Source organism: Erythrolamprus reginae, chromosome 1 (genome assembly GCF_031021105.1).
Source record: "Erythrolamprus reginae isolate rEryReg1 chromosome 1, rEryReg1.hap1, whole genome shotgun sequence".
Classification (NCBI taxonomy): domain Eukaryota; kingdom Metazoa; phylum Chordata; class Lepidosauria; order Squamata; family Dipsadidae; genus Erythrolamprus; species Erythrolamprus reginae.
In genome coordinates, this window is record NC_091950.1 from 7,839,458 (window position 1) to 7,911,546 (window position 72,089).

A 72,089-nucleotide genomic window follows, 5' to 3' on the forward strand; every position below is an offset into this window, starting at 1 on the left:
ATTTTATTTTATTTTATTTTATTTTATTTTATTTTATTTTATTTTATTTTATTTATTGGATTTATATGCCGCCCCTCTCCGAAGACTTTGGGCGGCTAGCAGCAATCATAAAACAGCGTACAATAATAATCCAATACTAAAAAAGATTAAAAACCCCTAATATAAAAAAACCAAACATACATACAAACATACCATGCATAAAATTGTAAAGGCCTAGGGGGAAAGGGAATCTTAATTCCCCCATGCCTGGCAGCAGAGGTGGGTTTTAAGTAGCTTACGAAAGGCAAGGAGGGTGGGGGCAATTCTAATCTTTGGGGGGAGTTGGTTCCAGAGGGCCGGGGCCGCTACAGAGAAGGCTCTTCCCCTGGGTCTCGCCAAGCGGCATTGTTTAGTTGACGGGACCCGGAGAAGACCCACTCTGTGGGACCTAACTGGTCGCTGGGATTCGTGCAGCAGAAGGTGGTCCCTGAGATAATCTGGTCCGGTGCCCTGAAGGGCTTTATAGGTCATAACCAACACTTTGAATTGTGACCGGAAACTGGTCGGCAACCAATGCAGACGGTGGAGTGTTGGCGTAACATGGGCATATTTGGGAAAGCCAATGATTGCTCTCGCAGCTGCATTCTGCACGATCTGAAGTTTCTTAACACTTTTCAAAGGTTGCCCCATATAGAGAGTGTCACAGTAGTCGAGCCTCGAGGTGATGAGGGCATGAGTGACTGTGAGCAGTGACTCCCGGTCCAAATAGGGTCACAAGATATGTTGCCCCAAAGAAGAGGCAGTCAAGCTATTCTTCAAAACACTTGATGGTAAGACAAGAAGCAACGGATGGAAAGTAATCAAGGAGAGAAGCAACCAAAAACTAAGAAGAAATTTCCTGATAATTAGAACAATTAATCAGTGGAACCACCTGCTTCCAAAAGTTGTGAAAGTTCCAACACTGGAGGTTTTTTAGAAGAGTTTGGATAACCATTTGTGTGAAATACTATAGCAGTGATGACAAACCTTTTTTTCCTGGGTGCCAAAAGAGTGTGGGCATGCACTATCGTGCATCTATGAGTGCCAACACCCATAATTCAATGCCTGGGGACAGTAAAAATAGTTTCCCCTGCCCTCCCAGAGCCCCTCTGAAGGCTGGAAATGGCCTATTTCCCAACTCCTGATGAGCCCAGTAGGCTAGTGTCTTGCACTCCCCAGGCTCCAAATGTTTTCCTGGAGCTGGAGGAGGATAAAAATGCCCTCCCCCATCCCTCCGGAAGCTTTCTGGAAGCCAAAAATGCCCTCCCAGAGCCTCTGTGTGAGACAAAAATCAGCTGGCCAGCACACACATGGACATTGGAGCTGAGCTAGGGCAACGGCTTACGTGCCAGCAGATATGACTCCGCGTGCCATCTGTGGCACCTGTGCCATAGGTTCGCCATCACTGTGCTGTAGGGTTTCCTGCCTTTCACCACTGTTATTCTACAATCAAGATGCAACAGAGTTCCCTCTAGACCATTCCCATTTAGTTGGATCCTCATGACTCTTTGCTTCAGAAATGCTGTAGCTCAATGTCACAATATTTCTTCTATTCTATTCTTCTATTCACTTCTATTCTTCTAGTTTTTCTCATCATTCCTATCACCCATTTCCTCCCATATTGACTGTATGACTGTAACTTGTTGCTTATATCCTAAGATTTTTATTAATATTGCTTCTTCATTGCTTATTTGACCCCTATGACAATCATTAAGTGTTGTACCACATGATTCTTGACAAATGTATAATTTATTTTATGTACGCTGAGAGCATATGCACCAAGACAATTTCCTTGTGTGTCCAATCACACTTGGCCAATAAAATTCTATTCTATTTCTTTTGTAGGTCCCACTTCCAATCTCCAGAATCCATTGGTGGGATAAGCCACTGGCCTTAACCACCACGAGCTGTTACTGGTTTCTGGCATACAGCTTTGTCCCTATTTGAATAGGGAGTTACTTCTCAGTCACTTATGCCCATATACACCTCGAGGTTTGATTACTGCAATGCTCTCTACATGGGGTTACCTTTGAAGAGTGTTCGGAGACTGCAAATTGTGTAAAATGCAACCATGCAAGCTATTGTGGGGCTCCCAAGATTTACCCACATTTTAACAACACTCTGTGAGCTGACCAATTGGTCTCTGGGCACAATTCAAAAAGCTGGTTATGACCTATACATGGCTTAGGACCAGACTATTTAAGGGACCATATTCTGCCTCATGCACCCCACCAGCTGCTTAGATCCCACAGAGTTGGCCTTCTCCAAGTCCCATCAGCCAGATAATGTCATCTGGCGGGGCCTAAGGAAGAGTCTTCTCTGTGGCAGCCCCGGCCTTCTGGAATGAACTCCCTCCAAGGATATGTACCACCCCCTCCCTCCTGATCTTTTGTTAAGTTCTGAAGACCTACCTCTGCCAGCGGGCTTGGGGATCGTGAGAGACGAGATTGTCTCTGGCCGATGTTGCGAATGATTGAATTGGCTAATGTGGATGACTATATATGGGTTTTTTAGAATCCTTATTAATTTTGTATATGTCCTTTTAAAAAATAATTAGATTTCTTCAAATATATTGTCTACATTTACAATGTTGTATGCCGCCCTGATTCGCTTCAAGAAGGGCGGCATAGAAGTCAAATAAGTAAGTAAGTAGGTAAGAAGGTAAGTAAGTACGTAAATAAAACCATTTCATGTGAAGAACATAGACATAGGAATATGGAATGGAATTGGAATTTGGAAACCAATAAAGGAGAATATTTGTAGCTCAGGGTTGACATGAAGGGTCGTTGGTACTTTCTAGGGTTGCTTGTTTTCTTGCTAACGTTCCATTTATGGGGAAGGTTGATGAGAAGGTGGTGGCGCTTCAACTCCAGCGGTCCTTGGAAGAAGTCGATTATCTAGGCCCTCAGCAGTCTGGATTCAGACCCGGCTACAGCACGGAAACCGCTTTGGTTGTGCTGATGGATGATCTCTGGCAGGCCCGGGACAGGGGCTTGTCCTCTGTCCTGGTGCTTCTTGACCTCTCAGCGGCTTTCGATACCATCGACCATGGTATCCTTCTGCGCCGGTTGGAGGGGTTGGGAGTGGGAGGCACGGTTCTTCAGTGGTTCTCCTCCTTCCTCTCTGGTCAGTCGCAGTCGGTGTTAGTGGGGGGTCAGAGGTCGACCTCTAGGTCTCTCCCTTGTGGGGTGCCTCAGAGGTCGGTCCTCTCCCCCATGCTATTTAATATCTACATGAAACTGCTGGGTGAGATCATCCAAGGGCATGGGGTGAGGTATCATCAATATGCCGATGATACCCAGTTATACATCTCCACCCCATGCCCAGTCAACAAAGCAGTGGAAGTGATGTGCCAGTGCCTGGAGGCTGTTGGGGCCTGGATGGGTGTCAACAAACTCAAGCTCAACCCAGACAAGACGGAGTGGCTGCGGGTCTTGCCTCCCAAGGACAATTCCATCTGTCCGTCCATTACCCTGGGGGGAGAATCATTGACCCCCTCAGAGAGGGTTCGCAACTTGGGCATCCTCCTCGATCCACAGCTCACATTAGAGAAACATCTTTCAGCTGTGGCGAGGGGGGCGTTCGCCCAGGTTCGCCTGGTGCACCAGTTGCGAACCTATTTGGATCGGGTGTCACTGCTCACAGTCACTCATGCCCTCATCATCTCGAGGCTTGACTACTGTAACACTCTCTACATGGGGCTACCTTTGAAAAGTGTTCGGAAACTTCAGATCATGCAGAATGCAGCTGCGAGAGCAATCATGGGCTTTCCCAAATATGCCCATGTTACACCAACACTCCGCAGTCTGCATTGGTTGCCGATCAGTTTCCGGTCACAATTCAAAGTGTTGGTTATCACCTTTAAAGCCCTTCATGGCACTGCACCAGATTATCTCAGGGACCGCCTTCTGCTGCACGAATCCCAGCGACCAGTTAAGTCCCACAGAGTGGGTCTTCTCTGGGTCCCATCAACTAAACAATGCTGCTTGGCGGGACCCAGGAGAAGAGCCTTCTCTGTAGTGGCCCCGGCTCTCTGGAACCAACTCCCCCCAAAGATTAGAATTGCCACCACTCTCCTTGCCTTTCGTAAGCTACTTAAAACCCACCTCTGCCACCAGGCATGGGGGAATTGGGATACTCTTTCCCCCTAGGCCTTTACAATTTTATGCATGGTATGTCTGTATGTATGTTTGGTTTTATATATTAGTGGGTTTTTAATTGTTTTTAGTATTGGTTTATTATTGTATGCTGTCTTATTATTGATGTTAGCCGCCCCGAGTCTCCGGAGAGGGGTGGCATACAAATCCAATAAATAATAGTGATGCAAACTCAGTGATATCTAGCACTGTTAATATTACATAATTTGGATAATTTGGAGCACCAAGGACTCCTCAATTTGGAAACAAATTAATGAAGCATGTTCATTGCTTATTTCTCTTTCCACTTTCAGAGCATCCCCTTTGCCAGGTGTGGCATGAAAAGGTGCCATGCAGGGGAGAAGAAAAGAGTTCCAGAGGGCAAGCCGGTTTGCTGCTACCAGTGTGACACTTGTCCAGAAGGGACCATTTCTAATCAGACAGGTACACAAGACTTCCAATGTTAATCTTCCAGGATGAAAGAAGAAATTAATTAAGTCATTTTTTGTTACTGTTGTCATTTTTATAGATTGACATATACTGACATATCTCAGCGACCGCCTTCTGCTGCACGAATCCCAGCGACCAGTTAGGTCCCACAGAGTGGATCTTCTCCAGGTCTCGTCAACTAAATAATTTCACTTGGCGGGACCCAGGGGAAGAGCCTTCTCTGTGGTGGCCCCAGCTCTCTGGAACCAACTCACCCCAGAGATTAGAATTGCCCCCACCCTCCTTGCCTTTCGTAAGCTGCTTAAAACCCACCTCTGCCGCCAGGCATGGGGGAATTGAGATGCTCTTTCCCCCTAGGCCTTTACAATTTTATGCATGGTATGTCTGTATGTATGTATAATAAGGGTTTTTAACTGTTTTAGTATTGGATTATTATTATATGCTGTTTTATTGATGTTGTTAGCCGCCCTGAGACTGCGGAGAGGGGCGGCATACAAATCCAATAAATAGATAGATAGATAGATAGATAGATAGATAGATAGATAGATAGATAGATAGACAGACAGACAGACAGACAGACAGACAGACAGACAGACAGACAGACAGACAGACAAATAAATTCATACTTTTCAGCAGAACCCTTCAGTTTATGGAACTGTCCTGGCCCTACAGGCATTTTCCTCCAATCCTAAGGAATTTCATTCAGGATAGCTTCAGGGTAGAATTTATCCAACTTCCATTTTCACTCCTATTGTAACATCCAGTTGGAAAAACCAACTTCCAAACTTTTCCTGAAGGAGTGATTTGATTTGATTTGATTAATTTGATTTACTGGATTTGTATGCCGCCCCTCTCTGGAGACTCGGGGCGGCAAACAACAATAATAGAACAGTATACACAATAATCCAATAGTAAAAACAATTAAAAACCCATTAAAGTAAAAACCAAACATACATTCAGACATACCATGCATAAAATTGTAAAGGCCTAGGGGGAAAGAGTATCTCAATTCCCCCATGCCTCGCAGCAGAGGTGGGTTTTAAGTAGCTTATGAAAGGCAAGGAGGGTGGGGGCAATTCTAATCTTTGGGGGGAGTTGGTTCCAGAGGGCCGGGGCCGCCACAGAGAAGGCTCTTCCCCTGGGTCCCGCCAAGCGGCATTGTTTAGTTGACGGGACCCGGAGAAGACCCACTCTGTGGGACCTAACTGGTCACTGGGATTCGTGCATCAGAAGGCGGTCCCTGAGATAATCTGGTCCGGTGCCATGAAGGGCTTTATAGGTCATAATCAACACTTTGAATTGTGACCGGAAACTGATCGGTGTGTGAGGTGTGTGGTTCAGGTTTTCAGTTTTATTATTTAGGGTGTGCCTCTCTTGTCAGCACTATCAGTCTTCAAGGAAATAGTCCTATCACTGAATCTATATCTATCAATACATGAGAATATTCGTAGCGCATGGTTGAAATGAGGGATCTCTTGTGCTCCCTTAGTTTGGTTATTTTCTTGCAGATATCTCATTATCCAAATTAAGTAATAACATTGTCTACTTTGGGTAAGGAAATATCTGCAAGAAAACCACCAAGCTCAGAGAGCACCAAGGACTACACAGTTCTCCTCCTCCTCTTCCTCCTCCTCCTCCTCCTCCTCCTCCTCCACCACCACCACCATCACAACCACCATCACCTCCTCCACCTCTCCACAAACTCCATTTCCTTCTGTCCCTGTTAATGTTACCTACTTTGGGTACTGAAACATCTTTAAGGAAACAACCAAGCTCAGAAATGACCCTTCAATATATGTCTGTGTCTTCCTTGATCTGTGAATCTATCCCTGCAAGAAACCGAAGGGAAACTGCCCTTCTCCAGTGGGCCGACCTCTAGGAAGGCACAGGATGCCATAATTGCCACATCAAAATGAAGCAACGGAGAAAGTTTTCTCAATAAGACGAGCTTGATTGTATTGAGATCTCTCCTTTTATTGTATTTTACTTTTCCTGACATGTGGTACAGAATAACCAATCCGCGAACGCCACATACATTATGCCATCCCCCAACTACCATTCACTCATGCGCTGTATAAGGCAACCTCCTCGTGACTTCCCTATAGATAATTAATGGAAGCTCCATTCATTGCCTTTTCCTGGATTGTGTTTATTGGTGATTAGCAAAGGAATGAGAGTAAGGCATATACAGTGATACCTCGTCTTACAAACGCATTGTCATACAAACTTTTCGAGATACAAACCCAGGGTTTAAGATTTTTTGCCTCTTCTTACAAACTATTTTCACCTTACAAACCCACCTCCACTGCTGGGATGCCCCATCTCCAGATTTCCGTTGCCAGCAAAGCACCTGTTTTTGAGCTGCTGGGATTCCCCTGAAGCTCCCCTCCATGGGAAACCCCACCTCCGGACTTCCGTGTTTTTGCGATGCTGTGTGATGCTGCAGGGGAATCCCAGCAGGGGAATCCCAGCAGTGCAAAAACAGGCGCTTTGATGGCGACGGAAATCCGGAGGTGGGGTTTCCCAGTGAGGGGAGCCTCAGTGAAATCACAGCATTGCAAAAACACAGAGGTCCGGAGGTAGGGTTTCGAGGACTTCGATGTTTTTGCGATGCTGCGATTTCACTGATGCTCCCTTCACTGGGAAACCCCACCTCCGGACTTCCGTTGCCAGCGAAGTGCTCATTTTTGCGATGCTGCAGGGGAATCCAGAGGTGGGATTTCCCATGGAGGGGAGCCTCAGGTGAATCCCAGCAGCGCAAAACGGATGCTTTGGCTGGCAAAAGGGGTGAATTTTGGGCTTGCACGAATTAATCGCTTTTCCATTGATTCCTATGGGAAACATTGTTTCATCTTACAAACTTTTTGTAAGACAAGGTATCACTGTATTTCCTTATATGGAAGTTAGCTGTACGTTATCTTCATGCTGTATATCAAGTTAATTATTTTCCACGTGGTCATGGATTCTGCAGCTTGCTTACTCAGCCTGGACTTTGCTGCCTTTCCATAGAGGAAGAATAAGGTTTATACAGCACCCACTAGGCTAAAACATCACCCTTCAGCAATATTCTATCCCAAAGTTCAGTGCCTAAAAACCTGTGATTACAACAAGAAACCACTGAGGAGATTTGAAGTGCAAAGCAGAAAGTTCAAGGCTGGGATAATCAACAGATAATGTACAGCAGCATTCCTCAGTAACAGAGCTATCAATGTTATGGGGGTTCCAAAATAGTGTGTGTGTGTGTGTGTGTGTGTGTGTGTGTGTGTGTGTAACAATTGGTAGTCTCAGATTAAAAGTCTTGGTAATTATGGAAATTCCCAATAACTGGAGAGAGACTTTCCTCCAGCAAAATGACCGAGAAGCTGAGGCTGAACAAATCCACATCTCTACTCCTACCTACCCCAAGGATTATCATGAACAAAGGGTGATTATTCCTCTTTTTATGCCACATAAATTGTACAGTGGGTGTTTTCATCACTCCTTTTGTGGGTTGGCCACAACAGAAAGAGAACAGTCATATTGTCTCTGCGGGAAGGATAATGTGCATGGTAATTGCTCAAGAAATCTTAAACAAAGACTTTTGATTTCAGATGCAGCTAACTGTGAACCCTGCCCAGAAGACCAATACCCCAACAAAGACAAACACCAATGCATTGTCAAGAAGATGCATTTCCTTGCTTATCAAGACACCCTGGGATATGTTTTGGTTTCCCTTGCTTTTTTCCTTTCTGGGATCACTTCTGCAGTCCTGCTGATTTTCTATAAACACCATGACACACCAATTGTGAAGGCCAACAACCGAGATCTCACCTACATCCTCCTAGCCTCCCTCTTGTTCTGCTTCCTCTGCTCCTTCATCTTCATTGGTCAACCAGGGAAGCTCACCTGTCTCTTCCAACAGTCTGCCTTTGCCATTCTCTTTTCGCTTGCAGTTTCCTCTGTCTTGGCAAAAACGGTCATGGTGGTTCTGGCTTTTATGGCCACCAAACCAGGGAACAGAACAAGGAAACTCTTAGGAAAACCACTGACTATCTCTATTGTCTTAGGCTGTCCCTTGATCCAAGCACTTCTTTGTGTCATCTGGCTGGCAACCTCCCCTCCATTTCCCAACTTTGACTTCCACTCCTTGGTAGGAGAGGCCATCTTGGAATGTAATGAAGGCTCAGCTTTGATGTTTTATGTTGTCCTCACCTATCTGGGTTTTCTGGCGCTTGTCTCTTTCATGGTGGCCTTTCTAGCTAGGAAATTGCCTGACAGCTTTAATGAAGCCAAATTCATTACTTTTAGCATGCTGATCTTTTGCAGTGTTTGGATCACTTTCCTCCCCACCTACCTGAGCACCAAAGGAAAGTCTATGGTGGCAGTAGAGATCTTTTCTATCTTAGCCTCTGGGACTGGTCTCTTGGCTTGTATTTTTTTTTCCCAAATGCTACATTATCCTATTGAGGCCCAATCTCAATTGTAGAGAAAACATAATAAGAACCAAGAATCTTTAACCAATGTAAGGACTGGACTCATTTAGATTTGTCTTTGAGGTAGGTCAGGAGACACCTGAAAATCAACCAGTTTTGTGACATATAGTGGTTTAAAGGTGATAAGCAGCACATTGAACTGTACCTGGAAGGAACCTGGGAGCTGGTATAGCTCATGCATAAGAAGTATAACCTGGGTGAACTTAGTAATTCACACTATTGTAAGCATCACTTCATTCTGGGTCAGTGGTAGTTTGCAAGGGGTCTTCAAGGGTAGCCCCAAGGGGAGAACATTGCAGTAGTCCAATGAGTAATTGCCAAGGTATCAGAGGTGGGTTCCTCCTGGTTTGGACCAGTTCTCCCAATCTGGTGGCAAACTGCTGAGGACGTCACAATAAATACTAATAATAATAATAATAATAATAATAATAATAATAATAATAATAATTTATTGGATTTGTATGCCACCCCTCTCCATAGACTCGGGGCAGCTAACAACAATGATAAAACAACATGAACAATCCAATAATAAAAAACAACTAAAAACCCTTATTATAAAACCAAACATACACACAAACATACCATGCATAACTTATAATGGCCTAGGGGGAAGGAATATATCAATCCCGGTGTTGCTGGGGAGAGGCAGATATGGCTCTCCACAGACTTGGGGCGGCTGACAACAGCAATAAAACAGCATATAATAATAATCCAATACTAAAACAGTTTAAAACCCTTATTATAAAACCAAACATACATACAGATATACCATGCATAAAATTGTAAAGGCCTAGGGGGAAAGAGAATCTCAATTCCCCCATGCCTGGCGGCAGAGGTGGGTTTTAAGCAGCTTATGAAAGGCAAGGATGGTGGGGGCAATTCTAATCTCTGGGGGGAGTTGGTTCCAGAGGGCCGGGGCCACCAGAGAGAAGGCTCTTCCCCTGGGCCATGCCAAGCGACATTGTTTGGTCAACGGGACCTGGAGAAGACCCACTCTGTCGGATCTAACTGGTTGCTGGGATTCGTGCAACAGAAGGCGGTCCCTGAGATAATCTGGTCCGGTGCCATGAAGGGCTTTATAGGTCATAACCAACACTTTGAATTGTGACCGGAAACTGATTGGCAACCAATGCAGACTACGGAGTGTTGGTGTAACATGGGCATTTTTGGGAAAGCCCATGATTGCTCTCACAGCTGCATTCTGTACGATCTGAAGTTTCCGAACACTTTTCAAAGGTAGCCCCATGTAGAGACCGTTACAGTAGTCGTGCCTCGAGGTGATGAGGGCATGAGCGACTGTGAGCATGCCCACCCTACAACCAGGCAGAGAATCCATTGCTGAAATTTTTAAAGCCCACCACTTAGGCAATGTAGGAATTTTCTCCTGATGTTCCTCAGGATGGGAAAGTCATCCTGTGAGGTCGGTGTTAAGGATAAAGAAATACAGATGATCCTCGATTTATGATCACAATTGAGCCCATGTTGTTAAGCGAGACATTTATTAAGTGAGTTTTGCCCCATTTTGCTACCATTATGAAATGAATCACTGCATGTGTTAAATTAGTAACAACGTGGTTAAGGGAATCAGGATTCCTCGTGTACTTTGCTTATCCAGGAGGGATATTGCAACCGTCCTCAATATGAACCAGTCACCAAGAATCTGAATTTTGATCACCTGACCACAGGAAGTGCTTCAACGGTGATCAGTATGAAAAAAGGGTCTTAAGTCACTTTGTTCCAGTGCCATGGTAACTTCGAACAAACACTAAATGGATTGTTGTAAATCGAACAACCAGAGAGAAGGCTCTTCCCCTGGATCCCGCCAGACAACATTGTTTAGTCAACGGGACCCGGAGAAGGCCAACTCTGTGAGACCTAACCAGCGGCTGGGATTCATGTGGCAGAAGGCGGTCTCGCAGATATCCTGGTCCGGTGCCATGAAGGGCTTTATAGGTCATAACCAACACTTTGAATTGTGACCAGAAACTGATTGGCAACCAATGCAGACTGCGGAGTGTTGGAGTAACATGGGCATACCTAGGGAAGCCCATGATTGCTCTCGCAGCTGCATGCTGCATGATCTGAAGTTTCCGAACACTCTTCAAAGGTAGCCCCATGTAGAGAGCATTACAGTAGTCAAACCTCGAGGTGATGAGAGCATGAGTGACTGTGAGCAGTGACTCCCGGCCCAGATAGGGTGGTGCACCAGGCAAACCTTGGAAAATGCCCCCCTTGCCACAGCTGAAAGGTGTTTCTCTAATGTGAGCTGTGGATTGAGGAGGACGCCCAAGTTGTGGACCCTCTCTGAGGGGGTCAATATTTTCCCCCCTCCAGGGTGATGGACGGACAGATGGAATTGTCCTTGGGAGGCAAAACCTACAGCCACTCCGTTTTATCAGGGTTGAGTTTGAGTCCAGACCCCAACAGCCTCCAGACACCGGCACATCACTTCCACTGCTTCACCCCATGCCCTTGGATGATCTCACCCAGCGGTTTCATGTAGACATTAAATAGCAGGGGGGAGAGGACTGACCCCTGAGGCACCCCACAAGGGAGAGACGTAGAGGTCGACCTCTGACCCCTCACTAACACCGACTGCAACCGACCGGAAAGGTAGGAGGAGAACCATTGAAGAACAGTGCCTCCCACTCAAAACCCCTCCAGCCGGCGCAGAAGGATACCATGGTTGTTGGTATCGAAAGCCGCTGAGAGGTCAAAATGCCCCTGTCTTGGGCCCGCCAGAGATCATCCATCAGCAGCGTTTTCCGTGCTGTAGCTGGGCCTGAATCCTGACTGTTGAGGGCCTAGATATTCGGCTTCTTCCAAGGACCACTGGAGTTGGAGTGCCACCACCCTCTCAACAACCTTCCCCATAAAGGGAAGGTTGGAGACTGGATGGTAGTTATTAAGCACAGCTGGGTCCAGGGAAGGCTTCTTGAGGAGGGGGCGCACAAGTGACTCCTTATAAGGAGCCGGGAAGGACCCCCTCCCGAAGGAAGCATTGACAATCGCCTGGACCCAGCTCCATGTCATCTCTTCTGATCACTGTCTATTATTTCAGGAAGACCATATCTAGGTATTATGTTCTCAAGTAGTATCCGGGCTGTTGTACTAGCATTTGCATTTACACATGAAAAGTCTCCATCCAACCAGTTAGATGATCTATCAGAATCAACAGAGATTTCATCCTCCTTGTTCTTGGTAACTCAAAATAATCAATTTGTTTTGTTTGGAACAGATATAAAGCTAATTTCTCCCCCACCCCATCGGCTGTTCTCTCTGTGCTTTTTTGTTTACCTTTATTAAACAAGTCAATGAAAATTAATGCTTAATTGTTCATTTTGCTCAGGAACCCCCCCTCCCAGCTGTGTGCAATTTTTTAAATTTATAGATTAGCCTGGTTGGGGGGGAGGAGGCCCTTTTCTGAGAAAAATAAACAAATTTTGTTTCCAGACTAAAAGGACCTGAAGAGAACAGCAAAGATGAAGGAGCCATGTGTTACAGCTGCCAAAAATATCCAACAGAACTCTAGGCTGTACTGACAGAGGGACAGAATGAAGATCACATGAAGTGTTGATTTTGGAATGCCCTAAGAGGACCTCAGAAGACCTCATTTCATATGTGCAAAGCCTCTTTATCAGATCAAAAATCACACAATGTAACACAGGCTTTGAACAGAACATCAGCTTCTCCCTGTATTTTATGCTGAATATAAACTGGGAAGCTGGATTAGAGAAAGGTGAGGCTGATTTTAAGACCAAACTTCAATTACCTGCATCATGCTGATATCACCACACCCATAGTCAAATAGGCATAGGATCTGCAAGTCTAACTAAAAGTTAAACAACGCAGTGAAAACCAGGATTGAATTTAAAGATAATGAAGAACAAACCAAGGAGTGGAATTCCCACGGGAGAAGTATCTCTCCGAAGTATCTCTCCAATACTCCTCAATCCTTCCTCCTTCTTTTCGCTTACTGCACGATCTCAGAAACGGCGCGCGTCCGAATGCCGTTTCAAAAGAATCCTTTAGTTGCAGCACCCGCGCGTTTTGCGAAGCTCATAGGCGCTCTGCCCACGTTCAGAGGTTGGCCGGCACAACCCCTCCCCTACTGAGCTCCACCACCCCCACCCCACACCTCCCGATAATACAAGTGAATTTCCCCGAACGGAGCCGACAAAATAGCAGCCCGAGAATCAAGCGCCGGTCCCAGTACGGCGAGAACAACGGCGACAGGTCTGGCGTTGGGATTGAGAAAGGCGGCAGGTATATCTGGGGACCCTGGAGGACATCCGTCGGGGCACTCGGGCCCGAATTCTTCTCTCTGCTTTTATCTTCTCTCTGCTTTTATCTTCTTTTTCTTTCTTTTATTTTCTTCCTTCTTTTGCTCTCCTCTCTTCTTCCCCCTGCTCCTCTCTTCTCCCTGCTTCTCTGTTTTTCCTGCACCTATCTTCTTATGTTTTAGTTTCCAGTTCCCTTATCAACCTGTTTATTTATTTATTACTTATTTATTACTTATTTATTAACTTTATTTATTTTTATTTATTTATTTTTGTTGAACAAGTATATATATGTTGTTGTATAAGCATAACATAAGTAGAAAGCAACTCTAGAGAAAATGCAGAAGAGAGCAACTATTTTCTTAAGAAAATAGTTGCTCTCTTCTGCACTTTCTCTAGAATAGAATAGAATAGAATAGAATAGAATTTTATTGGCCAAGTGTGATTGGACACACAAGGAATTTGCCTTGGTGCATATGCTCTCAGCGTCCATAAAATAAGATATACATTTGTCAAGAATCATGTGGTACAACAATGATTGTCATAGGGGTCAAATAAGCAATGAAGAAGCAATATTAATAAAAAATCTTAGGATATAAGCAACAAGTTGCAGTCATACAGTCAACATGGGAGGAAATGGGTGAAAGGGATGATGAGAAAAACTAGTAGAATAGAAGTGCAGATTTAGTAGAAAGTCTGACAGTGTTGAGGGAATTATTTGTTTAGTAGAGTGATTATTTCAGGAATAATATCTAGGTACAGTATTATGTTCTCAAGTAGTATCCAGGCTGTTGTAGTAGCATTTGCATTTACACATGAAAAGCCTCCACCCAATCAGTTAGATGATCTATCAGAACCAACAGATATTTCATTCTCCCTGTTCTTGGTAACTCAAAATAATCAATCTGTTTACTTTGGAACAGACGCAAAGCTCATTTCTCCCCCACCCCATTGGCTGTTCTCTCTGTGCTTTTTTATTTACCTTTATTAAACAAGTCATACATTTGCTAACCATTTCTAAGACAAAACTCTGCATTCCTTTGCATACATTCTTTTTTTGGAATAATAATAATAATAATAATAATAATAATAATAATAATAATAGTTGTTGTTATTGTTATTGTTATTATTTATTAGATTTGTATGCTGCCCCTCTCCAAAGACTAAGGCTTGTGCCCCCAATGTGTCCTTTCATGCCACCTTTAATTAAGATTTCTTGTTACAGCTTTGTTTAAAGTTATTCTTCTATCTGGTAAAATCTGTTCCCCTTCTGCATTTTGCATCATTCCCTCCTTCATCTTTTCTTCTTCTGAAAAAGTTGGTTTCCCTTGTTTCCCCATTTCAGGTATCATGATGAAATTGTTATCTCTAACTTTACCCATCAGCCCTGCTTCTTTGGCTTTTTCATTGGCTAAATTGTTGCCAAAAGCTTCAAATCCCCCCCCCATGTGCTTCTACATGTATTATAGCCAGTACTTGTGGTAGCTTTATTAAGTCTAATATTTTAGTAACTACCACAATTCTCCTTTTGCCACTCCCTTTCCTTTCCTATTCAGCACCCTCCTTTCCTTTGATATTTTTCCAACGAATGTGCTATCCCAAAGGCGTATCGAGTCAGTGTATATATTCCTACCTTCTGTTCCTAATTCCCTCAAAGCCATTTTCAATGAATATAATTCACAAGTCTGGGCAGACCAGTTACTTGGCAATCTTTCTGCTAATATTGTTTTCCAAGGTTCTCCTTCTATTATGTATGTATGTGTATATGTGTATATGTATATATGTACATACTTACGTACTTATTTATTTACTTATTTACTTATTTACTTATTTACTTATTTACTTATTTACTCATTTACTCATTTACTCATTTACTCATTTACTCATTTACTCATTTACTCATTTACTCATTTACTCATTTACTTTTTTTAATAAAAAAATAAAGTTTATTAAATAACGGGGTAAATGGGGGGAGGAAAGAAGGGGGCACATAAGAACAAAAGGGTAGGGGTATTTGTTATATGATATTACATTTCAAAGTGTATATCTTACTTTGTAACAAAAATTCACTGTTTTGATCGTTGGTATTTGTATCTTATTACTATTAATAATCCATTTATCTATCTTATCATGTTAATTGAAACGTATAAGAATAATAAATGATAGTAAACAGAATTTTAAAAAGGTATTTTGTAAGAAGGTAAATATGAGAGTAAGATTAAGGTTATATAAAATAATTAGGAAAAAAGGGATATAAATAGTAAAGATGTTAAATAAATACTTTACTTACTTATTTATTTACTTATTTATTTATTTTATATGCATAAGCACTTTGCCATTCTCCTTCAATTACCCTGGAACTTCTATCTATGAACAAAGTCCGCACTCCATCTATCCTGGTCTCTCTTCCCTCACTTTTGTCTGATCAATTACCTCTAAACAATTATGTTCTATTTTCTGCTGATCCCTTTTTCCACTTAGAAAACTGTGCTGGATTTACATTCACCTCTATTATAATTTACTTTCTTCCAGAGTCCAGAAGGAGTTGGGTGGCTTAAAAATCAATCAAACAAACAAACAAAAAACAAACAAACAGACTTGATGTGGGTTGCTTACTACAATTGCTTCTCTAAAAAGTTATTTTCTTACTTTTTTGAATTAGCAGGACATTGGCCACCAGCTACCCCTTAATCACTGGGTCCATTAACTTTGATAAAAAACACTACTGCCTTCTTTAACCCCCCCCCCCCCATTTGTCAGCTGAGACTCATTTATTTATTTGATTGATTGATTAGACTTATATGCCACCTCTCTCTGGGGACTCAGCGTGGCTTACAACATATGACAACATTTAGCCTCACCCCATTCTCTATGGCAACAAAAAGATGAAAGAGTGGATCAATCTTTTGAATAAAAGGGTTCGCACATTGGAAGGACATGATTTACAGATGGGCTGGCATGTCCATCTATGGAAGGAAGGACGAAATAAAATCACAATCTTTATTCAACAGGCATTTAATTAGAAAATCTTTATTAAAAATTTGGAATGAAATTAAAAAGAAACACTAATTCCTAGATGGTTATCCACCATGGAAGCTATAGTCTACAGAGAGGGGCGGCATACAAATCTAATAATAATAATAATAATAATAATAATAATAATAATAATAATAATAATAATAATAATAACAATGCTGACCGAATTCTGAAGCATAACACACCAGACATCCTGATTGTGGAGAAAAAGAAATTATGGATCATCGACATCGCAATCCCAGGAGACAGCAGAATTGAGGAGAAGCAGCTAGAGAAATTAGTGAAATACGAAGATCTAAAAATCAAGCTGCAACGACTCTGGCATAAGCCAGTGAAAGTGGTCCCAGTGGTACTTGGCACACTGGGCGCAGTGCCAAAGGATCTCAGCGGACATTTGAAAACCATCATAATTGACAAAATCTCCACCTGTCAATTGCAAAAGGCCGCTTTACTGGGATCGGCAAACATAATTCGCCACTACATCACACAGTCCTAGGTGCTTGGGAAGCGCCCGACTGGTGATGAAATACGACATTGTTTAGTCTATGGGACCCAGAGAAGGTCAACTCTGTGGGACCTAACTGGTCGCTGGGATTCGTGCAGCAGAAGATGGTCCCTGAGATAATCTGGCCAGCTGCCATGAAGGGCTTTATAGGTCATAACCAACACTTTGAATTGTGACCGGAAACTGATTGGCAACCAATGCAGACTGCGGAGTGTTCGTGTAACATGGGCATATTTGGAAAAGCCCATGATTGCTCTCGCAGCTGCATTCTGCACAATCTGAAGTTTCCGAACACTCTTCAAAGACAGACCCATGTAGAGAGCATTACAGTAGTTGAGCCTCGAGGTGATGAGGGCATGAGTGACTGTGAGCAGTGACTCCCGGTCCAAATAGGGCCGCAACTGGTGCACCAGGCGAACCTGGGCAAACGCCCCCCTCGCCACAGCTGAAAGATGTTTCTCTAATGTGAGCTGTGGATCGAGGAGGATGCCCAAGTTGCGGACCCTCTCTGAGGGGGTCAATAATTCCCCCCCAGGGTGATGGACGGACAGGTGGGATTGTCCTTGGGAGGCAAAACCCACAGCCACTCTGTCTTATCAGGGTTAGACTAGAAGACCTCCAAGTTCCTTTCCAACTCTGTTATTCTGTATTCTATTATGTCCAGCTTATTCCTCTAACCTTGAGAGACACATTTTATGGAAAGTTTCCCATTGGATGAGCATTTGGAGAAAATCCCCACATTGCCTGGTGCTGATCTGGCAAATGTGTCTTACAAAAGCAGCTTCGGCTGAGTACTCCTTGCTGTCCAACAGCTGGTTTTCTCCCATCTCACCCCCTCTGCCTTTCTTCTCTCCTCCCAGGGAGATGGTGCAGTTTATGCAGTGGTTTTGGAGAGAGGAATTCTGGCTATCTCCAGGAATCATGTGGGAGGACCTGCAGGAGACGGAGGACATCCGCTATCCCCAACCCCATCACCTGTTGTTCTGCTTCCCTATCGCTCTCCTACTAGTGGCCCTCCGGTTCATCTTTGAAAGGCAAGTTCAGCTAAGGCCAAGGAGCATTGGAAGGAAGAGGCCCTCCTCCACTTATTTAGAGAGACCTTTCCTTCCCTCCTACCCAAATGCTTGAAACAGTGGAACACAGTTGGAAGAGACCTTGAAGGTCTTCTAGTTCAACCCCCTGCTTAGGCAGGAAACCTTAAACAACTTCGAACAAATGGGTATCCAACATCTTCTTGAAAACCTCCAGTGTTGGAGTATTCACAACTTCTTGAGGCAAGCTGTTCCATGGACTAATTATTTTAACTGTCAGGAAATTTATCCTTAGTTCTAAGTTGCTTCTCTCCTTGATTAGTTTCCACCTGTTGCTTCTTGTCAGGTGCTTTGGGGAATAGATTCATTCCCTCTTCTTTTTAGCAGCCAGGGGGTTCGGCAAGGTTCAGGTGATTCTCTAGTCAACTATAGCTGGGGTTCAGCAAACTCTCAAATGTCACACTTGGTTGGCCACACCTATCCCACCAACCATCCCATCCTGGCCCACTCATCTACATTTGGTCCATTCATCATTCCAGGTAAATGCAGGCACTAGGTGGAGGGTCTGGGAGGGCACAAGAAACACGGAAGGATGAAAAATGTCCCCCACCCCCACATTCCAACCCAGCAAAAGGGCAGTGAACCTATTGCTAAAAGATCTCAAGCAGCCCCTCAAATATTCCCCTAGTCCTTCTTTTCATATCACTGAAACTTGGTGGGATGAGACATGATTGGAATACAAAGCTTAGAGGTTACAACTTATTTATAAGAATCAGACTTAACAAAAGGGGAGGTGGTGTTGCACTGTATGTTAGAGAAACATATACCTCCTCAGAGATTCAAGTTTCAGAAAATGGAAGCTACTTGGGTAAGAATACAAGGGTGAGAAAAACAGAAAGGACACCATCGTGGGAGTTTATTATAGGCCTCCTGCACAAACAGAAGATATGGATGAACTCTTCCTAAAACAGATGACTATGGTCTCAAATAAACATGATATGGTGGTTATGGGAGATTTTAACTATTCAGACATTTGTTGGGTATCTCTCTCGGGCAAAACTTATGGGTCTACTTTTTTTAATCTTCTCTAGCTGATAATTTTATCTGCCAAAAAGTGGAAGAAAAAACAAGAGGATCTGCTATCCTGGATCTAATTCTTACCAACAAGGAAGAAAGGGTTGAGGAAGTAAGGGTGGATGGGACCTTGGGCTGCAGTGACCATGCAATCATTCAATTCTACATAACAAAGGGAGGAAGACCTGAGAGGACTCAGACTTCAAGACTGGATTTCAGAAGAACAGATTTTGATTGACTCAGAAGAAGGGTAGGAAGAATCCAATGGTTGGAAGTCTTAAATGATAGAAATATTCAAGAAGGATGGAAAATCTTGAGAAATGAGATTCTAGAAGCAAAATCTTCAACAATTCCCAAATGAAGAAAACAGGGGAAGTATCTAAGGAGCCCACTGTGGTTGAACCCAAATCTTAATAACTTACTAAAAAGGAAAAAAAGCACTGTTTATGAAATGGAAGAAGGGGGACATTTCTAAGGAAGAAAATAAGGCAGTCTGCAGCAACTGTAGGGCTAAACTCTAAACTCTGGTCTCTAGCCACGGTCATCCCTATTTTCAAAAAGGATGATCCTAGCAATGTTGAAAATTATAGACCAATCTCCTTGACTTGCGTCACTTGCAGAATCATGGAATCCATCATTAACCAATCCATTACACTCCACCTTGAAACAAATAACCTACTTTGCAACAAACAATTCGGTTTCAGAAAAAAATTATCCTGCAACCTGCAATTTTTACACTGTAATAACATATGGACTACCCAAATTGACCAGGGTAAATCAATTGATGCATTCTACATAGACTTTTGCAAAGCCTTTGATTCAGTAGTTCACAACAAACTTCTTATGAAACTAAAATCTTATGGCATCTCAGGACCACTGCACAATTGGATATCAGTGTTCCTGTCAAATAGACAACAGGTGGTCAAAATAGGTAATGCCATATCTAATCCTACTTCAGTTAACAGTGGCGTTCCCCAAGGCAGTGTCCTAGGACCTACTCTCTTTATACTCTACATAAATGATCTCTGTGACAATATTACAATATGTTCTCTTTGCTGATGATGTTAAACTATTTAATACCTCCGATAATACTTCTACTCTTCAAAAGGACCTTGACCATGTAGCTGAATGGTCTAACAACTGGCAACTGCAAATCTCACCCAACAAATGCTCTCTCCTACACATTGGTAAAAAGAATCAGAATACTAAATACATGCTTGGTAAAACTGAACTAAAAGAGGACCCTCACTCAGTCAAAGACCTTGGAGTACTCACTTCCAATGACCTACATGTCAGAGCCCACTGCAACAGCATTGCCAAAAGAGCACTAAGAGTCACAAACTTAATTCTACGCAGCTTCTTCTCTAGAAACACCGATCTACTAACAAGAGCATACAAAACATTTGTCAGACCAATTCTTGAATACAGCTCACCTTTATGGAATCCACACTGCTTAACAGACATTAATACAATTGAAGGAGTCCAGAAATACTACACAAGAAGAGTCCTCCACTCCTCCTCATGCAACAAATTACCGTACTCCTCCAGACTTCAATTATTATGTTTAGAAAATTTACAGCTACGCTGCCTCCGAACTTCCTGTTAGCGATTACTTCACCTTTTATCAACAACAACACAAGAGCACGCAATAGATAGAAACTAAATGTAAATTGCTCCAAACTAGACTGCAGAAAATATGATTTCAGCAATATGATTCTATGACATCCAATTCCTGTAACTGTTCCTTATATCTTTTAGCTTCCAGCTCCCTAATTGTTTTTGTTGCTTTTTCTATACTCCTTCCAGAGTCTCAATATCTTTTTTATATTTTGGTGACCTGAACTGGATGCAATATTCTAATTGTGGTCTTAATCATGCTTTGTAAAGTTGTAAAACTAGAACACTGTGTAATCTTGAATCTATGCCTGGTATTGTATTGGCTTTTTGGGCAGCTGCTGCACACTGTTGCCTCATGTTTAAATGATTGTCCATTAGGATTCCAAGATCTTTTCACAAGTACTGGCATTAAGCCTAATTTTATCTAAACTGTACCTACAAATTTGGTTTTTCTTGCCAAAGTGTAGATCCTTACTTTTAGTTAGTGTTCATTCGTCTGACCGAAGCTGTCGCTTTTTCCAGGAAAATCGCCATCCCCTTGAGCAAAAAACTGAGTTTGCAAGAAAAGGTGAGGCGGGAACCTTCTCCAAACCAGATCCTGGAAGCTTTTTATGCAAAGTGGAGGAAAGGTCCTCAAAAAGTGAGTTTCTTCTACACAGGTATGCAGATAAATACTGATTTAATGATGCCAGATGATGTAAAGCTGATGCAACTGTAAAGCTAATGCAATGTAAGGCTAATGCAATGAAGATGAATCAGCATTTGTATTGCCCATTTAAGACTATGAGGGTGTCCACAAACATTTTTATCTCTTTAAGAGGCATTTATCCAAGGGCATGGGGTGAGGTATCATCAGTACGCTGATGATACCCGGCTTTACATCTCCAACCCATGTCCAGTCAACGAAGCAGTGGAAGTGATGTACCGGTGTCTGGAGGCTGTTGGGGCCTGGATGGGTGACAACAGACTCAAACTCAACCCTGATAAGATGAAGTGGCTGTGGGTTTTGCCTCCCAAGGACAATTCCATCTGTCCGTCCATCACCCTGGGGGGGGGGAATTATTGACCCCCTCAGAGAGGGTCCGCAACTTGGGCGTCCTCCTCGATCCACGGCTCACATTAGAGAAACATCTTTCAGCTGTGGCGAGGGGGGCGTTTGCCCAGGTTCGCCTGGTGCCCCAGTTGCGGCCCTATTTGGACCGGGAGTCACTGCTCACAGTCACTCATGCCCTCATCACGTCGAGGCTCAACTACTGTAACACTCTCTACATGGGGCTACCTTTGAAGAATGTTCAGAAACTTCAGATCATGCAGAATGCAGCTGCGAGAGCAATCATGGGCTTTTCCAAATATGCCCATGTTACTCCAACACTCCGCAGTCTGCATTGGTTGCCGATCAGTTTCCGGTCACAATTCAAAGTGTTGGTTATTACCTATAAATCCCTTCATGGTACCGGACCAGGATATCTGCGAGACCGCCTTCTGCCGCACAAATTCCAGTGACCGGTCAGGTCCCACAGAGTTGGTCTTCTCTGGGTCCCGTCAAGTAGACAATGTTGTCTGGCAGGACCCAGGGGAAGAGCCTTCTCTGTGGTGGCTCCAACCCTCTGGAATCAGCTCCCTCCAGAGATTAGAACTGCCCCTACCCTTCTTGCCTGTCGTAAACTCCTTAAAAACCACCTCTGTCATCAAGCGTGGGGGAACTGAGACATCTCCCCCTGCCTATGTAGTTTTAGTGCATGATATGACTGTATGTAAGTTTTTTATATTGGGGTTCCTTGCTTTTATATTTTTTAAATGTACAATTGTCAATTTAGATTTTAAATTATTAGATTTGTCAATATACTGTATATTGTTTTTATCACTGTTGTGAGCCACCCCGAGTCTGCGGAGAGGGGCGGCATACAAATCTAATAAATAATAATAAAATAATAATTTATCTAAAGCATCCAGGAGAGGGAGTATTCTCTCTCCTTGTCTCTGGCACCCATCTTGTTTTCAGAGGGACAATGGGCTATTTGTATCTCAAAAGATAAACATCATACTAAATTACAATACATCAATAAAATGAAAGCCTAATACAAAGATAGAATAAGGTAAAAATGAAAAGGTGAGTGGAGTGCCTTTAAGGTGTTCATCACTCCCAGATTTGCATACCACACTACAAGCCCCATAGAAGTTGGCAGAACCAGATCTTCATTCTTTTCTGAAAAGCTGAGAGTGTGGGGGGTCCACTTCTCTTTTCTCTCTCTCTTCCCCCATCCCTGCATGTGTATTAATAGCACAGATAAATTAAGAAAAAAATTTAAAATGTGGATGTGGGGCTGATGCATTTCCCCAAAAAATGATCTTGGGACTTGGCTGTGCAGCTTTTCTTCCTGTGTTCTAGGAAGAAATAAGAGGTTTAGCCAAGCAGTGCGACCTCCAATCAAGGCAGGTAGAGAGATGGTTCCGGTACCGAATGAATCAGAATCAACCCAGCATGACCAAGAAATTCTGTGAAGCCTGGTGAGTGGAAACTCTTGGGGCAGGGCAATCCATGTCGACCAAAGTATTCTTAGTGCCGAAAAGGTTCTTTGAAAAAATATTATTTTACTGAAAGAGTAGTAGATTCTTGGAACAAACTTCCAGCAGACGTGGTAGATAAATCCACAGTAACTGAATTTAAACATGCTTGGGATAAACATAGATCCATCCTAAGATAAAATAGAGAAAATAGTATAAGGGCAGACTAGATGGACCATGAGGTCTTTTTCTGCCGTCAGACTTCTATGTTTCTATGTTTCTTGCCAAACAGACAACATGTGGTCAAAATAGGAAGTGTCCTATCAAATCCTGCACCTGTTAATAGCAATGTCCCCTAAGGAAGCATCCTAGAACCAACACTCTTTATACTTTACATAAATGACCCTTGCGACCACATTATAAGCAACTGACTTTTCTTTTCCAATGATGATTAACACCACCAATAATGCTGCTATCCTTCAAAAAGACCTTGACTTTGTGTCAGAATGGTCAAACAATTGGCAACTCCAAATCTCAATGAACAAATGCTCTGTCTTACACATCGACAAGAAGAATCAGAACCGATACAAACTTAAAGTAAACCGTTCCAAACCTGATTGCAGAAAGTACTTCAGCAACAGAGTGGTCAGTGCATGGATTGCACTAACTGACTCTGTGGTTTCATCCCCCAACCCCCAAAACTTTAACCTTAGACTGTCTTCTGTTGACCGCACCACATTCCTAAGAGGTCTATAAAGGCTGTGCATAAATACATCAATGTGCTTACCATTGCTGTCCTAATGTTCCCTTTTTATTTTTTTTCATATTCATTTCTTGTATTCAAATCTTGTTTATACTCATACATACTAATTTATTTATTTATTTATTTATTTATTCATTCATTCATTCATTCATTCATTCATTCATTCATTTATTTATTTATTTATTTATTTATTAGATTTGTATGCCGCTCCTCTCCGTAGACTCGGGGCGGCTCACAACACAATAAAACAGTTCATAACAAATCTAATAATTTACAATTTAAAATATTTTTTAAAAACCCATTATTAAGCAGACATACATACGGACATACCATACATAAATTGTATAGGCCCGGGGGAGATATCTCAATTCCCCCATGCCTGACGACAAAGGAGGGTAGGAGCAGTTCTAATCTCTGGGGGGAGCTGGTTCCAGAGAGTTGGGGCCGCCACAGAGAAGACTCTTCCCCTGGGCCCCGCCAACTGACATTGTTTAGTTGACAAGACCCGGAGAAGGCCCACTCTGTGGGACCTAATCGGTCGCTGTAATTCGTGAAGCAGAAGGCGGTCTCGGAGATATTCTGATCCGATGCCATGAAGGGCTTTATAGGTCATAACCAACACTTTGAATTGTGAACGGAAATTGATCGGCAACCAATGCAGACTGCAGAGTGTTGGTGTAACATGGGCAGCCCATGACTGCTCTCGCAGCTGCATTCTGCATGATCTGAAGTTTCCGAACACTTTTCAGAGGTAGCCCCATGTAGAGAGCATTACAGTAGTCGAACCTCGAGGTGATGAGGGCCTGAGTGACTGTGAGCAGTGACTCCCGGTCCAAATAGGGCCGCAACTGGTGCACCATATTTTGTGTTTGACAAAACAAACAAAGAGTCATCTTGCCATACTCAGACATGGATGGAGAAGCTGAACAGAGTCAAATATTTGCAGAAGAGAAAATTACAGGGATATAGGCTGGACTGGAAATGAGTAAGCATCTCATGGAAATGAGAGAGCCTCAGTGGCACAGTGGTTAGAATGCAGTACTGCAAGCTACTTCTGCTGATCACCAGCTGCCAGCAGTTTGGCAAATCGAATCTCAGTAGGATCAAGGTTGACTCAGCCTTCCATCTTTCCAAGGAGGGTAAAATGAGGACCTAGATTGTTGGGGGCAATATGCTTACTCTCTGTAAACTGCTTAGAGAGAGCTGTAAAGCACTGTGAAGCTGTATATAAGTCTAAATGTGTTCGGAAACTTCAGATCGTGCAAAATGCAGCTGTGAGAGCAATCATGGGCTTCCCTAGGTATGCCCATGTAACACCAACACTCCACAGTCTGCATTGGTTGCTGATCAGTTTCCAGTCACAATTCAAAGTGTTGGTTATGACCTATAAAGCCCTTTATGGCATCAGACCAGAATATCTCAGAGACCGCCTTTTGCCACATGAATCCCAGCGACCGGTTAGGTCCCACAGAGTTGGCCTTCCCTGGGACCCGTCGACTAAATAATGTTGTCTGGCGGGACCCAGGGGAAGAGCCTTCTCTGTGGCGGCTTTGACCCTATGGAACCAGCTCCCCCCAGAGATTAGGATTGCCCCCACCCTCCTTGCCTTTCGCAAACCTCTTAAAACCCACCTGTGCCGTCAGGCATGGGGGAATTGAGACATCTCCCCCAGGCTTATATAGTTTTATGTATGGTATGCTTGTATTGTATATTTTTAAAATAACGGGTTTTTAGATATTTTTTAAATATTAGATTTGTTTATTATATAGTGTTTTATTGTTGTGAGCCACCCCAAGTCTGCGGAGAGGGGCGGCATACAAATCTAATTAATTAAAAAATAAAATAAAATAAAATAAAATAAAATAAAATAAAATAAAATAATAAAATAAAATAAAATAAAATAAAATAAAATAAAATAAAATAAAATAAAATAAAATAAAATAAAATAAAATAAAATAAAATAAAATAAAATAAAATAAAATAAAATAAAATAAAATAAAATAAAATAAAATATGCTTTCTCAGCAAAGAGGCGTGTTGGCCAAAAAATAAAAGATATATAGATGTCTCTATGACATAACCATAAGTTGAGCTCAACTTGATTAAATCTTTATTTTCAGTATCTACATAACACATTCAGGGAAGAGAAGAGATCTATTCACCTGTTCTAGAGACCAGAATCTGGATCAAGGGGTTCAAGTAGAAGAAAGGCTAAAGGGTGGAAAAGTGATCCATTGCTTCAGAAGGTGGAAGTGCGGGCTGTTGGAGGACTTTGTATTACCCGTCTAGCACTAGAAGTTCTGGTTCTTCCAGCCTGTTGTCCATTATACCCTAATGCTTTTTTCTGATTCTTTTCCAGCTGGAGAGCTGTGTACATGCTCATTTTCTCCTTCGTAGGATGGGCCATTCTTTACGATGTGAGTGCCAACTTTCTCTACTTCTGTTGGTCATTGTAAAAAAAAAAAATCCTGGTCTTGTGTAATGCAGGTATTGACCTTCTCTGCCTCCCATCTTTTAACATTGAATGATGCATTTTTGATTAGCAAAAATGGGTCCACTTTTCAACTCTTTCCAACATCTTAGTGACTACAGGTTTATTTATTTATTATTTTTCTCCTCATTCAACATACAACTTCATATACTTTCAATACATCTTCATATACTTATATCATTTTTCAAATACAATAAACTTATTTATTTATTTATTTATTTTTATTTGTTTATTTTGTCCAATACACAATGAGGGTTTTAGTGGGTATATATCTATATACACATAGTAAAATACATGATGAAGGTTATAGAGGAGATACTCATAGTTAAATATATCTAAGAAATAATAGAATAGAAGATACAGTAATAGAACATATCAATGAAAGAATAGAAGAAGAGATCTAGGAATAGAAGAAAGGTATAGGAGATATAGGAGAGCAATAGGACAGGGGACAGAAGGCACTCTAGTGCACTTGTACTCGCCCATTACTGACCTCTTAGGAATTACTGACCTCTTAGGAATCTGGTAACTAGATCACATTCCAAATTTGCTTTATATTGTTTCATCTGTTTCTATCTTTCTTCTCTCCATTTCCCTCTTTCTATCTTAGGTGCCTCTTCCGCCTCTACTACCTACTTTCTTACTCCTCCCTCCTTCTACTACCATTCCCTTCTCCTTCCCTCCTTCTTTCTACTCTTTCTCTATTCTTTCCCCTTTCTCACCTTCCTGCCTACTTCCCATCCACCATCTAAATCCTTCCCTAAGTGGAAAGTTCAATTACCATTACATCAATAATGGGCAGCCAAAATTTTTACTGCCACACTGTGGGTGTGGCTTATTTTGTGGGTGTGGCTTGATTGTCATGTGACTGGGTAGGAGTGGCTTGCCGGCCCTGTGACCAGGTGAGAGTGGCTTGAATTATCATTATTGTTCAAATGAATTGTTTTTGCTGCACGATGCTTTTTCATCTCAGCAGTGGGCCGAGTGAGGGCTTCGCGAGGGGAAAAAGACCACAGCCTAGACTGCTTCGGTGCAGCGTAGCTCTCCTGACCTTGGGAGGGGAGCTGGGCAGGAGAGAGGAAAGCTCATCCGAGGCTAGGAAGGAGGAAAGAGGAAAAAAGCGAGGAGCGCACAGCAGCAGCAGTACGGAAAAAAGGAGAGCCGAGCTGAGACTGGCAATTCAGGAAGTTACTGCTGCTGGTCAGCTGGAGCTGTGCATGCAGATTCATTTTCGCCGGTGGAACTCTGTTCCACCCCGTCCTGCCTGCTGCCCACCCCTGCATTACATGATAGAATATAATGCTTCTCTAAATCTTACCCTTCAAAATCATCCCTCTTTTTTCAGAATCTCCTATCTATTATATTTAAATCTTGACTTTTGGTACATGTATTTTAACTCGTGCTACCTCCTTATGCCTAGTTTTGTCTCCTGGGTCCACCACCAACCAATTCAATTTTATGATAGCAGTCTACAAGTATACGAGGAGATGTCACAGAGAGGAGGGGATCACTTAATTGTTCAGGGCACCAGAGGGCTGGACGAGAAACAACGTCTGGAAGCTGACCAAGGAGAGATTCAACATGGAGATAAGGAGGAACTTCCTGATGGTCAGAGCGATCAACCAATGGAACAACTTACCAGCAGACGTTGTGAACTCCAACACTCTGGTCATTTTTAAGAGAACATTGAACTGCCACTTGACTGGTGTACTATAGGGTTCCTGCTTGGGCAGGGGGTTGAACTTGATGGCCTTCATGGTCCCTTCCAACTCTAACAATCAATCAATCACTCAATCAATAAACAAACAAACAAACAAACATTCCAGATTAAGTGATAAAGCTAGGTTATACAGCTGATGGTTGTTTCTTGTGCTTCTTAACTTTAAGCCTCATTGCTTTCACTCCTTCTTTAATATCTTAACACATCTTTTATTTCCCCCCCACACCATATCTATACACCCAATAAAAATATCAAAATGTGACTTTCAACTTATCTTGTGGTCTCATATTGACAATGATACTATTCTTTTGTATCTTAATTTACGCCAGTAGCATCAATATCACCATAATTCTTACACTGTGGTTTTCTCACCTTTATAGATTATTCAAATTTTATATCAGCATCACGAGAGAGCCCAGCAGAGCTCAGTCTGGCTGCCGCTTCGCCTGGCATTTCATTGCTTTCGCATCTCCTCTTTTACTTTAATCTATTACCGTTACATACAGTTCTCCCAATCTTGTGTATGCTAACAATTTTTTATGTTGTTTTCTAATATGTACTTCTTGTAAGCAAATTATATCCATATTCATTTTTTAATTTGTTAAATATTACTTGCTGAATTCATTTATATTTATTGAAATCATCCTAATTTCTTCTTCCAAGTTGTTTATTTTTTTTCCTACTTTAGGACTTTTGCTGATCTTGTCATTCTCGTTTCCCTTTGGTCTTTTACTTCCATTGCTGTTTCACCCTGTAATTCCTTCTTCTGTAATTCCAATTCTTATTCAGTTACCTGTAGCTGTTGTATTTCTATTGCCTCTTCTTGTAATTTTGCCTCTCTTTCTTTCATTTCTCTTATTCCTTCTTCCACCTGTACAAATTTCTGTCTGTAGAATATTTCAGTTTTATTACCTGTGTCTCCTTTCCCTTTCTTCATCCCCTTCATGTCAGTGTTGAGCAGAAGCGGTGGTGGGCTGGTAAGATGTAATTCCTAATGAATGGTGTCTTCTTGCAGAAACCCTGGTTCTGGAATGTCAATGAATGTTTGGATGGGTACCCACAGGTAAGGCATCAGCAGACATTCAAATGAACATTTAAATGGAAGCATGTGCATCAATTTCTAAACCCTTTTGGAAAAGGAAAAGGAAAAGGAAAAGGAAAAGGAAAAGGAAAAGGAAAAGGAAAAGGAAAAGGAAAAGGAAAAGGAAAAGGAAAAGGAAAAAGGAAAAGGAAAAGGAAAAGGAAAAGGAAAAGGAAAAGGAAAAGGAAAAGGAAAAGGAAAAGGAAAAGGAAAAGGAAAAGGAAAAGGAAAAGGAAAAGGAAAAGGAAATCCATTCTGCCCTGACTTTCCCAAACATGACATTCACCCAAGCTTTAGGAATTCAATTATTTCCTCTTCTTGCAGCTGAAAAGAAAGTGATTAAGCAGCGATAAGAAAAGACAAAGACAAACTAAAAAAGACCAATACAAAGGTTCTATGGATGGAAATCATACAGTGAAAAGTAATTCAGGATTTTTGGAAATTTGGAAAACAAGGTTAAAAGGCCCAAACAAAGATAATGCCACAGAGAAAGTGAAACAAAATGAGATCAGCATAGTTAAACCAAGAACTCTCTGACAAATTGAGAGCAAAAAAGGAAGGGAGGGAGGGAAGGGAAAGGGGGGAAAAGAAAAGAAGAAAAAAGAAAAGAAAAGAAAAAAGAAAGAAGAGCATATAACTAGGACATAATTCCAGCATATAGTCCCGAATCTGCAAGAATTTAGCCAGGGAGGTCAAGTTTCACAATAATGAATTAAGAGTTGCAATAAATGTCAACAACATAACAAAACAGAAATACGTAATGAACATGGGGACAGGATGAAACAATCTGCTTGGCTTGGTCAAATGGAATGTGGTAAGCTTGTGCCACTCCTCTAGTATAATGGTGAAAAAAAGAGAGACTAAAAAAAAAGGATCTGAAAATAATGTAGGGTAAAATGTGAATACTCAGCACCAACATGACTATTGCCTTCAGAAAAGGAGCCAGGAAAGGATGAATCACTGTGTATGTGAGAAATTAAATATAAATGTTTTCGATCTTGTAACGGTTGCTGTAAAATTAACAACATAGTGCTTCAATATATACAAGCCATAGTGCTTCAATATATACAAGCTTTCATTGTATAGATAAATTAGTGAAGATTGGACATTAATCCCTGGATAGTTCAGTTGGATTTCAAGCTTGGCTGAAGCATAAACATCAGAGAGTTATTGGTTAATGGCGAGTATTCTGAGCGGAGACAGGTTACATGCAGTGTGCCACAAGGGTCTGTTCTGGGTCCTATTCTTTTTAATATGTTTGTGAGTGACATAGAGAAAGGTTTGGTAGGGAAGGTTTGCCTATTTGCCCGATGACTCTAAAGTGTGAATAGGGTTGATATTCCTGGAGGGGGTCTGTAATATGGTAAATGATTTAGCTTTACTAGATAAATGGTCAAAGCCAATGGAAACTGCAGTTTAATGTTTCCAAATGTAAAATAATGCACTTGGGGAAAAGGAATCCTCAATCTGAGTATGGACATTGGCAGTTCTGTGTTAGCAAAAACTCAGAAGAGAAGGATTTAGGGGTAGTGATTTCTGACAGTCTCAAAATGGGTGAGCAGTGTGGTCGGGGCAGTAGGAAAAGCAAGTAGGATGCTTGGCTGCATAGCTAAGAGGTAAAACAAGCAGGAAGAGGGAGATGGTGATCCCGCTATATAGAGCGCTGGTGAGACCACATTTGGAATACTGTGTTCAGTTTGGAGACCTCGCCTACAAAAAGATATTGACAAAATTGAACGGGTTACAAGAATGGTGGAAGGTCTTAAGCATTAAAATGTATCTGGAAAGACTTAATGAACTCAATCTGTATAGTCTGGAGGACAGAAGGAAAAGGTGGGGACATGATCGAAACATTTTAAATATGTTAAAGGGTTAAATAAGGTTCAGGAGGGGAAGTGTTTTTAATAGGGAAAGTGAATACAAGAACAAGGGGACACAATCTGAAGTTAGTTGGGGAAAAAGATCAAAAGCAACGTGAGAAAATATTATTTCACTGAAAGAGTAGTAGATCCTTGGAAACAAACTTCCAGCAGACGTGGTTGGTAAATCCACAGTAAACTGAATTTAAACATGCCTGGGATAAACATCATATCCATTGTAAGATAAAATACAGGAAATAGTATAAGGGCAGACTAAATGGGACCTTGAGGTCTTTTTTCTGCCGTCAGTCTTCTATGTTTTCTATGTTTCTATTGTCAAACCCCAACTGGTATGTACATTTATTTGTTTATTTATTTATTATTTAGATTTCTATGCCGCCCCTCTCCGCAGACTCGGGGCGGCTCACAACAAAGTGAAAAAACTATGTACAACAAATATACATAGTACTAACATTAGTACTACATAGTGCATAGTACTACATAGTACTAACATTAATTGAATAAATTGTTGTCCTGCCGAAGCATCCAAGCCTAATTTTTCCACTCACTGATTGATGGAATATATGTACCAGAACCACGAGTTCAAGATGTAAAGTATGCCCTATCCATTTTTTCCCTATGTCTTCAACCCGCTTCCTTATCTTTGCCCCAGGCACTATCATGCCTGATTTATGTAGCAGGAATCAGAGTTCCAGTATATGCTTTTGGTGGTATTGAAATAGATTTGAACTCATACTTACCATTGGGGTCCCGGAGGATGACAGTGCACTTACGGGTCTGTCCAGATGATGGCTGTTGCTCCCCATGAAGGCTTGTGAGAGCCCCACCTTGGGCACCAGGTGATGGAATTAGAGTCGAATCATGACAGAATGCAAAGATGTCTGACTGTTATACAGTTTTCCAAACAGCCAAAGGTAGAAGGGAGCAGCATCATTTTATTGATTGATTGATTGATTGATTGGATTTGTATGCCGCCCCTCTTCGAAGACTTGGGGTGGCTAACAGCAATAAAAAGACAGCATACAATAATAATCCAATACTAAGAACAATTAAAAACCCATTATTATAAAAACCAAACATACATACAGACATACCATGCATAAAATTGTAAGGGCCTAGGAGGAAAGAGTATCTCAATTCCCTCATGCCTGGCGGCAGAGGTGGGTTTTAAGTAGCTTACGAAAGGCAAGGAATTCCCCTCCTTCGATCTCCTTGTTGCAACCTAGATAAGATCATATACCAGATGGAGGAAAGTGCCTTAGATGATTATAGGCATGTGAACTGGGTGATCTCATGTCGGCATGAGGGCCTGCTTAAGGTAGGCTCTATTCTACTCACATCCTCCACAGAGCCTCATCCCTACATGATGTGTTTGTGGCTATGTTTTGCTTCTTTATATCCATTTATTTGTGCCATTTTTTCATGAGTCCTGGTTCCTTGCACTTGTTGATAAATTAAATAAATAAATAAAAAAGTTTGTTAAAAGTAAATTATGCCAAGCAAACTTTTTTGCTGACTTTAATGAAATGACTAAATCCGTGGACCAAAGAAATACTGTGGATACAGTATACTTAGACTACAGCAAGACATTCGATAAAGTAGACTGTAACCTCCTTCTATATAAGGTAGAATAATATGGGATAGGCAGCATCACCACCAGATGGATTTGCAATTGGCTGACCAACCTCACTCAGGAAGTGGTCCTAAATGAAACCATGTTTAGATAGAGAGAAGCATGCAGTGGTGGTACCTCAAAATATTGTCATGGTCCCAGTGCTCTTCAACTTCTTCATAAATGACCTTGATGATATGGAAGGAGTGCTCAAGGATGCTTCTCCCAAAGATTGGGGGGGGGGTTGCTAACATTTGGAATACCATGTCCGATTCTGGTTACTATGATGCTAAAAAATTGCTGAGGTCCTAGAAAAAGTGAGAGAAAAGCAACAAAACCTCCGCAGTCTGCATTGGTTGCCGATCAATTTCCGGTCACAATTCAAAGTGTTGGTTATGACCTATAAAGCCCTTCATGGCATCGGACCAGAATATCTCCAGGACCGCCTTCTGCCACACGAATCCCAGCGACTGGTTAGATCCCACAGAGTTGGCCTTCTCTGGGTCCCATCGACTAAGCAATGTCATTTGGCGGGACCCAGGAGAAGAGCCTTCTCTGTGGCAGCCCCAACCCTCTGGAACCAGCTCCCCCCAGATATCAGAGTTGCCCCCACCCTCCTTGTCTTTCGCAAGCTCCTTAAAACCCACCTCTGTCATCAGGCATGGGGGAATTGAAATTTCACTTCCCCCTAGGCTTTTAGAATTTATACATGGTATGCTTGCATATATGAGTGGTTCTTTAAAAACCCTGCTGTTCTGTTCGGGTCGTATGTGACCCGAAGCCAAGTTTGAGTCCCTGTAAAAAATTTTCCCTGCATATCTGAAACTTGAAATTTCATGTAGTTTCATCATTTCAGGGGTTCTCTCTATGAGAATTTTTTTTGGGGGGGTGGGGGGCTTAGTTTTTGCTGGGCAAAAAAAGTTACAAATCTTATGTTCCTGGGTCACCCTGACCCGGACCGAAAACTCTTCATTTGCAGTGCTTATGTTTGGTCTTTTTGAAAGCTTTTTTCACTTGGAAAGTAGTCTGAACATTTCTGCACACAATGATATGAAAATTGAAATGAAAAAAGTAAATCTTATTGGTTTATTTTGTGGATATAATGCACGCCCCCCCCGTTTTTGTGAAAAAAATTTCAATTTATGGATAGTTTTGCTTGCAAAATGCATTCTATTTTACTAAAGGTGGTGTGGGATTGGTAGCTTGAACATTTCTGAATATAAGAAAAATATAAAGGAACTGAAAAAAATGATTCTTATTGGTTTTTTAACATCAGAAATAAGGCCTCCCCCCCCCCCCTTGGCTGCTTGCAACCATTTTCACTTTTTATTTTTTTATGCTCCAAATCCGAAATATTCTTTAAAATCTTAGGCATTCATTTACTCAATTTAACAATGCTGATCATCAAAAAATATTTTTGGGGTGGTGGCTAATTGTTTTCTGGGCAAAAAAAAAATCATAACTTTGAATCTGTTTCTGTTCGTATGTGACCGGACCAAAAATATTTTTTTTAGGTACTTGAATTTGATCTTTTTGAAAACTTTTTCAACTGGAAAACTAGTTTGAACATTTATGAACATAATGATATGAAAATTGAACTGGAAAAATTGAGACTTATATTTTTATTTTGATCAAAAAGCCCCTCCCCCCATCCTTTTTTAATTTCGTGTCAATTTCTATTTTTTAAGGCTACAAATCCCGAAGGAATTTCCCCCCAAAAGGTTTGATATACTAAATTGAACATTTCTGAATATAAGAAAAATATAAATGAACTGAAAAAAATGGTTCTTATTGGTTTATTTTTGCCACAAAAGGGCCACCCCCCCTCGGCCTTGCTGTGTGCCATTATTGTCACTGTTTATACATATTTGTCTAGAAATATTTGGAATATCCTTTTGAAAATCAACCACATTGTAGCCAGATAACTAATTTTATGAAACAAATCCATTTTACTAAAAAAAAGTATGTAAGTTTGAAATTAACAGCATAATTTTTATATAAATTGAAATAATTGAGGCATACTTTATGTGCAAAATAAACCAATATGCATCAATTTTTCCAGTTCAATTTTCATATCATTATGTTCAGAAATGTTCAAGCTACCAATCCCACACCAACTTTAGTAAAATAGAATGTATTTTGCTAGCAAAACTATCCATAAAGTGAAGACTATTTAAAAAAAACGGGGGGGGGCGTGCATTTCATCAACAAAATAAACCAATATGCATCAATTTTTCCAGTTCAATTTTCATATCATTATGTTCAGAAATGTTCAAGCTACCAATCCCATACCAACTTTAGTAAAATAGAATGCATTTTGCAAGCAAAACTATCCATAAATTGAAAAAAAATTCACAAAAACAGGGGGGGCGTGCATTATATCCGCAAAATAAACCAATAAGATTTACTTTTTTCATTTCAATTTTCATATCATTGTGTGCAGAAATGTTCAGACTACTTTCCAAGTGAAAAAAGCTTTCAAAAAGACCAAACATAAGCACTGCAAATGAAGAGTTTTCGGTCCGGGTCAGGGTGACCCGGGAACATAAGATTTGTTACTTTTCTTAAACAGAACAGGAGGGTTAAATTGGGGTTTTTAAGATTATTTTTAATATTAGATTTGTTTACATTGTATTTTCATTGTTGTTAGCTGCCCCGAGTCTTCTGAGAGGGGCGGCATACAAATCTAATTAATAATAATAATAATAATAATAATAATAATAATAATAATAATAATAATGGAGTCCAGAGGATAAATAGCATCATGAGGGATGAACAGAACTACTGTATATATGTTTAGGCTAATGAAGAGAAGGATGGTGGGAGACTTGATAACAGTCTACCAGAGCTAGACTACAAAGGCTACATTTATTCTCTACAGTACCTGAGGGCAGGACAAAAAGAAATGAGTCTGTATAGATCCGTTTCGGGCATGAATTGTTAAAAGAAGCCTCATGTACATGGGCACTCTCTAGGACAGTGTTTCTCAAACTTTGAGAACTTTAAGACTCCAAGAATTCTCCAACCACCAGGAACACAATAATAGGATATTGTCTTCATTTTGGAAGCTGAGAACGTGACAACATTTGTCCATTTATCCATTGCAGCCTGCCCAGCTGAGCCTTTTAGGCTTCTACCTCATGCAGTTCTCCATGACTTGGTCCTCGGTTCTTACAATGCCTTTTGACATCAAACAGAAGGTGAGTGAGCTCTAGCTGAAGAGATGTTGTCCAGCTGGTCAGGAAACCCCATTCAGGCTCCAAAAGGAAATGTGTGTCTTCATTTTGGTGCACTACCAGCATTTATACTTTTCAATTAATTTAGCCTGCGGAGGTTGTGAACTCCCCAACTCTGGACACTTTCAAGAGGAGATTGGACTACCACTTGGTTGGGATGCTATAGGATTCCTGCTCAGGCAGGGGTTTGGACTTGCTGACCTGCATGGTCCCTTTCAACTCTAACAATAAATACATAAATGAATGAATGAATGAATGAATGAATGAATAAATAAAATGATTTGGATTAAGCAAGATTGGAAGATCCAGAATGCCTAGACATTGCTGCATAGCAATGACACCCATTGATACCAAACATAAAAACAGCATCCAAATAACAATGGGGTTTGGATTATTTATTTATTTATTTTAATTTATTTATTTTTGTCCTATGTGGCAACCCATCTGGCCAATGCAGTTCATTTGAAAACTCCGCAATCAATCAAATGAAGAGGAAAAGTAAAACAAAACAAAACAAGGGTGCTACTTTGGTGAATCTTAAGATGCAAAATGATGTGCTACAAAAATTGTTGGTGTGACCTTTAAGTACATCATAGGGCAACAATATTTGAACCAGAGTACTTCAAATGGGCTAGCATATGCAATGCACCCACAATCTGGCAGCAATGAAGTTATACCGGCTTCACAACTGCTGGGTGCTGCTGCACTGCTGTGCTGCTAATGAGATTATATGAACTTCATTTTCAATTTTCTGTGACAGTTTCCCAGCCACTCTCACAATCCCTTGCTACCTTCCTTCACCCGGCAGCTGGAAGGGGGGTAGGGGAAAGGAAAGGGGGGAAGAAGGAAGGAAGGAAGGAAGGAAGGAAGGAAGGAAGGAAGGATGGATGGATTTACAATACGCTTCACAAGATTCCCAAAGATAAGGAAATATTTTTGAAATGAAATGAATCACTCAACAGGGCACAGTTATCTAATTCCACTCAAAACCCCTTCCCCACAAAGGGATGTATGGGCCCCCTGAAGGAGCTACAAAATCAATAACTCAGTTATCTTTTCTTCCTGCAGGACTTTCATATAATGATTGTCCACCATGTGGTTACCATCTTGCTCGTTGGCTTTTCCTATTGCGTCAATCACATCCGTATCGGTTCAGTTGTCATGTTCCTACACGATGTTTCCGATTGGCCACTGTTTGTAAGTTCATGCTCAGGAAAACTCTTCCTCTACCCTAAGATTTAAAAAAGGAATACATTCTACCCCTTCCTCTCTCCCCCTTCCTCTCTTCTCCCTCTTCCACTCTCTAAAAGCTGGGGTGGCACAGTGGTTAGAGTGTAACACTGCAGTCTACTTCAGCTAACTGCTAGCTGCATAGTTCAGCAGTTCAAATCTCACCACCAGCTCAAGTTTGATTCAGCCTTCCATCCTTCCAAGGTGGGTAAAATGAGACCCCAGACTTTTGGGGGCAATATGCTGATTCTGTAAACTGCTTGGAGTGGGCTATAAAAGCACTATGAAGTGGTATACAGTGACCCCTCATTTTTCGCGGGGGATGCGTTCCAAGATCACCCGTGAAAAACGAATCTCTGTGAAGTAGAGGAAAGATATTTTTTATGTATTTAGAAACATAGAAGACTGACGGCAGAAAAAGACCTCATGGTCCATCTAGTCTGCCCTTGTACTATTTCCTGTATTTTATCTTACAATGGATATATGTTTATCCCAGGCATGTTTAAATTCAGTTACTATGGATTTACCAACCACGTCTGCTGGAAGTTTGTTCCAAGGATCTACTACTCTTTCAGTGAAATAATATTTTTAAAGATAAAAGTAATAAAAATTATTATTATTATTATTATTATTATTATTATTATTATTATTATTATTTATTTTTTAAAAGCACCTTTGGGACAGTTATGACCTGAATGACTGAGAATTCTCCACAGATATTAACAATTTCTCCTTCTTTTTCTCTCTTTTTCCTCAGGCTACAAAGGTGTTTATCTACCTGAAGTGGCAGAAAACCCGTAACACACTCTTTGTCATTTTCGCACTGGGATTCCTCTTTGCTCGTGGCATCGTTTTTCCCTACAAGTACGTTTCTGGGCGCATTCAAAAAGAACAGGAATTTGACAGTACATTAGAAACAACATCTCTCTCTTTTTTTGTTTGACATTTCGCCTCACATCTTGGGACAACTTTTTAAATATTGTGATGACCGGAACTGGATGCAGTATTCCAAATGTGGCTATATTAAGGCTTCATTAGTACCATTTTGCAAAATCTTAGCGCAGCCATACCTGGAATGTGCATCCAGTTTTGGTCACTAACAAGATAGAGTGTGGAAAAGAGGAACAAAGATGATGACGATGATGACGATGATGATGATGATGATGATTGAAGAGTCTTGAGGCAGTGAGTAAACGAGACGGTTCTTTATTTTCAGCTCTTTAGGAAGTGACTATCAGCTGGAACGCGTCTCAGCTGGGCAAGGAGAAAACTGCTCCTTTTATACATTTTTGGTTCCCGCTTAAAACGAGCTGTCAGTGCCTCAACCAATCAGGCGCAACCTTATTTACATATTTTCCCTGGTTACAGCTATTTACAGAGTATTCAACAATGATGATGATGATGATGATGATGATGATTAATAATAATAGTAACAACAGAATTGGAAGGGACCTTGGAGGTCTTCTATTTATTTATTTATTTTTTATTTATTTATTGTTAGAGTTGGAAGGGACCATGCAAGTCATCAAGTCCAACCCCCTGCCTAAGCAGGAACCCTATAGCATCCTAGCCAAATGGCAGTCCAATTTCCTCTTTAAAATGTCCAGAGTATTGGAGTTCACAACGTCCGCTGGTAGGCTGTTCCACCTGTTGATCGTTCTGACCGTCAGGAAGTTCTTCCTTATTTCCAGGTTGAATCTCTCCTTGGTCAGCTTCCAGCCATTGTTCCTCGTCTGGCCCTCCGGTGCCCTGGAAAATAAAGTGATCCCCTCCTCTCTGTGGCAACCCCTCATATACCTGTAGACTGCTATCATGTCCGCTCTGGCCCTCCTTTTCTCTAGGCTATCCATGCCCAGTTCCCGCAGTCTCTCTTCATAAGTCTTGGTTTCTAGTCCAACCCCCTGCTTAGGCAGGAAACCCTACACAACTTCAGACAGATGGTTCTCCAACATCTGCTTAAAAGTTTCCAGTGTTGGGCATTCACAGATGATTAGGGAGCTAGAGTTTAAAACATATGAAGAACAGGTATAGAAATTGGATATGTCTCATCTAGAGAAAAGAAAAACTAAGGGTGACATGATAGCAGTCTTCCAATATTTGAGTGGCTCCTGCAAAGATGGGGGTGAGGGAGTCAAACTATTTTCCACAGCATCAAAAGACAAGACAAGAAACAATGGATGGAAATTAACTAAGGAGGCGAGCATCCTAGAACTAAGGAGAAATTTCCTAACAGTGAAAGCAATCAACCAAACAAATAGCTTGCCTTCAGAAGTTGTGGGTGCTCCACCACTGGAGAATCTGAAAAAGAGACTGGATGGCCATTTGTCTGAAAAGGTATAGAATCTCCTGTTCGAGCATGGGTTGGGCTAGATGACCCCCAAGGTACCTTCTTTGTTCTATGTTCTATCCCTAGCTTGTAACTGCTATGAACAAGTTTGAAGTTTTAACTTTGTGTTTTTATATATTATCGTTGTTGTTGTTGTTGTTGTTGTTATTATTATTATTATTATCATTATTATTATTATTATTATTATTATTATTATTATTATTATTATGTCAGTACAACACAGCAAACGAGATAACTATGCTGGATTTCGTATTTCATCACCAGTCGGGCACTTCCCAAGCACCTAGGACTTCAAGATGTAGTGACGAATTATGTTTGCTGATCCCAGTAAAGTGGCCTTTTGCAATTGACAGATGGAGATTTTGTCAATTCCGATGGTTTTCAAATGTCCGCCGAGATCCTTTGGCACTGTGCCCAGCGTGCCAGGTACCACTGGGACCACTTTCACTGGCTTATGCCAGAGTCGTTGTAGCTCGATTTTTAGATCTTCGTATTTCACTAATTTCTTTAGCTGCTTCTCCTCAATTCTGCTGTCTCCTAGGATTGCAATGTCGATGATCCATACTTTCTTTTTCTCCATGATCACAATGTCTGGTGTGTTATGCTTCAGAATTCGGTCAATCTGAAGTCAGAAGTCCCACAGTATGTTCTGTCTGGGTTCCCCCAGACCTCAACACCAACTGGAAAAAACAGCCAGACACTCTGGTAAAAGCCAAAAGTATTTTATAGCTGGAAAAAATAAACACAGAGGAAAACCTGTTCTTCCCAACAGACAGGCTATAATACGTTACAGCAGAGTCCTGATGTCCAGACAATACAGCAAGCTTCTTGCTGGCACCCCCCCCCCAAGGTTTCAATAGTCAAAGGCACAAACCAGGATTCCAAGACGCCAAAGTTCACAGCCAGGTCCCAAGACTCTCAAAGATAAAACTCCACAAGCCAGGAAGGGTGGGTCTGCCTTTTAGCCTTTCCAAAGAGCACCACACCCAAACCCAGCTGTTGCCTCTTTAATGCTGAAAGTACTTAGCCAATTGATTCCTTCTCTGAGTAGCTCTTCTCTGTCGCAGATCAATTATGGCTTGTGCATTTTCCTCTAAGGAATCCAGGCTGCTTGCTGGGGAGAGCTCCCTCTGGTGGAACTCTGGCTGTCCTCCCTCTTCTTCAGCCTGGGATTCCTCCTCCTCGTCTGCCTGCACCTCCTGTTCCTCAGCCTCTCCTTCTGAGCTGGAAACCGACAGAAGATCAGCCATTCCCTGAGGGGCCTCAGACGGAACCACAACACCATCCCCCCGCGAAAGGCCCCTCCCCACCTGCCAGCGGAGAGGACGCGGTCTCTGAGGGAACTGGGCATGAAAATCCCGAATAAGGTCGGGAGCGTCCAACAACGCCGCTTCCACCCAGGAGCAATCATCAGGGTCCCCCTCCACCCATTGCACCTTGTACTGGAAGCAACCGTCCACCCAACGGGAATCCACAATGTCATGTACCATAGCTTCAGGGAGGTGGTCACGAACACACGGGGCAGGAAACACGGGAACATTGGGACGGAGTGGACAATCGGGAGGAACAGGGACTAACAGTGAACGGTGAAACACAGGGTGAACCCGCAAGTTGGCCGGCAGGGTGAGCCGGTAGGCCACCGGATTGATCACCCGCTCAACGGGAAAAGGACCCAGGAACCGGGGATCTAATTTGTGTCGGGGTAATTCAGAGGCTACGTATTTCGTGGACAGCCACACCTGATCCCCCACCACCAAGGGGGGCACATCCCGTCTGGAGCAATCAGCCACCCTCTTGTAGTCCTCCTTGGCTTTATTCAGGTACCTCTTCACCATCTCGTGGACTGCCTGCAGCTCCGAGAGAAAGTCCTCAGCAGCAGGCACCGGGGAATCTAGGAGGGTCAAGGGAAAGAAGCGAGGGTGGAATCCATAATTTGCGAAAAAGGGCGTGAGCCGGGTCGATGAGTGGCGGGAGTTGTTAAAAGCGAACTCCGCTACAGGGAGGAACCGGGACCAATCAGTCTGGCGATCCGCCACAACACACCTGAGGTATTGCTCCAGTATCCCTATAACTTTTTCTGTGCCTCCATTGGTCTGGGGGTGCTGCGTCGATGCGAGGCACACGGACACATTCAGGGCCGACATCAATTCCCACCAAAACCGGGCTGTGAATTGTGTTCCCCTATCAGAGACCACTCGATCCGGAAGCCCATGTAACCTAAACACGTGGCTGATAAACATTTGAGCCGTGAGTTGGGCAGTGGGCACCCTAGTGCAAGGTACAAAATGGACCATCTTGGTGAGCATGTCCATCACCACCATGACTACCGTGAAGCGAGCAGAGGAAGGCAAATGAGTTACAAAGTCAATGGACACGGCACCCCAGGGTCTCTCAGGCGTGGGCAAAGGTTGCAGTAATCCCGGTGGGGCTCCAGTCACCCCCTTGGCCGTACGACACCGGACACAGGTGGCCACATAGGAACGCACATCATCTTGGATGCGTGGCCACCAGAATGTCCGAGAGACCAGCTCCAATGTTTTGAACAGGCCAAAATGCCCCGCCACTGGACAGTCATGACACTGGGTCATAATCAACCCTCTCACTGGGCCGGCAGGAACATACAGCTGCCCCCGGTACCGAAGCAGACCGTCTTGAAACGTCCAGGGGGAATTGGGTGTTAACTCCCGCACTCTCTGCACTACAAACCCATCCTCCCGCTGCACCTCCCGTAAACAGCGACGCAAGTCCACTGGGTCCTGAGTGGCAGCCAAAGCTGCAGGGGGTAAAACTGTCTGCAGAGGAGCCGGCTCCTTCGAGTGTGTGTACTCCGGCTTGCGTGACAAGGCATCTGCTCGAGGGTTCTGGGCACTGGGAGTGTACCTGATGCGGAAATTGAACCGCGCAAAAAAGAAGGACCAGCGGATCTGTCTCTGGTTTAATTTCCGAGCCGTCTGCAAATACTCGAGGTTCCGGTGATCCGTCCGTACCTCGATTTGATGACGGGCCCCCTCCAGGTAATGCCGCCAATGCTCAAAGGCGGCCTTCACCGCTAAGAGTTCCTTCTCCCAAATAGTATAATTCCTTTCCGAGGGAGACAATTTCCAGGAGAAGTAGGCACACGGAAACAACATGTCACCGGGACGATGGGCTTGGAGGAGCACTGCACCAACCGCTACATCTGAAGTGTCTGTTTCCAACACAAATGGCCGAGCGGGATCAGGATGGCGCAGAAGCGGTTCCGCCATGAACGCCGCTTTCAGGGCATCAAAAGCCCGCTGTTCCGCCTCCCCCCAACCAAACGGGACTTGTTTTTGTAACAACCGAGTCAAGGGCGTGGTTAACGTGGCATACCCCGGAACAAAAGCCCGATAGTAGTTCGCAAACCCCAAAAGACGTTGTACGTCTTTCACCCGTCGTGGAGGTTGCCAAGACTGAAGTGCGGCCACTTTGCCCGGGTCCATGGAAATGCCACCTGGAGACAAAATGTGCCCAAGGAATTCGACGGTAGTCTGGAAGAATTGGCACTTCTCCAGCTTGGCATACAAATGCTGCTCCCGCAACCGGAGCAGGACCCGGCGCAAATGGTCCAAATGCAAGCATGGTTCGGGGAATACACTAAAATGTCATCGAGGTAAATCACCACAAAATGGTCCAACATGTCCCGGAACACGTCGTTCATCAGATGTTGAAACACGGCCGGGGCGTTGGTGAGGCCAAATGGCATCACTGTATATTCAAAGTGGCCGTAACGCGTGCCAAACGCTGTCTTCCACTCATCCCCGGCCCGCATCCAGACCAAATTGTACGCACTGCGCAAATCGATTTTGGTGAATACCGTTGCCGTCCGCAACCGGTCCATGAGTTCAGGGATCAAGGGCAAGGGGTACCTATTCCGCACCGTGATGGCGTTAAGGCGGCGATAGTCACAGCAGAGGCGAAGATCGCCCGTTTTCTTTTTCACGAACAAAACAGGGGCAGACAAAGGGGACTTGGATGGCCGAATAAATCCCTTGGCCAAATTCTTCTCCACAAACTCCTTGAGAGCCACAAGCTATGGCTCGGACATGGAGTACAAACGACCAGCCGGGAGCTTGGCATCAGGGAGCAGGTCGATGGCACAGTCATACGTCCGATGCGGTGGTAGCCGATCCGCCTCCTTCTCATTGAACACATCGGCGAACTCCTCGAGGCAACGGGGTAATTGGATCGCGGGAACTACTGGGCCGTGGGCTGCGCACACATGTCGGTGATGGTCCACGCACTGCAAACTGGAGAATGTGACCAGGTTCTGGGACCACACCACATGCGGGTCATGTGCACGCAGCCATAACAACCCCAACACGAGGGGAAAATGAAGCCCCTTGGTAACATAAAACTGTAGGGCCTCCTCATGAGTTCCGATGCACATCCGCACCGGCAGGGTCTGGAAACGGATGGGACCAGCCAGCAAGACCCGCCCATCGATAGTCTCCACAGTTAATGGCGGGGTAACAGGACAAAGGGGCAAGGAATGATGTTGGGCAAAGGCTTCGTCCAAGAAATTCGTCGTCGCCCCCGAATCCACGAGGGCCAACGCGGGATAAGTCCGAGTCCGTTGCGCGATATGCAGAGTCACCGCAAGCGTCAGGTGTCGAAACGGTCCGAATTCGGGAGTCGTGGAGTCAGAAGAAAGTGGGATCCCCGCCTGACCTAGTGTTGCCACCAAGCCGGGCCCCCCTCGTTTCCCGATCGTTCCGGCGACGGAGGACATCCAGACGAAGGCCCCGCCATCGGAGAGTTCAGGGCAGGGACGGGGACACAAGGGGTTGTCTCCTGTAACTGCACAGGGGACGCCATGGGAAGCACGGGAGAACTGTAGGGTACGGGAACGACGGCAGCCACCGTGCTCCGCCTCTTGTGGGGACAAACGACAGCAAAATGTCCCGGGGCCCCGCAATAGAAGCACAACCCAGCTGCCCGCCGACGCCCTCGTTCCTCCGGGGTCTGTCGGGGTCGGGCGTAACTCACGTCCATCGGCTCCCCGGCAGCATCACGATCCATCAGGCGTGGAGGCAGCGCTGGTGAAAAACGTCGGGGCGCAGGGACCGGAGCGGGGGTGCCTACGGTCGACAACCCCCGCCGTGGAACAGGTGTCGGCAGGACGCCTGACGCACGGGGGTTGGACCGTCCCGCTTGACGGACTTTCCTGGCCAACAGCCTGGCCTCTATTGCCAAGCAATGCCGCTCCAAAGCGTCCAACGTGCCGGGCATCACCTCATGCACCAGTTCATCCAACATAGTGTCTGATAGTCCATCCTGAAAGGCCTCGATCAGGGCAGCCTCATTCCACTGGACTTGCCCGGCCAGAGACCGAAAGTCAGCCATATAGTCCTCCAGGGGGCGCGAACCCTGGCGTAATTGCTTCAGCGCCCGCGTGGCCGTCTGCTCCTGCACCGGGTCCGCAAATTGGTGACGCAGCAGGTCACAGAAAGCATTGTAGTTCTGGAGTAGCGGGTCATCCCGGGCCAGGTAAGGTGCCACCCACGACGCTGCAGGGCCAGCCAACAAACTACACAGAAACGCCACCTTGTGGTCATCCCCTGGGAAGTGCATCATCTGGGCGTTGATAAAAAGCTGCACCTGGCTCTGGAACGCAGAAAACAGCCGCCAGTCCCCCCAGAACTTTTCCGGCATCGCCACAAAACATTTCCTTCTGGGCAAAGGTGCTGGAGGAGGTACCACAGGTGCCGCCTGGGGTGGGGCCGCCTGGGACAAAACCTCCACTTGGCGTTGTAATAACAGGACTGTCTGGGTCAACTGAGCAATGTCCCCTCGCAACTCTGCAAAGACAGCCTGCATGTCAGCTGCAGAAACATCCATGGTGGCAGGCAAAAACAGGAAGCCGAAAAGCAAAAGATGTCCAACAAGGAACCAGCAGCAGAGAGCAAGAAAAAAACAACCAAACCACCCCTCCAAAATGAGCACCAGGTGTCTGGTGGTTGGTGGAGTTTTATACTGTTCTGTCTGGGTTCCCCCAGACCTCAACACCAACTGGAAAAAACAGCCAGACACTCTGGTAAAAGCCAAAAGTATTTTATAGCTGGAAAAAATAAACACAGAGGAAAACCTGTTCTTCCCAACAGACAGGCTATAATACGTTACAGCAGAGTCCTGATGTCCAGACAATACAGCAAGCTTCTTGCTGGCACCCCCCCCCCCAAGGTTTCAATAGTCAAAGGCACAAACCAGGATTCCAAGACGCCAAAGTTCACAGCCAGGTCCCAAGACTCTCAAAGATAAAACTCCACAAGCCAGGAAGGGTGGGTCTGCCTTTTAGCCTTTCCAAAGAGCACCACACCCAAACCCAGCTGTTGCCTCTTTAATGCTGAAAGTACTTAGCCAATTGATTCCTTCTCTGAGTAGCTCTTCTCTGTCGCAGATCAATTATGGCTTGTGCATTTTCCTCTAAGGAATCCAGGCTGCTTGCTGGGGAGAGCTCCCTCTGGTGGAACTCTGGCTGTCCTCCCTCTTCTTCAGCCTGGGATTCCTCCTCCTCGTCTGCCTGCACCTCCTGTTCCTCAGCCTCTCCCTCTGAGCTGGAAACCGACAGAAGATCAGCCGTTCCCTGAGGGGCCTCAGACGGAACCACAACACAGTAGTTTTGCTTGCTCATTTTCAACTACTTTTTCGGGCTTATGATCCCACCAGTTCTTTGCCACTGGTAAATGGTAGTTCCGGCACAAGTTCCAGTGTATTATTATTATTATTATTATTATTATTATTATTATTATTATTATTATTATTATTTTCAAAAAAACAGTAACACAAAGCAAACATGATTTATATGCTGGATTTCGTATCACAATATCACAAGTCAAGCACTCCCCAAGCATCTAGGACTCTGTGATGTATTTTTGTATGATGCATGCAGGTTCATGTATGATGACCTTTTGCAACTGATAGATGGTGATTTTGTCAATTTTTAATGTTTTCAAATGCCGGCTGAGGTCTTTTGGCACAGAACCCAGTGTGCCAATTACTACTAGGACCACCTGTATTGGTTTATGCCACAGTCGTCGTAGTTTGATTTTAAGATCCTGATATTGGCTAAATTTTTCTTTTTGTTTTTCATCAATTTGTACCCTGGTCTGGCGACATCACTGATCCACACTTTTTTCTTTTCCACAATCATGAGGTCTGGTGTATTGTATCCAAAACTTGTCAGTTTGAATTCAAAAGTATTTTTGCATTATTGTTGTTGTTGTTGTTGTTGTTGTAAGAGTTGGAAGGTAATGTCCATCTGTTATTCTCTATTAAAACACTTCAATTTTAATAAATTTTGGCTAAGGTCATTCAAATCACCTGTTCTTGTTTTGAAACCCAAATGGATAGTCTGAATTCTTAACCTGATTATCTCAATCTTGAAAAGTATTGTGGAGGTAACTATTTTCCTCTTTCCTTTCCCATTCCCTCCCTCCTCAAGGTTTCTCTACAACACATATAATTATGTGGTGGAGTTCCAGCAGCCTTATTTTGGCTGCTACGTCTTCATGATCCTGCTGCTGGTCCTGTATCTTCTCAATGTTTTCTGGTGCTGCCTGATCATCCTCATGATTTATAGGTTCCTGATCCATAGCAAAGTAAGGGCAGATATTGGGCACTCATGCTCATGAATTGGACACTCAGCAGGTGGGAAGGTGGGAACAGAATGTTTTTGGGGGGGGGGAAGAAGACCACCAATTACTTTGGTTTAAATGCGATCCTTGCTGCTCTCAAGACGAGCAATATTAGAAACATAGAAGTCTGATGGCAGAAAAAGACCTCATGGTCCATCTAGCCTGCCCTTATACTATTTTCTGTTTTTTATCTTAGGATGGATATATGTTTATCCCAGGCATGTTTAAATTCAGTTACTGTGGATTTATCTACCATGTCTGCTGGAAGTTTGTTCCAAGGATCTACTACTCTTTCAGTAAAATAATATTTTCTCATGTTGCTTTTGATCTTTCCCCCAACTAACTTCAGGTTGTGTCCCCTTGTTCTTGTGTTCCCTTTCCTATTAAAAACACTTCCCTCCTGGACCTTATTTAACCCTTTAACATATTTAAATGTTTCGATCATGTCCCCCCTTTTCCTTCTGTCCTCCAGACTATACAGATTGAGTTCATGAAGTCTTTCCTGATACGTTTTATGCTAAGACCTTCCATCATTTTTGTAGCCCGTCTTTGGACCCGTTCAATTTTGTCAATATCTTTTTGTAGGTGAGGTCTCCAGAACTGAACACAGTATTCCAAATGTGGTCTCACCAGCACTCTATATAGCAGGATCACAATCTCCCTCTTCCTGCTTGTTATACCTCTAGCTATTAAATACATATTTTTCTTATCAAGTTTACCTGATGTTATTCCTAATAAAAATGGTTCAGGTTTAAAATCTACATGCTTTCCAATCATCTTTTCTAGCCATTTTTTTTCTTTTTTCCCCTTTTCTTTGCTTTATTACAAGTACACCACACATGGTAATATCAGCGGTGGGTTGCTCCCGGTTTGGTCTAGTTCTCCGAAGTGGTAACGGAGGCAACGGGAGGGTCTGCCCACCCACCCAGGATGTTTCTGTACATGTGCAGAAGCATTGCACGCCAATTGGTAGCAAAACTATTTAGAACCCATTACTGGATAAGATGACATAGGGGAAGGTTTGGTAGGGAAGGTTTGCCTATTTGCCGATGACTCTAAAGTGTGCAATAGGGTTGATATTCCTGGAGGTGTCTGTAATATGGTAAATGATTTAGCTTTACTAGATAAATGGTCAAAGCAATGGAAATTGCAGTTTAATATTTCCAAATGTAAAATAATGCACTTGGGGAAAAGGAATTCTCAATCTGAGTATTGTATTGGCAGTCCTGCGTTAGCAAAAACTTCAGAAGAAAAGGATTTAGGGGTAGTGATTTCTGACAGTCTCAAAATGGGTGAACAGTGCAGTCAGGCGGTAGGGAAAGCAAGTAGGATGCTTGGCTGCATAACTAGAGGTATAACAAGCAGGAAGAGGGAGATTATGATCCCGCTATATAGAGTGCTGGTGAGACCACATTTGGAATACTGTGTTCAGTTCTGGAGACCTCACCTACAAAAAGATATTGACAAAATTGAACGCGTCCAAAGACGGGCTACAAGAATGGTGGAAGGTTTTACGCATGAAACGTATCAGGAAAGACTTAATGAACTGAATCTGTATAGTCTGGAGGAGAGAAGGAAAAGGGGGGACATGATCGAAACATTTAAATATGTTAGTTTAAATAAGGTCCAGGAGGGAAGTGTTTTAATAGGAAAGTGAACACAAGAACAAGGGGAAACAATCTGAAATTAGTTGGGGGAAAGATCAAAAGCAACATGAGAAAATGTTATTTTACTGAAAGAGTAGTAGATCCTTGGAACAAACTTCCAGCAGACGTGGTAGATAAATCCACAGTAACTGAATTTAAACATGCCTGGGATAAACATATATCCATCCTAAGATAAAATACAGAAAATAGTATAAGGGCAGACTAGATGGACTATGAGGTCTTTTTCTGCTGTCAGAATTCTATGTTTCTATGTTTCTAGATGTGCCCATTTTCTAATTCCATTTCCAAGGTTTGCTAGACATATTTTAAAACATTTTAGTTCAGTGTTTCCCAACCTTGGCAACTTGAAGATATTTGGACTTCAACTCCCAGAATTCCCCAGCCAGCAAAATTCTGGGAGTTGAAGTCCAAATATCTTCAAGTTGCCAAGGTTGGGAAACACTGTTTTAGCTAACCTAGCAAGTGGTAAGTGCCATTTACAAAACATTTTATATATGTTTACTTTATACGAAGTTGCCATTAACAATGGCCTCTTAAACATTTTGGAGCCCTTTCTACTAAACAGCCATGGGCTTGCCTGCATGCCATGCAAAACCTATAAAAGATAAGTATCTCCAATGGAAAAGGCCAATTGTGTGTCCCCAAAGAGTTTTTGCCCTCTAATGGACTCCAGCCAAACAGGATTGGAGAGAGGTGACTTCTCTGTTTCTCTGTTGCAGTTGAAAAAGGATGTGCGGAGCGACTCAGAGGGCAGCGAGGAAGAGGATGTGGATGAAGAGGACCAGAAGGCAGAATGAAAAACCAAAACCAAAACAACACCATTGTCAAGGAATTGCATAGCAAGTTTCCAAATGGACAGAGCAAGTGTCTCCACAAACGTGTGTGTGTGTGTGTGAGAGAGAGAGAGAGAGAGAGAGAGAGAGAGAGAAAGAGAGAGTTTGACATTTTTATATACAGAAGATAGGCAGTAATAAGCAATGTGTGTGTGTGTGTGTGTGTGTGTTTGTGTGTGTTTGTGTGAGTGTAGCGTGTTCTGTCGGGCTCTCTGGTAGAATCCTCCCAAAAATTCACAGGTACAAATTTCAGACACACACACGTTTGAAAATTCAAAACAATGTTCTTTATAATGAAAATTCAATTAAACTAAGCCCTCTTTTGGTATAGCAAAGAGCACTGGTCTCCAAACAAACTGGTAATTTATACAAGTCCCTTATCAGTTCTGAGATACTTAGCTTGCAGCTGTGAGGCAATTCAAAGTCCTTCTTTCACAAGATGAAACACACTTTGCTCTGGTTTAGTTTCAAAGCGGGGGAAAATCAGCACACAAAAAGTCAAAGTCAGTAAAGCAGTCATGAAACACAACAAACGATCAGATAATCCTCCACAATGGCCAAACCCACAGGCTGCTATTTATAGCAGCCTCACTAATTACCACAGCCCCACCCAACCACAGGTGGCCTCATTTTCTGTGATAATAATCTCTCCGTTGTTGTTGCCTATGCATCGCTCTCCGCATGCGTGGCTGTATCATTAACTCTTGTTCTGAATCCAAGGAGGAGCTAGATAAATGATCTCCTTCTGAGCTGTCTGCCCCACTCTCCTCCTCCCTGTCACTCATGTCTTCTTGGTCAGAGGAGCCTTCATCAGCAGATTCCACCGGGGGCAAAACAGGCCTGCAGCATGTAGATGTCTCCCCCACATCCACAGTCCTTGGGGCAGGAGCTGGGCCAGAGCTAACCACAACACCCACCTAGCCATGGCAAAACTTTAGAATGCATCTGCTCCTGCTGGCACCAAGGTAGAAGCAGCAGGGGGGGGGGAATTAGGTTTCTTTGCCATCCTGAAACATTAATTTTCATGGGTTCTGTGGGCGTGGCTAGGGAGGGGGCATGTGACTGAGGGTGTGTGCATGAGTGACTTCCAGTTGGCCCTGCCTTCTCAGTCATGTGACGATCAAGCCACACCTACAAATAAGCCATAGAGTGGTAGTGAAAAAATTTGGAACTCACCTCTGACTGTCCAGTAGTGGGTTTCTACCAGTGCAGTAGGGGACTGTGCACCAGAAGCAGCTGCTAGATTGTGCAATTTGCGCGCAACCACTGCAGTGGCAGTCCTATGGGCACGGCCATCTTTTTTCTTCAATTTTTTGTATTTTTGGCTTCGGGTACATTCGCAGAAGCAAAATCTCATGAGGATGCATGCACGTGATTTTGGCATTTTTTTTTGCTTCCCTGCATGCGCAGAAGAAAAAATCTCCAAGATCTCTTGTGTGCATGCATCCCCTTACACGATTTCAGTGCATTATTGCACATGCAGAAACAAAAACATGCTCAGGATGCATGCACATAGCACACAAATGTGCAAGACAAGAGAAACTATGCATGCAGCACACCGGTAGTGGCGAGGATAGAAATCCACTCCGACTGTCACCTTCCACTTTCTGTGGTGTCTCCAGTAACTGGTGAAGGGAAAGAGGAGACCAGCAATTGAACATCAGAAGACAATTGAAGCTGTAAATGTAAATATTCCCCTCACACATATGTGTTAGTCATTTCTGACTCTAGGGGGCAGTGCTCCTCTCCATTAAAAAGCCAAAAAGCCAATGCTGTCCAAAGACCATCTCCATGGTCATGTGGCTGACATGACTAAATGCAGAAGGTGCATGGAACGCTATTAAATTCCCACCAAAGTTGGTTCAGATTTTTCTACTTGCATTTTTTTTGTGTGCTTTCCAACTGCTGGGTTGGCAAAAAATATTGAGTATTGTATTGGCAGTTCTGTGCTAGAGCCGGGGTGGCGCAGCAGGTAGAGTGCTGTACTGCAGGCCACTGAAGCTGACTGTAGATCTGAAGGTCAGCAGTTCAAATCTCATCACCGGCTTAAGGTTAACCCAGCCTTCGATCCTTCCGAGGTTGGTAAAATGAGGACCAGGATTGTGGGGGCAATAGGCTGTCTCTGTTAAAAAGTGCTATTGCTAACATGTTGTAAGCCGCCCTGAGTCTAAGGAGAAGGGCGGCATAAAAATCAAATAGATAGATAGATAGATAGATAGATAGATAGATAGATAGATAGATAGATAGATAGATAGATAAATAAAAACTTAAGAAGAGAAGGATTTAGGGGTAGTGATATCTGACATTCTCAAAATGGGTGAATAATGCAGTCAGGTGGTAGGGAAAGCAAGTAGAATGCTTGGCTGCATAGCTAGAAGTATAACAAGCAGGAAGAGGAAGATTGTGATCCCGCTGTCTAGAGCGCTGGTGAGACCACATTTGGAATACTGTGTTCAGTTCTGCAGACCTCACCTACAAAAAGATATTGATAAAATTGAATGGGTCCACAAATGGGCTACAAAAATGGCAGAAGGTCTTAAGCATAAAAGTTATCACTAAAGACTTAATGAACTCAATCTGTATAGTCTGAAGGACAGAAAGAAAAGGGGGGACATGATCGAAACATTTAAATATGTTAAAGGATTAAATAAGGTTCAGGAGATCAGTGTTTTTAATAGGAAAGTGAACACAAGAACAAGGGGCCACAATCTGGGGTTAGTTGGAGTAAAGATCAGAAGCAGCATGAGAAAATATTATTTTACTGAAAGAGTAGTAGATCCTTGGAACAAACTTCCAGCAGGCGTAGTTGGCAAATCCACAGTAACTAAATTTAAACATGCCTGGGATAAACATATATCCATCCTAAGCTGGGACAAATAACGGGAGCTCACTCTGTTCCATAGTGCTAGGGATTCAAACTGCTGAACTGCCAACCTTCTGATTGACAAGCTCAGTGTCTTAGCCATTGAGTCACCACATCCCTGAAGCTGTTTTACAGGACCCCTTTTGCCGGATCAGCTTCAGGCAATATTGGTATTTTCTTCTGAAACTCATCACATGAGAATCTCTCCACATGAGCTTGTCCAAAAGTTAGAGAAGTAAACTTGATATTGCAGAATATAGAATAACAGAGTTGGAAGTGAACTTGTAGATCTTCTAGTCTAACACCACCTTCCCCCTCAAACAGAAGCACCCTATCATTCCAGATCCAGATAAGTCTCTGTTTTACAAAGTACTGTATCTTTCAGAGTATAAGATGCACAGGAGGATAAGACGCACTTTAGTTTTGGGGGAGAGAAATAAGGGGAAAAAATCTACCCTGGTCAGCTTCAGCACATTATTTTATCCCCTAGTTAGGGCTGAAAAATAATGGTCTTTGGAGCGAGTTGCAATGAAAACAAGCCTGCAAAGACTTAGGGCTGGGAAACAACTTCTTTGGAGTAGCAATCAAAAAATCCTGCAAGCTGGGAAGATCATTGGCACCCGAAACTTAGTACCAGGAATAATACATGCATTAATGGGAATAAGGAGATCGCTGACCATTTCAATAGCTACTTCTGTTCAGTTTTCTCAAAAGACACCGTACAAAATAATACTATAGAGGGATATAGCATTGCTTCCAGCTGTACGGATTAAGCTCCAGTGATCTTAGAAGCCGATATCTTAGAAGAACTTGAACGATTAAAGATAAATAAGGCAATGGGTCCAGATGGCATCCACCCCAGAGTTCTTAAAGAACTCAGATCTGTCTTTACTACCCCCCTGACTGATTTGTTTAACCAATCCTTGTTAACAGGAGAAGTTCCTGAGGATTGGAGAATGGCCAGTGTTGTGCCTATTCACAAGAAGGGCAGTAGAGAAGAAGCTTGTAACTACAGGCCAGTTAGCTTGACATCAGTTGTAGTTAAAATGATGGAGACTCTACTCAAAAAGAGGATAAATCAGCACCTAAAAAACAATAACTTATTGGACCCAAATCAGCATGGCTTTACTGAAGGCAAATCATGTCAGACTAATCTCATTGATTTCTTTGACTATGTCACAAAGATGTTGGATGAAGGTGGTGCCGTGGATATTGCCTACCTGGACTTCAGCAGCAGGAGGGAAGTGTTTTTAATAGGAAAGTGAACACAAGAACAAGGGGACACAATCTGAAGTTAGTTGGGGGAAAGATCAAAAGCAACATGAGAAAATATTATTTTACTGAAAGAGTAGTAGATCCTTGGAACAAACTTCCAGCAGACGTGGTAGATAAATCCACAGTAACTGAATTTAAACATGCCTGGGATAAACATATATCCATCCTAAGATAAAATACAGAAATAGTATAAGGGCAGACTAGATGGACCATGAGGTCTTTTTCTGCCATCAGACTTCTATGTTTCTATGTTTCTATGTTGTTAAGGCTGGGGGGAAAGATTTGAAAAAGCTACATTTAGAGTATAAGACACACCCAAATTTTCAGCTTTTTTTGGGCGGGAGGGGTACATCTTAGACTCTGAAAAATATGGTTGTCAAACTGAAGCTCATTTAGTCCTCAGCGGAATCCCACCCGGCCGCTCTGTTTAGGGTGACCCGCTCCCTTCTTAACCAGGGGGGAGCTGGGGAGCCCTTACAAAGTAGTGCCGATTTTAACACATTTTTCGCTGACAAAATCGCTCAGATCCGGGCAGACCTCAACTCCAATTGGAAAACAGAGTCGACTGACAACGAGTCAGTCGAGGTGACTGGTGCCCATACTTGTCCACCTGTCTGGGAAGAGTTTGATCTGGTGACACCTGATGAAGTGGACAAGGCAATTGGAGCTGTGAGTTCCGCCATCTGTTTACTGGATCCGTGTCCCTCCTGGCTGGTTTCGGCCAGCAGGGAGGTGACACGGAGCTGGGTCCAGGAGATTGTCAACGCTTCCTTGGGGAGGGGATCCTTTCCAACACCCTATAAAGAGGCGCTTATGCGCCCCCTCTTCAAAAAGCCTTCCCTGGACCCAGCCGTACTTAATAACTATCATCCAGTCTCCAACCTTCCCTTTATGGGGAAGGTTGTTGATAAGGTGGTGGCACTCCAGCTCCAGCTGTCCTTGGAAGAAGCCGATTATCTAGGTCCCCAGCAGTCGGGTTTCAGGCCCGGTTACAGCACGGAAACTGCTTTGGTCACGTTGATGGATGATCTCTGGCGGGCCCGGGACAGGGGTTTATCCTCTGTCCTGGTGCTTCTTGACCTCTCAGCAGCTTTCAATACCATCAACCATGGTATCTATCTGCGCCGACTGGAGGGGTTGGGAGTGGGAGGCACTATTCTTCAGTGATTCTCCTCCTACCTCTCTGGTCAGTCGCAGTCGGTGTTAGTGGGGGGCCAGAGGTCGACCCTGAGGTCTCTCCTTTGTGGGGTGCCTCAGGGGTCGGTCCTCTCCCCCGTGCTATTCAATATTTACATGAAACCGCTGGGTGAGATCATCCAAGGGCATGGGGTGAGGTATCATAAGTACCCAGCTTTACATCTCCACCCCATGTCCAATCAACGAAGCAGTGGAAGTGATGTGCCAGTGTCTGGAGGCTGTTGGGGCCTGGATGGGTGCCAACAGACTCAAACTCAACCCTGATAAGACGGAGTGACTGCGGGTTTTGCCTCCCAAGGACAATCCCACCTGTCCGTCCATCACCCTGGGGGGGGATTATTGAGAGGGTCCGCAACTTGGGCATCCTCCTCGATCCACAGCTCACATTAGAGAACCATCTTTCAGCTGTGGCGAGGGGGGCATTTGCACAGGTTCGCTTGGTGCACCAGTTGCGGCCCTATTTGGACCAGGACTCACTTCTCACAGTCAATCATGCCGTCATCACCTCGAGGTTCGACTACTGTAATGCTCTCTACATAGGGCTACCTTTGAAAAGTGTTCGGAAACTCCAGATCATGCAGAATTCAGCTGCGAGAGGAGTCATGATCTTCCCCAGATATGCCCAAGTTACACCAACACTCCGCAGTCTGCATTGGTTGCCGATCAATTTCCGGTCACAATTCAAAGTGTTGGTTATGACCTTTAAAGCCCTTCATGGCATCGGACCAGAATATCTCCGAGACCGCCTTCTGCCGCACGAATCCCAGCGACCGATTAGGTCCCACAGAGTGGGCCTTCTCCGGGTCCCGTCAACTAAACAATGTCGGTTGGTGGGTCCCAGGGGAAGAGCCTTCTCTGTGGCGGCCCCGACTCTCTGGAACCAGCTCTCCCCAGAGATTAGAACTGCCCCTACCCTCCTCGCCTTTCACAAACTCCTTAAAACCCACCTTTGTCGTCAGGAATGGGGGAACTGAGATATCTCCCCCGGGCCTATACAATTTATGTATGGTATGCTTGTATGTATATCTGTTTAATAATGGGTTTTTAAAATATTTTAAATTGTAAATTTTTAGATTTGTTACAAACTGTTTTAATTGTGTTGTGAGCCGCCCTGAGTCTACAGAAAGGGGCGGCATACAAATCTAATAAATAAATAAATAAATAAGTAAATAAATAAGTAAATAAATAAATAAATAAATAAATAAATAAAATGTTCCACACCCATCTCATATTTAGGACTTCTACATCAAAGTTTCTTTTTTAAACTTTTGCCAAGTAAAATTTTAACAGAGATAGAAATGTCAAAGTGTTCTCTATTTTCAGCATCCATTTAATTAACTGAAATGAAGATCATTTTGGCCATTTATTTATTTATTTTTATTTATTGTTAGAATTGGAAGGGACCATGCGGGTCATCAAGTCCAACTCCCTGCCTAAGCACGAACCCTATAGCATCCCAGCCAAAATGGCAGTCCAATTTCCTCTTAAAAATGTCCAGAGTATTGGAGTTCACAACGTCTGCTGGTAGGTTGTTCCACTGGTTGATCATTCTGACCATCAGGAAGTTCTTCCTTATTTCCAGGTTCAATCTCTCCTTGGCCAACTTCCAGCCGTTGTTCCTCGTCTCGCCCCCTGGTGCCCTGGAGAATAAAGTGATCCCCTCCTCTCTATGGCAACCCCTTGTATGTAGACAGCTATCATGTCCGCTCTGGGCCTCCTTTTCTCTAGGCTATCCATGCCCAGTTCCCTCAGTCTCTCTTTATAAGTCTTGGTTTCTAGACCCCTGATCATTTTGGTCATTATTTCTAATTGGTACCTCAAAAGGTATTTCTAAACAATGCAAAAAACATTTGCCTTGTAGGTCAGTGATGGTGAACCTTATTTTTTGTTTGTGTGCAAAAAGGGGGGGTTGCAGGAGGCACATGCATGCATGCCCACACCCATAATTCCATGTTCCCCCCACACATGCATTTATGACACCCTCCCTACTCCTGGCACACAATGCCATGTCTGTTTGTCACTCTCCCCAGGCTTCAGAGCCTTTCTCGGAGCCCAGGGATGGCAAAAATAACCTCCTACCCTTCCCTGGCCTCATTTACCAACTTCTTCCATTTTTGACCTCTGGAGGACCTTCAGGGGGGTGGGGAAGGCTGTTTTTGCCCTCCCCAGGCTCCTAGAAAAGCTTTCACTACCCTCTTTGTTCGTATATCTTAACTTTGAATTTAGTCATTCTTTTATATAAATTGTAATTCCTCTCTTTATCATTTGTGTAAGTGCATAGTAAAGTTTTCCTAATTTTGGATATTCTAATAGTTTTCCCAATTTCTCTTTTATGTGTACCTCTTGTAAGTGGACTATGTCCATATCTAGGTCCAGCAGTTCATGTTTCCTCTTAATAGGTGAGTTGAGGCCATTGATGTTAATTGACAGTAAGTTGATTTCTTGTTCTTCTGTTTTATTGTTTGGTGTTTGTTTTTATTTATTTATTTTATTTATTTATTTATTTATTTATTTATTTATCAGATTTGTATGCCGCCCCTCTCCGCAGACTCGGGGTGGCTCACAGCAATAATAATACAATGTAAACAAATCTAATATTTAAGTTAATTTAAAAAAAACCCCAATTTAGAAACTAATCATACATACTAGCATACCATACATAAATTTTATAAGCCTAGGGGGAGGGAAAATGTCAATTCCCCCATGCCTGACGACAGAGGTGGGTTTTAAGGAGCTTACGAAAGGCTAGGAGGGTGGGGGCAACTCTGATATCTGGGGGGAGTTGGTTCCAAAGGGTCGGGGCCGCCACAGAGAAGGCTCTTCCCTTGGGTCCCGCCAAACAACATTGTTTAGTTGACGGGACCCGGAGAAGGCCAACTCTGTGGGACCTAACCGGTCGCTGGGATTCGTGCGGCAGAAGGCGGTCCCGGAGATATTATGGTCCGGTGCCATGAAGGACTTTATAGGTCATAACCAACACTTTCAATTGTAACCGGAAACTGATCGGCAACCAATGCAGACTGCGGAGTCTTGGTGTGACATGGGCATATTTAGGAAAGCCCATGATAGCTCTCGCAGCTGCATTCTGCATGATCTGAAGTTTCCGAACACTTTTCAAAGGTAGCCCCATGTAGAGACCGTTACAGTAGTCGAGCCTCGAGGTGATGAGGGCATGAGTGACTGTGAGCAGTGACTCCCAGTCCAAATAGGGCCACAACTGGTGCACCAGGCGAACCGAAGTCCAACAGAACACAACAGCCAAACAAGTGTTACACTGCACCAAGCCAGACATCTTAACAATTTATTGAAAAATAAGTACTTACCAAGAAAATCAACAACCCCTGTAATTAAAATTTAAAAAATTTACACAGCTATAAAGCAAATATAACACTGAACTAAGCCAGCAATTTTGAAGTACAATAGAATCACATTCTCAAGCGCACTCCCCCTGAATGAATTATTACTATTTTTGGCTTATAGCTATATGGTCTGTTTGAATTCAAACTGCAAATGAAAATGGTCCTTTCCCCTTCCTCTTTTTCCAAGCCACTAGTTTCTCACCAACCAGAATTCAAGCAACAGAAATAGAAAATGGCTTTTACAGTATCTTCCTTCTCTCACTCAGCCTCAGAGTCCCTGGCTCAGCCTCTGTGAACTAAAACTGACTATATCTCCAACAATTTGGCTTAAGACTCGTATACATTTTTGCTAACCTTTTGTAGGTTATTTTGATTATTTTTTCTTTATATGTTGTGGTTTGGTCAATTTGTAGTTTTTCTGCCATAGTTTTTCCCATTGGCCTGGATGTCTATTGTGGCCAATATTCCTTGTCCAACTGATAATGTTTCCTCTAACAATTTCTTCTTCCAACTTATATTCCAATAATAATTAAAATAATAATTTTAATATTATATACAGTATTTAATATTTTAATATTATAACAACAATAATAAAAAATCTACGAAAACACGCACACACACACACACAGATAAATTATTATTGGAATATAAGTAGGAAGAAGAATATATATATATATTCATAATTGCTTTTTTCCCTTGACCCAATTTTTTGACTTCCTCAAGTAGCACAGGCAGGGCTTGTGACACGCAGCTGGGAGGTAGGTACGTGAGAAACAAGCCCACCTGAACCCCTAAGTCCAACTTCACCAGGAGGGACTCACAACCCACAATCTCTGGAGCAACGAGTCTACGCAAGCCAAGGCTCTCCCTGGGTATAATAGCCACTCCTCCCCCCCTTCCCTGGGGTCGAGGCTGATGCCATATCTGAAACCCGGCTGGGCAAATTTCAGAGAGAGGAACTCCTCCTTCTGGGCCCAGCCAAGTTTCAGTAACACCTGCCAGGTCGGCCTCCTCATCCAGGATCAGATCCCAGATGAGGAGAGCTTTATTTTGAGCTTCCTTTTGCACAAGTCTCAGTTTGTGCCCCTTTCATATATTTCTATATCCTTCCTTTCTTGAGTTTTTGGTTCCTCCTGTTATTTTCCAGATACTATATCTTCTTGACTCAAGATACTAGTGGTTTCCTCTCTACTATCTTGCTCTTTGGTCACCAATCAAAAAATGTTTATTAAATTCCTGAGCCTTTTCTACTGTATCAATCTTGAATTCTTTGTCCCCGAATACCCTTCTCTTAAGGAATTGTCTGGTCTGCAAATTCTTGACTCTGTTCCTTTGAGTTGTGAGTTACCAAACACCAACACCTTTGCTCATGATTTTTGATGGCATCCAATTTTGGAATGCGCTAAGAATGATAGCAACTCAGAAGACCTCGTTTTCTGCATGCAAAACCTCTTTAACAGATCCAAAACTCACACCATGTACACAGCAGGGCAAAACAAGCTGGCCCCAGGCTAGGAACAGAACATCATAAGAATGCATCTCTTCCCTGCATTTATTCAAATTTATGTTGAATATATTTTGAGGGAAGATGGATTAGAGGAAGATGAACCTGGTTTTAGGGACAAACCCAGCAGTGGACTACGAGCCAGAACGCATGTGTGGAGGAAGCAAAATCGCACACGGAGCTGCAGGTAAAACTTTGGCAAAACACGGGCGCAAATTTGCTACCTCCACAGGTGCAGCAACGCTGGTCCTACAAGAACTTATGCACACAGCGGCGAGCACAATTTAGCATTCTGGCTCGTAGCCCACTGCTGGACAAACCTCAATCACCTGTATTATGCTGATGTCACCGCACCCATAGCCAAGTAGGCATAGGATCTGCAAGTAAAACAAACAGTCAAACAATGCAGTGAAAGGCCAGGATTAAGATTGAAGACAAAGAAGAACAAGCCAGATAAAGAAGAAGAATCCAGCCTTAGAATTGATGATGGAAATATCAAAGCGGAGAACATCTGCCTTTTAAATTCCACCATCAACAGTCAAGGAACATGTCAGCCCTGCCTCAACTTGAGAATATCATGGAGTCCTAGTGGAGGATCACTTAAATATGAGCAGCAGCCGAAAAAGCAAGTAACAATCCTGAGGTGTATAAACAGAGGCATAATAATGTGAAGTCTTGGTGCCACAGTTTTGGTCACCACATTATAAAAAAAGATGTTGAGACTTTGGGAAAAGTGCAAAGAAGAGCAACTAAGATGATCAAAGACCTGTAGACTAAAACATACTGTATTCAGTTCTGGTCACCACAGTTCAAAAGACACATTGAAACTCTGGAGAAGGTGCAAAAAAGAGCAACCAAGATGATTAAGGGATTGGAAACCAAGACTTACGAAGAGAGACTGAGGGAACTGGGCATGGATAGCCTAGAGAAGAGGAGGTCCAGAGCGGACATGATAGCAGTCTACAAGTATACGAGGGGATGTCACAGAGAGGAGGGGATCACTTTATTCTTCAGGGCACCAGAGGGCCGGATGAGGAACAACGGCTGGAAGCTGACCAAGGAGAGATTCAACATGGAGATAAGGAGGAACTTCCTGACAGTCAGAGCGATCAACCAATGGAACAACCTACCAGCTGATGCTGAGAACTCCAACACTCTGGACATTTTAAAGAGAAGATTGAACTTCCACTTGACTGGTGTACTATAGGGTCCCTTTAAATTCTAACAATAAATAAATGAACAAACAAACAAACAAACAAACAAACATATGAAGACCGGCTGCAGGATCTCTTCCCTTCTCCTTCTCCTTTTCTTCCCTCCTCTCTCTTCTCTTCTCCTTCTCTCTCCAACCTTTTTGCCAACCTTTCTGATCAACAAGTTCAGCATCTTAGCCATGGAGCCACCTCATCCCTATCAGTATGAATAACATTCTGCATACAAGGATGACATATTTTACTCACTGCTTTCAGGGAATTTTTGCCCACCATTGATGTGGATGTTTTGCAGATCTGTATGGGTGTGGTGATTTAAATTCTGCTGTTTCAAAAACAATTGAATAGTGGAAGGGAAATTCTGTAGTCTCAAATATCTAAGGAAATGCTCATAAGGTATATGTTTTATAACATTGATATGGAACACAATCCTTCAAAAAAAAAAAAATGTTCTTAATGCCCCGAGTCTTCGGAGAGGGCGGCATACAAATCTAATAAATAAATAAATAAATAAATAAATAAATAAATAAATAAATAAACAAACAAACAAACAAACAAACAAATAAATAAATAAATAAATAAATAAATAAAATAAACTACATAAAATAAGGAATAAAATAAGAAAATTTATTCCTTGAAAAAATAAGTATATCTTTAACAACAAGCTTTCCTTCCACGCAGGGCACTGGAACTTACTAACCCCATGTTGAAAATATGATAAACAAAAGAATGAACATGTGTATGTAGCAACCATTTGTAGAATTCCATAAGGAATTTTTAATGGACAAATTCCTCCTTCTGGTCATCATTTATTAGAAATCTTATCACATTCAAAATATGCTTCAAAGACAAACATAAGTTTGTCTTTGAGAGATATTAATTAGAAATTTTTGTTTCTTACTATATTTTCTCTGCAATTCAAATGGGTCTCAGTAGGATTATGTAGCATTTGGGGGAAAAGATACAAGCCAAGATAGCAGCTCTGGAGGCCAAAATAGAGAAGATCTCCACAGCCACCATGGATTTTCCTTTGGTGCTCAGATAGGTAGGGAGGAAAGTAATCCAAACACTGCAAAAGACCAGCATGCTAAAAGTAATGAACTTGGCTTCGTTAAAGCTATCCGGCAATTTCCTAGCCAGAAAGGCCACTGTGAAACTAATGAGAGCCAGAAAACCTAGGTAGGAGAGGACCATGTAAAACATTAAAGCTGAGGGATGCTTACATTCCAAGATAGTCTCTGCAAACAAGGAGTGGAAGTCTATGTTGGGAAATGGGAGAGAGGTTCCCAGCCAAATGGCACAAAGAACTGCTTGGATCAGGGGACCACCTAAGACAATGGAGTTGGTCAGGGGTTTTCCTAAGAGTTTCTTTGTCTTGTTCCCTGGCTTGGTGGCCATGAAGGCCAACACAGAGGAAACTGCAATGGAAAAAAGAATAGCAAAGGCAGATTGTTGGAAGAGACAGGTGATCTTGCCTGGTTGACCAATGAAGAGGAAGGAGCAGAGAAAGCAGAGTAGGAGGGAGACCAGGAGGATGTAGGTGAGGTCTCGGTTGTTGGCTTTGACAATTGGTGTATCATGGTGTTTATGGAAAACCAGCAGGACTGCAGAAGTGATCACAGAGAGAAAAAGAGCAAGAAAAACTAAAACGTATCCCAGGGTGTCTTGATAGGAGAGGAAATGGATTTTCTTGGCAATGCATTGGTCGTGGTGCTTGTTGTGATATTCGTCTTCTGGACAGGGTTCACAGTGAGCTGCATCTGAAATCAAAAGTATTTGTCTAAGGCAGGTGGTATGAAACTCAAGGTGGTGGCTTGCATTCAGCCCACAATGTGGTCAGAACTGGCCTGCAGAACCATCGTGGAAAATGTAAGGGGTCGGCCCACAACGTTTCAGCCCACTCTACGCAATGCAAAGAGGAAACATTGGGCCTGCATTGCTTTAACACTATCTACCCAAGGCGAATAGGAAACCTTGTTCCAGCATAGCTTCTGCCCGGTCTCCTCATTGGGAAGAGGAAACATGCCAGAAGTTTGGGGAGTCCTGTCAAAAGGTGGCCACTCCCAAATAGTTGGCCATGCCTGCCCATCCCCTCAGTTGCTGCCCTACCTAGATGGGGAGTCACTGCTCACAGTCACACATGCCCTCATCATCTCGAGGTTAATGTAATGCCCTCTACCTGGGGCTACTTTTGAAGAATGTTCAGAAACTTCAGATTGTGCAGAATGCAGCTGCGAGAGAAATCATGGGCTTTCCCAGGTATGCCCATGTTACACCAACATTCCACAGTCTGCTTTGGTTGCTGATCACTTTTTGGTCACAATTCAAAGTGTTGGTTATGACCTATGAAGCCCTTCATGGCATTGGACCAGAATATCTCTGGGACCACCTTCTGCCGCACGAATCCCAGCGACAGGTTAGGTCCCAGAGATTGGCCTTCTCCAGGTCCCATTGATGAAACAATGTCATCTGGTGGGACCCAGGGGAAGAGCCTTCTCTGTGGCAGCCCCAACCCTCTGGAATCAACTCCCCCCAGAGATTAGGATTGCCCCCACCCTTCTTGCCTTTTGCAAACTCCTTAAAACCTACCTCTGCCATCAAGCATGGGGAAATTGATTCCCCTGGCCCGGTTCCATTTTATGTATGGTTTGTCTGAGATGTATGATTGTTTTTTATATTAAGATTTTTAAATTGTTTTTAACTATTGGATTTGTATTGTTTTGCTGTAATGAGCCGCACTGAGTCTTCGGAGAGGGGCGGCATACAAATCTAATAAATAACAACAACAACAACAACAACAACAATAACAATAACAATAAAAAGTTAGGGTGTAAAACCCAAGCGAGGACTTACTTTCTGAGTAAGTCGTATTTTTGGGAAAACACAGTAGGAGTTTAAATGCAAGTTGGAGAGTCATAAATTCTTCATTAAAACTGTTCTGCATAGAATTGTTGAGGTTCAGGAAAGATGACCCCTGTGGCCAAGGAAGTTTAGATTTGTATGCAGAAGGGTTCTACTGAACAGTATGAGTTCATGTCAATCCTATAGAGCAAAAAATATTTTGATGTACTAAGTGGCTTCCTTGATCCTGGAAGATTTACATTTGAAGTCTTGTCTACCTGTCTGATTAGAAATGGTCCCTTCTGGACAAGGATCACACTGGTAGCAGCAAACCTGCTTGCCCTCTGGAACTCTTGTCCTCTCTCCTGCATGACACCTCTTCAGGCCACACCTGGCAAAGGGCACCTTCTAAAAGCAAAAATAAATATTTGAGATGACCCAATCAATGGACCTGTTGCATTCATTCTTTTTCCTATTTTATTTCTCTTCCTTTTTCCTAATTTTATGTTCAGATTCCCTTCTAAAGAAATAGTTCGCCAGCATCTATCAGAAATCAGGAAAATGTCCTGAGGAAATCTGACCACTGGCATTTCTGGCACACCAATGGATGTGGGAGATGAGACCTATGATTGGCCTGCAGAGGAAGGCTTATGGCTGAACTACAGCATTTCTAAAGGAAGAACACTGAAGATACAACTGACCAGCAGTGGTCACTGGAAATCAATGTTGTTTGCTGTAATTGCATCTTGCATTTCAAGCAGAAGATGTTCCCACGCCAAACCCATTGTGGAATGACAGAAACCAAACATCAACTGAGTAGTTGCAAAGCAGTTTTTTCACCAAAGAATGTCATAATTTCTGACTCAATTGCTATTTTTCCAAGTTAGAAAGATGTTCTGCATGTCAGGAAGATAATTATTATTTCCCTGAATTCATAACATTCCCTTGCATCTCACCTTTGTGGCCCAGATGATTCCATCAGATTTAATGGTGAAACCCTGGCCTGACAGAGCCTCAGGATTTATTTGGCCAACCTTCATGGGGACAAAAGATGCATTGGGGAAGAAAACCCAGTTGAGAAGATCAAAATGAGACGATCCTACTCCGTCTTCTGAGAAGGAGACTTCATCTCCAGCACTGTTGTTGAACTGCACATTCTTCAAATAGGCAAGAATCTGAAAGAAAATAGACCTTCAGAAATTGGAGTATTTGGGCTAGAGCTATAAGTGATATATTTTGGCTTCTATCATAAATTGTTGGTCTGAAAAGCTAGAGCTCTAGTATGATGCCAAATACTTAACTCTGAAACTACAAATCTTTCGTTTTATTACCGGGTATCATTTCCAACTCCAGTTTATTCAAAATACAAGGCACACAACAATTTTAGTTCCAGACCCCAAATTTAATGATTGGGGTTTCCCTTTTGTGACATTTGGCTACCTGCAGTTTGAAATAATTACTTTCGCCCAAGATCTTGTTAATTGACAAATTAATTTTAGTAATGAATAAATGATTTCTATCACAACCATGGAAAATCCCACTGACTTTGTCTAGTTCATACTTAAAGGAAGCATAATTCAAGAATTAGGTTTGACCAACTGGGCTAAATATCAGAGGTCTTCTTGTCCAAACTCCTGCTCAAGCAGGAGACCCTCTACAATTTCAGACAAATGGCTCTCCTGTCTCTTTTTAGATGCTTTTAGCGATGGGGCAGCCACAACCTCTAAGGCAAGCTGTTGCTATGAATGCTTGCATTACATAATTTCTCCTTAGTTCAAGGATGCTTCTCTCCTTGGTAAGTTACCATCCACTATTAAAAAAGAAGCTATTTTCACACAGCAAAAAGGATAGGGTCACACAATACTTAGCCATAGAAACATAAGCTAAGGTTAAAATTTACTGAGTGTAATTTTACAAGTTGGATTCAGGGCACATTCTGAGCAAAACTGAGGTTGTTCTGTATTATTTATTTATTTATTTTTATTTTGTATTTTTATTTTGTATTTTTTATTTTTATTTTTATTTTTATTTTTTTATTTTTTTTATTATTTTTTTTATTTTTATTTTTATTTTTATTTTATTTTTATTTTATTTTTATTTTATTTTTATTTTATTTTTATTTTATTTTTATTTTATTTTTATTTTATTTTTATTTTATTTTTATTTTATTTTTATTATTTTTATTATTTTTATTTTTTATTTTATTTTTATTTATTTTTTATATTATTATTATTATTATTATTATTATTATTATTATTACTATTATTATTATTATTATTATTATTATTATATTTGTATGCCGCCCCTCTCCGTTGACTCGGGGCGGCTCACCAGTAAGAGTTCAACTGATTTGCTGAAATGTGTTGCAAAATAGTACAAAGATTACTATCTTGCATTCGGCTGATGTCTCTATCTTGGAATGATCACCACATGAAATTTGGCTAATTGTTGAAGGCTATTCAGAACTTTATAAAGGTCTTTCCTCAATTAAGTTTATAGACCATTGGTTTTGTTTACTTCTCTTTTCACCATCTACCCTCTTTCAATAAAATATTCTTATTTTTTATAATAGTTGTTTTAAGATCTTTTGAGATGGATTGATATAGGAATGTGCAGACTGAATTAGTAATTGAAGAAAGGCAGGTGGGGTGCTTCCTCTTTAAGAAATCTTTAGAATGAGTAACAAGCCATAGCAATTACCTGCCATGACTGGACATTTGAGATCCCCTTTCCAAGCCTCATCATGGTTGGTCGAACTCTGGATCCCCACATTGCATGTAAAGCATGTGCCAGAGCATAAATGGCATTGTAGATATTGTAACTTTCACCTGTCATTCTTGTTTCAAAAGTGTAAGTGGGCAGATTCTGCACATCCTCCTTTCCTGTACATTGTTTTCCCCCCTTTGGAGGGATCATTCCTGATTTATGGATCTTGCAGCCAAAGACATTTTCCCACCATAGGGGGAGAAAGATGTCTCCTTGTGGGGTCAAGGGGTCTAAAGAAAGGAGGAAGTGGCTGAATTCTGAGACATCCCCAGTACGGTCCCTGAAATGCAAAGCTCCATGGAGAGGCTTTATATATTGCAATAGCTCTTCAAATTCCTCCATACAAAGTTTCCAGTGGGAAGTGAAGATCCAAACTTTTCTAAATGATATCTTTTTGGTTTTTTCAAAAGAAGGCACAGCCACTTGTAAACTGCTAATAAGAGTGGAGTCTCCAAACAGAATAAACACTTCAATTTTAGACCATTTTGTGAAAATGCGAAGTAATTTATTGTATGCCATTGTTAAATCATTTGATTTCAACCTTTCAGTGAAGGCCAGGCAGATCTCCTTCTCCTTCAGCATTGGCATTAGAGCTGAGATGAAACGTTCTCCATTGTTATTGTCAGGGGCCAGAAGCCCAACCCAATTCCACTGGAAATACAAGAGCAGCTGGACTAAACCCACATACTGAGGAAATTCCTTGGGATTGATCCGCAAGAAGGAGGGATAAATTCTTCTCTCTCCCTGAGAAAACTCAAAGCCAACACCAAGCTGGAAAAAGGGACAAAGAATTTCAAAGACATAGTAAAGTTTTTTGGTGACTTTTGTGGTCACCATTGTGTAATTTATGACCCTTGCAGTCAGGCTGATTCCCTTTGAGTCTTTTTTTCTTAGGAAGAGCCAGTGGTGGAATTCAACCAGTTTGTACCAGTTCAGAAGAACTGTTTGTTAACTCTTTGTGGAGTTTTGTGAACTGGCTAAATAATCAAGACTGCCTGCTTATTGCAGAAGAGACGGAGTAACGACTCGGACACAAGAGCTGGATTTAAACTTGGGTCATTTTTATTATAATAAATTTGCATAATTTATTAATTAAATTAGCATGAATTAGCATAAATTTGCATAATCAACATACTTAACTATGACCCGGAACCAAATGGACCTGCAGGGTCAAACAAACACTTCCGGGGCGGAAATGACGTAAAAGGTCAACATTCCTGGGCAACTATGGGCGTAATCGATGCTGGTCCAGGTGAGGGACCTCTCCCTCACCTGAGACCCCGCCATACACTCGCATGAGGGGGGTCCCGCCGGCTCACCCCTACCCTGGGACTTCAATAGCGGGACCCAAAGACAGGTTCCCCCCAAGTGCGCAGGTAGCACCCACCATGGTCTTGGAGAGAACCTGTCAATCATCCCCAAAGATGCCCAAGGGAGAACGCGCAGTTGCTGAAACCACCCAGATTTCCGCCCCTAACCTGCCTACCCAATGACCAGAGGTAAGCCAATTAACCTAATTAAATGCAAACACCCCCTAACCGCACATCCATCTCCCCAGTATGGAATGGGCGAAAAAACAGCCTGGCCTAATGGGCGAAGCTGCAAAAAATTCCCATTCGGCCCCCGCAGGCGACCCCTAGGCACACTGCAAAATAGGGAAGGGCGGGTGGGTGTGTGCTCAGGCAACCAGGTCCGGGCGAAAAGGCTGTTTCCCGGCCTGCTGCCCCTTAAATAGGGCCAGCAGGCCCCGCCCAGACCTGGCGTCATGCCCACCACGTGGGCAGGGCATTCCCGGCCGAAATCTCGTCTCGCGAGATTTCGGCCGAAAACAAGATGGCGGCCGCCATCTGAAGGGTCCGAGTCTGCCCGGCCCTTCAGCAACATCGCCGTGGGGCCAGTGAGTCAGCCGGCGTTATTGCAGAAGAGACGGAGTAACGACTCGGACACAAGAGCTGGATTTAAACTTGGGTCATTTTTATTATAATAAATTTGCATAATTTATTAATTAAATTAGCATGAATTAGCATAAATTTGCATAATCAACATACTTAACTATGACCCGGAACCAAATGGACCTGCAGGGTCAAACAAACACTTCCGGGGCGGAAATGACGTAAAAGGTCAACATTCCTGGGCAACTATGGGCGTAATCGATGCTGGTCCAGGTGAGGGACCTCTCCCTCACCTGAGACCCCGCCATACACTCGCATGAGGGGGGTCCCGCCGGCTCACCCCTACCCTGGGACTTCAATAGCGGGACCCAAAGACAGGTTCCCCCCAAGTGCGCAGGTAGCACCCACCATGGTCTTGGAGAGAACCTGTCAATCATCCCCAAAGATGCCCAAGGGAGAACGCGCAGTTGCTGAAACCACCCAGATTTCCGCCCCTAACCTGCCACAGAGCGGGGGTCAGATCTCTATCTTGGCCCCCCGACTCCCCCCTCTATCTGCGCCAGCTCACGCAGAGACCTCTGCAGGTCCTGTAAGAAAATGGCGTTCCCCTGTTCTGACAGGTGAACGCCATCGGCCCGGTAAAGCCACGGCCGATCTACAGTGATGAGGGGATGGGCCACTACAATCCCCCCTAATTCTTTGACAGTTTTTCCCACGGCCTTATTCACCCTACGTCTAACCCGGTGGATGGCCCTAAGGGAAATGGCGTCCCTCCAAACGATCCGTGGGAGGATCTCTGACCACACCACTTGCATGGTGGGCCATACCGTGCGAAGCCGCCGCAGGTCTTCGCGCGCCTGGACGATCAACGGTAGACCGCCAAGCAGGCATAGGTCATTGCCACCGAGGTGCAAGACCAGCCATCTGGGTGCGGCTATGGGCTGCCGACCACCCAGTCCCATCTGGGCGCGACCATGGGTAGCCGCCCGCCCAGCAGCGCCGGGTACCGCCCTGAGATGCTGCGTACCCAGCAGCGTCGGTAGGAGGCCCTCCCACCGCATACCCCTCCGGCCCATCCAAACAACATTGACCCACCGTCCCAACGACAGCTGGGTCCCGATGGCACTTCTGGCTGCTGAGCGGCCGGCCCAGAAGACCATGCTGTGGCCACACAGCAGCGCCGTCGGTTTCTGCCTGGACTGGGAACCTGGAAGAGGACACACACAGAGAGGTTACCTAGCCTAAACCCTGCCCCGGATCCTCAGCGGGCCTGACATAACCCAAATATGCCGCTGACCGCCAGCGGCCGATCTCCTGAATCCGTTGGGCCGGGAGACCAGAAAGTGCCGCGCTAGTGGCGGCGCCGATACGGAACGAATGCGTTCCATAGCCGGCGGGATCCATGCCTACCTGAGACATAGCCTTAGACACTATCGCCCAGAATTGATACCGGGTCAGGGGGGAACCATCCTGGTGTATAAAAAGGTACCCACGCCCTGACCCACGCAAAACACAAAATTGCTGCAAAGCAGCCACCGGGCAAACAGACTTATCGGTGGCTGCACTAAGTTCAAGTCTAACCCCTCTGTGTAACTGATCTGTCTTGGAGTGTCTCACCAAAAGAGAGACACCCCCCTGTCTAAAGGACAGATCAGCGAGCTGGAAGGCGCGGAGCGACAAGTCAGACTGCGAGGAGGCCATTGCCTCGCTGACCCTGAGGGCCCCGAAAAACATAACGCAAGTCGCTGCCCTGAACAGCCGAGCCTCGTAAGGAGAGGCGCACAGACTGCCAAACGTCTGATTAATCAGAGACAGCTGCTGAACCGTCAGGGCCCGACGAGTGTCAGCGGGAAACCCCTGTCGCTCCCTCACCCAACCTTCCAGCATCCTCCGGATGCGAAAATCACCCGTAAAATCACCAAACCCCCCCGCCTTGGACAGAAAGGCGAGGCCGGCTAACCTAGCCCTGATAGTCCTCACTGAAAGGCCACGCCCCTTCAGCAGGACACAGAATTCAGCTAGGTGCTCAACCGGGGCAGGCCAGCAATGGGGGTAACCCTTACCCAGCCTGAAATCCCCAAACTCCTTACCTGCACGCTGATAAGCTCGCAGGGTACTAGGAGCTACCGATAAGGCGATCGCCCTGGAGGCCTCGTCTCTCCAGCTCTCGAGAGCCCGCCCAAGCTCCACAGGTGGGCTGGAAACACCTCCGGCGACTCTCGGGCCCACGGGGCCAGGGTCCGAAACCTGGACAACTGACCACGGGACAAGGCGTCAGCCACCCCGTTATCTAAACCAGGGACGTGCCTAGCCAAAAACAAGGCGTTCAAAGACAAGGACCTGTGCACAAAATGGCGGACAAGCCGCATCACCCTGTCACTCTTGGAGGACAGGGCGTTCACAACATGGACAACCGCTAGATTGTCACACCAAAAATGCACAGTCTTATCCCTGAACTGCTCCCCCCAGAGCTCTAAGGCCACTATTAAGGGGAAAAGCTCCAAAAAGGTTAAGTCCTTAACCAATGAACAGGCACTCCATTCCGGAGGCCATGCCGACCAGCACCACTGGTCACCTAACACTACCCCAAAACCGCAAGTCCCTGCGGCGTCGGAACACAGCTGCAGCTCCGCTTCCAAAAGAAGCTCCTGCCGCCAAAACGACAACCCGTTAAAACGTTCCAAAAACTCCCGCCACACGCAGAGGTCAGCCCTGACCCCTGCACATAAGCGGGTACGATGGTGGGGCAAACTCAGCCCCTTCATCGCATCATACAACCGGCGAGAAAAAGCCCTACCAGGCACCACTACCCGACAGGCAAAATTAAGAATCCCAGCCAACTCCTGGAGCTGCCGAAGAGTAACCTTCCTGCAGCCCAGGACCGCCTCAAGCTTGGACCTGATCTTAATCAACTTATCCAGGGGCAATCTGGAAGATTGCTCCACTGAATCCAATTCAATACCCAGGAAGGTAATCCTGGTGGCAGGGCCTTCGGTCTTCTCGGAGGCTAAAGGCACCCCCAATTGAGCACAAAGGGCTTCGAAGTCCCGCATCAAAGCAAAGCATTGCTCCGATTGCGCAGGCCCGGCCATCAAGAAATCATCAAGGTAATGAACGACAGACCCCAGGCCACTCCGCCTCCTGAGCACCCACTCGAGGAAGGTACTAAAGCTCTCAAAGAGGGAGCAGGAAATAGAGCAGCCCATCGGCAATGCCCTATCCACGTAAAACCCACCTTCGAAATGGAAGCCCAGCAGCTCGAAGTCGCCTGGGTGAATGGGGAGGAGCCGAAATGCCGACTTAATGTCGCATTTCCCCATAAGGGCTCCCACCCCACACTCCCTAACCATAGCCACGGCCGCATCAAAGGATGCGTACCGGACGGAACAAAGCTCGTCAGGAATGAAGTCATTCACTGACTCCCCTTTTGGAAAAGACAAATGGTGAATCAACCGAAATTCACCACTCGCCTTTTTGGGGACCACACCTAAGGGGGACACACGAAGATTCGGAAAGGGCGGCTCCGGGAAGGGCCCAAGGACC

At 43.5% G+C, this 72,089-nt stretch overlaps 1 protein-coding gene, 1 long non-coding RNA gene and 1 pseudogene across 2 annotated transcripts; all 3 read left to right on the forward strand.

Moving 5' to 3' along the window:
• Positions 1-7,911: 7,911 nt before the first annotated feature.
• On the forward strand, positions 7,912-9,100 carry LOC139156671 (vomeronasal type-2 receptor 26-like; annotated as a pseudogene).
• Positions 9,101-13,244: 4,144 nt separating this feature from the next.
• LOC139163043 (ceramide synthase 4-like) lies at positions 13,245-51,499 on the forward strand. Its single transcript, XM_070743974.1, has 11 exons — positions 13,245-13,342; positions 17,758-17,931; positions 21,142-21,259; positions 23,009-23,127; positions 26,246-26,303; positions 29,113-29,160; positions 35,778-35,870; positions 36,975-37,103; positions 37,894-38,000; positions 46,946-47,102; positions 49,525-51,499. The coding sequence occupies exons 2-11, from the start codon at positions 17,762-17,764 to the stop codon at positions 49,600-49,602; spliced, it is 1,077 nt and encodes a 358-aa protein (XP_070600075.1). The 5' UTR covers positions 13,245-13,342; positions 17,758-17,761; the 3' UTR covers positions 49,603-51,499.
• A 5,010-nt stretch (positions 51,500-56,509) lies between these two features.
• LOC139156436 (uncharacterized) lies at positions 56,510-65,425 on the forward strand. The gene is made up of 2 exons (XR_011557316.1): positions 56,510-57,372; positions 64,401-65,425. It is a non-coding gene; the product is annotated as an uncharacterized lncRNA (long non-coding RNA).
• The last annotated feature ends 6,664 nt before the right edge of the window (positions 65,426-72,089 follow it).

Bases quoted from the DNA above. Each gene is read 5' to 3' on its own strand.
- LOC139163043 (XM_070743974.1), top strand. From the start codon at position 17,762: ATGGTGCAGTTTATGCAGTGGTTTTGGAGAGAGGAATTCTGGCTATCT. The intron at 23,128-26,245 runs GTGAGTGGAAAC...ATTCTTTTCCAG, and splicing joins AAGAAATTCTGTGAAGCCTG to CTGGAGAGCTGTGTACATGC. The intron at 47,103-49,524 runs GTAAGGGCAGAT...TCTCTGTTGCAG, and splicing joins GGTTCCTGATCCATAGCAAA to TTGAAAAAGGATGTGCGGAG.